We start from the raw sequence: 72,089 nt of genomic DNA, 5'->3' as shown, positions 1-72,089 counted from the left end.
ATTGAAGTTGAGTCTTCATGATGCTGGAGATCACTTTGATGTCACACTCTATCAGACAGCTGTTGGTTGCCTCATTTATGTATGCATTACGAGGCCGGACATTCAGTTTGCACTCTCATAGGTGAGCAGGTTTATGCATAGCCCAGGGTCTCAGCATTGGAAGGCAGTTAAACGCATCTTTCGCTACTTGAGTGGCACCATACATCTTGGGTTGTTTTATCCCAAGGGGGGATCGTTGCCGCCAGATTTACATGCTTTTTCGGACTCAGATTGGGCTGGTTGCTATGACACAAGAGTGTCCACATGTGGTTTTTGTTTCATGCTCGGTAGCTCATGCATATCTTGGTTGAGCAAGAAGCAATCTACTGTGGCCACTTCTAGTTGTGAAGCTGAGTACAGGGCAGCTTTCACAGCTACGGTTGAGTGTGTGTGGCTCAGACGGCTTATGGCTGACTTGGGTGTAGGAGTCTGCCACCTCTATCTTCACTGACAGTCAGAGTGCATTGGCAAATGCGAAAAACCCAGTTTTTCATGCTCGCACAAAGCACATTGAGGTGCATTATCACTATGTCAGGGAGAGACTCTCAGCAGGAGAGATCAGCTTGGCCTATGTGCCAACACAGGACAACCTCGTCGATCTTTTCACAAAGGCGCTTCCTCGTGAGAAGTTCGAAGCTTTTCGCAAAGCTTTGGGCTTGCTCCCCTTTGTGGATTGATCTACTTCGGGCATGGCACTCCCTTATACATGAGTGCCAGCTCTCGTTCACACCATCACTCCCAGGGGGGATTTGTTGCCATATATATATAAGCAGTGATGTGTGTGAACACACTTAGGACCGTCGGGGTACTTTTTCCCTCTTTAGGAGGTTTTTTCCCCCGGCTTGTCTATACGCCCATCCTTCTAGGGCTAACTTATCTTTTGTACATTGACACAATCTAATACACTTTGTGTTGTGTGCATTCTTGCTTCTTCTTCTCCAAGCTTTGTGTGCTTTCCTGCAACCCTAATTCCAACAATTCCATGATGAAAACTAGGAAGTAAACTATGATTTGCTAAGTAAACTATGCCCACTTAGTAAACTAGAAAGTAAAGTAGGAAGTAAACTATGATCGCTTAGTAAACTAGGAAGTAAACTATGCCCATTTAGTAAACTAAGAAGTAAACTATGATCACTTAGTAACCTAGTCTAATGGGCCTAGTTTACTTTATCCGATAGCCCAAAAAAAGGCGTTGCGATTTTTGATCAATGCCATCCACTTGACAAGGGTCTTTAAGACCTTGTGGCACTTAGTCCTAAGACTACATGAAGCCTCTACTGGCAATATCTTCACCACCAATAGACGCTACATGTAGCCTCTATACTGGCACTATCTTCTCTGCTAGTTGCATGCCTCAGTTCGTCTCTATTGAAATATGCAAGTGAATGGGTGTGTGCAGGAACAAGCCCTTAGCTACATGTAGCCTCTACTGGCACTATCTTCTCTGCTAGTTGCATGCCTCAGTTCGTCTCTATAGAAATATGCAAGTGAATGGGTATGTGCAGGAACAAGCCCTTAGCTAGAGATTGTAAAAGGGAGTCTGTAATTGAGTGGGTAGCAGTGAAAAGGTGAGAAGAATCTACTGAATGAGAGAATCAAGGGTAGTATGAGTGAATATAGGGGTGTGGAAAGATTCTAGGAAAAGGTGAGAAGAATCTACTGAATGAGAGAATCAAGGGTAGTATGAGTGAATATAGGGGTGTGGAAAGATTCTAGGAAAAGGTGTCCCCAGATATAGGAGAGGTGGCACAAATCAAGGAGAAATCAGTGGAGTGGGTGCTTGGAACCTTGTGAATGTAAAAGCTATAAATTGAGGCATTGGCCTAATGAGAATTTGCTGGTTTTTGAGTATCCATGCCTACATTATACTATTAGATTAATTGTGCACTAATCTTATCTTAATCACTCTTTAATTGCTCTTCTTGCATTTGATCCACCATAGCCCTTCACATTGCTGCAAATTCAACTTGGTATCAGAGCCTAGCTTAGCATTCAACTACTGTTTTAAGCCTAATCACCTTCTTAATTCCTAATTAGGTGCTAATAGCCTTATAAGCAGTTTTTTCACTTTTTAGAGTACCTACACTCAATGGAGCTTAGATCTCTCCCTCCACATAGCTCCATTGCCTACAAAACTCACACATTATCTTGCCAACACCCTAGCACCTAGGTGTGGCACTTCAGAACCTCAAACCGCCGAGGAACGGATGTAGCCGGGAAGTGACAATTTGCTGGCGTCTTTTTTTGTGAGAAAATTTATAAAATCATCATCATGCCTTGGAATTGGAACCGTTGGAGCTATCTCAAGGGGTTTTTGGGTGTGCTGAACATGTTGGTGGCCTTAGAATCTGGATCAAGAGGTAAGACCCCTTCACATCATCATGAGCATTGCACAAGAAGTAGCTAAATTCAACGGGGAGCAATTCTATAGAAGGCAAACAAAAACCATGTATTTGCTCATGAGGAAGAATCTATTGAAATTTGAGCATAATGATGAGCTATGGTGGATCATACACTAGAATCAACATCATTAACAAAGTGATTAGCAAATGATTAAGACGTAATTAGTGAATAATTAGCAAATAGATTAATGTAGGCATGGATACTCAAAAACCAGCAAATTCTCATTAGGGCTATGCCTCAATTTATAGAGTTTACATCAAGCATCAAATCCCATTGATTTCTCCATGATTCACTCCCAGAATATCTCCACCTCTTGCCTGATTCTCTCCACCTCTTCTCTTTTCCCTGAATATCTCCCAGAATATCTCCACACTCCTAAATTCCCTCATGCTACCCATTATTCTCTCCCAGTAGATTCTTCTCACCTTTTCACAGGTTCTTTCACAGTTACATCTCCTCTTTTACAGTCTCTAACCAAGAGCTTGTTCCCACACACATCCTATTCACTTGTATATTTCACTTGTTCCCACACACATCCTATTCACTTGTATATTTCAACACCTCCCCTCAAGTGAATAATCCTAGTACACCTAGACCCTATACCAAGTTTGCCTCCCCTTACTTGATAGTCCGCGGACCAGTGTCTAGTCCTCCCCTCAAGTTATCTCAACACACCTGGACCCTGTATCAAGTTTCTTTCTTACTTGACAGTCCGCGACCAGTGCCTCAAGTCCCTAAACTCCATAGTCCTTGACATTCTCTCTCTCTATGTGTCCAAGGCTACTATAAGTGCCCGTGACCTTGACTAAAGTGCTCACACATACATCTACCACGTGGCCTACATCATCGGTGGCTCAGAGGTGGTTTTACTTTATTGGGGCAGGTTACATTGGGTTGTAGGGTCTCTCTCTCTCTCTCTCTCTCTCTCTCTCTCTCTCTCTCTCTCTCTCTCTCTCTCTCTCTCAGAGATTTTCACATGGCTCCTCACTCTTTGGAGCCTCACATCTTCTCTTCTCTTCAGTCTTCTTGTCGTGGCAGCTTCTCTCCACGCGTCCGTCTCTTCTTTCAGTCTTCTCGGGGCAGCTTCTCTTCTTGTGGCAGCTTCTCTTCTCGTGTCCATGTCTTCCTTCAGATCTTCTTGGTGTGGATCCTCTTCTTGGGAAGAGATATTCTTCTTCTTTCATGGCTGGGGCCATGAGCTTGTCCGTCAGGTCATTTTGCTCCATGTGAGCAACATGTTTCAATGTTTTGCTGACAGTTCCTTTGGGCTTTTTATGTTTATTTTGTATCATTATGCAATGCAAACCCAAATTTATGCGGGAGGTCTTACCTCTTGCCTTATTCTGGACAAGGGCAGTGTCTGTTCCCATTTTTACACTGATGTAATGTGCCCAATACATAATGCGTATAGCATTCATTCTCATGCACATTCCAAATGCAACTCTGGCTGTGAATAATCTTGAATTTGAGTGAGATTTACAGGCATTAACCAAGGGTTAAATACAAAATGATGATTTTCACAAATTTATCAGCACAATTTTACGAGAAATTACATTAAATCAAGGGTAACCAATTTGTACGGGATGGTTGGAGTATCAAACCAACTCCGATTTGAAATCTGAAGTTATAGGGATCTATATCAGATACCTAATGGTTAATTTGAACCCTCAATTGCACCAAAATATAGTGATTAGCACTGATTAATCACTGATTAGCAAATTAATGCTCTATTTTGTGTGCAAAAAATAGAGTATGCGGGGAGTCCAGATCTGGTGCCTTCCACTTCAAATGAGCTCAAATGCTTTCAAAGTCATTAATAGCAATGAGTCTAGTAGAGGATTAAGCCAACAAACACAAGATTTGACCAAATAATGAAAGCTTAATCTCTGTTTTACCAAAGTCACGTGCAGATTTGATGAAGAGCTTTGATCTCAATGTAGACTTGATGAAATTGAATTCTGTCTTCACCAGCTTGTAGAGCATGCTTGATTACCCCTTGGGCTAGGAGGAATTGAAGCAATTTGACTTGATGAAGTAGCAATGGCAAAAGTTCCTCAGAAAAACGGTGCCCTTCATTCTGCAAAAATCTGCAGTTCTGCGCTGAATTGGCCCACAAGAATTGAGTTGAGTGTAGCCCTATGAGTCTACTATAAGTACCTAAAAGGGCTTAGCCTAATGTTATGTGTGCAAGGAGAATGGAGTCCTCCACTGGCTGGGGGTGAAGGGGAGAAGTGAAAACTTACTAAAAAATTGATTTTTTTGCTAATTATCTATTAATCCTCATTAATTAACTAATGGGCTCATAAACCTAATTGATTCTAGGCATGGCTCTGATACCATGTTGAAATTTGAGCATAATGATGAGCTATGGTGGATCATACACTAGAATCAACATCATTAACAAAGTGATTAGTAAATGATTAAGACGTAATTAGTGAATAATTAGCAAATAGATTAATGTAGGCATGGATACTCAAAAACCAGCAAATTCTCATTAGGGCTATGCCTCAATTTATAGAGTTTACATCAAGCATCAAATCCCATTGATTTCTCCATGATTCACTCCCAGAATATCTCCACCTCTTGCCTGATTCTCTCCACCTCTTCTCTTTTCCCTGAATATCTCCCAGAATATCTCCACACTCCTAAATTCCCTCATGCTACCCATTATTCTCTCCCAGTAGATTCTTCTCACCTTTTCACAGGTTCTTTCACAATTACATCTCCTCTTTTACAGCCTCTAACCAAGAGCTTGTTCCCACACACATCCTATTCACTTGTATATTTCAACAGAATCTATGGGGACTAGTTGAGGGAAGAGATGAATGTCTAGAGGAGAATGGGGAGAATGAGTGGAAGAGCATAAATGAGAAAGCATTAGGACTCATTGCACCTAGCTTAAATGATGAAACCATTCACCACATTGCAGGGATACAAAAAGCTAAAGATGCATGGGATGAACTTAACAAATTATTTGGCACTCAAGCAAAGAATTCAAAGATAAATCTGCTAATGCAATTCTACAAACTTGACATGAAGGAAAGTGAACCTCTAACCACACACTTGAACAAATACAAAAGCATCAAACAACAACTTGCAGCCATTGGGAAGAAAGTAGAAGATGATGAGGCACTAGTAGTGCTTCTAAAGATTGTGGACAAGGGAGAGTATAAGAACATTGTGGCAACCTTAAAGAATGTACTAAAATTTAGTTGCATGAGATAGAAGGAGCTCTACTAGAGCAAGAGAACAAGGTCAAAGAGAAGAAAGGATTGGACTCAACAACTGGAGAGAAGAAAGCACTCTACACCCGAGGAGGCCTCACACGAGGACGAGGACGAGGAAGAGGCAAGGGAGGAGGAAGGACCTTCACTTGCCACAACTGTTGGAAGCCAGGACACATGGCTAGAGACTGCTACAACAAACCAAATGAAGAAGGATTGGAATTGGTAAACTTCATGGAGACTCCTAAGGTAGAGGAGTCAGAATATCTTCTCTGAGAGAGAAAGAGAGAAACCCCACAACCTAATGTAACCTACCCCAATAGAGTAAAACCACCTTTGAGCCACCGATGATGTAGGCCATGTGGTAGATGTATGTGTGAGCACTTTAGTCAAAGTTATGGGCACTTGTAGTAGCCTTGGACAAATAGAGAGAGAAGAGTGTCAAGGACTATGAGTTAGGGACTTGAGGCACTAGTTGTGGGCTACCAAGTAAAAGGAAAACTTAGTATAGGGTCCAGGTGTGCTAAGATTATTCACTTGAGGGGAGGTGTTGAAATACGCAAGTGAATGGGTGTGTGCGGAAACAAGCCCTTAGGTAGAGATTGTAAAAGGGAGTCTGTAATTGAGTGGGTAGTAGTGAAAAGGTGAGAAGAATCTACTGAATGAGAGAATCAAGGGTAGCATGAGTGAATATAGGGGTGTGGAAATATTCTAGGAAAAGGTGTCCCTAGATGTAGGGGAGGTGGCACAAATCAAGGAGAAATCAATGGAGTGGGTGCTTGGCACCTTGTGAATGTAAAAGCTATAAATTGAGGCATTGGCCTAATGAGAATTTGCTGGTTTTTGAGTATCCATGCCTACATTATACTATTCGATTAATTATGCACTAATCTTATCTTAATCGCTCTCTAATTGCTTGTTGATAATCATGTTGATTCTTGCATTTGATCCACCATAGCCCTTCACATTGCTGCAAATTCAACTGTCTCTTCATGAGAAGTGCCTTCTTCTATCTCCACACTACGCTTACTGCATTTGTCTTGTTGCTTTTGCTCAAGGCCCCTTGCTCCCACTACTGTGGTATGAGCTTTTTACAATCTCTTTTGGTTTTCTTTGGCTATTAGGATTATAATGTTCCCTTTCTTTATCTCGATGATGACAAGGCTGCTAGGAGTGTACTACTCCCTTCTTCTCTCTGCACTGGAATGTTCGATGGTTACACACAGAAATGCCTTGTGCTTGGCAATCTACTACTGTGCATCATGGGTTTCCTCCTATGTTCTTCTTACTCTCTCTTCAAATTAAGAAATGCTCATCTTTGGCGATAACTAAGTATCACTTTCCACCTCTCTTTGGTGGTCGCTGGGGATTATCATAACTAGCAGTCACACCCATACTATTGTTTTTCTAAAGATTTTGTGTGTGATATTACCAGAATAGGCTGAGCTCCTTCTCTTGCACCTTCCAATGCTAAGTTGCCACATCTAGCAACTCTATGCATCTTCTATTAAGTTCTTTGCAACTCCATTTGTTGCAACTTCTCTATCTTGATAAACCTTCCCCATTAGGTTCTTGTAGCCACCACTTTGGCTACCATGAGCTCCATAATAAGCTTTAAACATGCAAGCTCCATCTTTGCATGCATCGCCAAGGGTACTTCTCTACAAGGTTTCTCGCAACAAGAAGAGTGCAAAACCAATGTGAAAGTTGCCAATGGATTTCACTCCAAAATTGCCCACTTCTTGAGCAAAACGTGCAAGCACATACTCTTCTTGATGCACAAACATATGGACTCTGATTTGAGTCCTCGACTCTTGCAAGTGCCCCACAATAAGCATGCACCTCCACATTCTTTGCTCAAATGCAAAGAACCATGGAATTTATGCATCCTAATGCAGTAACCCTTTCCATATGAGTGCTCAACCAACAAATGAGACAAAACCACATATTACCGTCTTTGGTAATGTTTCTTGTTTATATTGCACCATTGGCATCCTCCTTGATACAAAACTCCACCCAAGACTTCAATTGGCAACTTCTTGATTATGCAATCTCCAAACTTCAAGCTCGCTGAAAATTGAAGCTTCATACACCATGGTAGCTTCATAATCTCTCAAATCTCTCACCTTATGCAACCTAATGATGAGAGTGTGCATAAATATTTCTTAGTAAAAAAGCTAAATCAACAATATGCTTAATTAAATGAACACATATAATAATATACATAGATTAAACCTTGATCAAGAGCCCACCTTAGCTCTAATACCATGTTAGCAATCCTCATATGGGATTGATCATGGTGGTACACAAAAGATTATCTTAAGCGAAGGGTGATATCTTGACCATTCTCACTCGCCCACAAAAATTTGGCTTAATCTATTTTCCAACAGACTTTCTTAGGAAGCCTCAAAACCTTTGAACCTTTTGTGCACTTTATTTGTTGATGTATGATTATTTTCTTACTTCTAACAAAACCATGCATCTTCAAGTAAAACTGGTTGAAGTTAGGAGTGACTAACTATTTATGATGTAACGTATGCTTAGCTCCACGACTGTAGATGCATCATCAAATTTAGGTAATGTATGGTATTTTGATTCTCGTGTATCTAACCGCATGATAACCATAACATCATTTAGAGAATGAAGGGATTTGAAAAAACTAGATTAGGTAGAAACAAGTGATGATAAAGTAAACGCTATCACAGATGTTGGTAGAAAAGTCCCTTTGTTTATGCAAATAAAAATTAAGGTATCTCTCTGATGTGCTTCATGTGTCAAACATAGCAAAGAACATGGTTTCTATATTGAGCAAATGATTGAGCAATGCGTCTACATAAGTGAGGTTTAATCCTCATGGATGTTATGTGGAAGATTTAAATAACCAGTGTCGCTTTCTTGCAAAGGGAAATAAGGTTGGTAGAATGTTTATATTAGATGTAAGCATGCCTGAAGTAGTAAAGGTTCTAATGTTTACACATGTTACAAATGTGATTGCACATTGATATTTGGTATAAACGCATCAAACATGTCATATATTTAGTGGACTGAAGAATATGCAAACCACATTATTATTATAGGTTTGCCAAAGCTCAAAGTGGATGGAATACACAAAGTATGTCAAGCATTCCAATTGGGTAGGCAGGCTAAGTATGTATTTTCGCATGATAAGCATGTAAGACAAAGACCTTTAGATGTGCGTTTTGATGTTTTACACCAACAAAGACATCTATCAAGGGAGGATGCCATTTTTATATATCTTTCACTGATAACCACATTAAGAAAGTGTGGGTGTATTTTATGAAAGAGAAAAGTGAAGTGTTTAGCCACTCTCAAAGAGAAAGTGTGGATGTATTTTATATATCTTTCACTGATGACCACATTAAGAAAGTGTGGGTGTATTTTATGAAAGAGAAAAGTGAAGTGTTTAGCCATTTTTATATATCTTTCACTGATGACCACATTAAGAAAGTGTGGGTGTATTTTATGAAAGAGAAAAGTGAAGTGTTTAGCCACTCTCAAAGCTTCAAAGCTATGGCAAAGAAAGGTAAATGCATGCATATTAATTGACTATGGTTAGATGGTGGGAGAGATTATTTTTTCCAATTAATTCAATGACTATGGTGGAGGAGAATATTCAATGAATTCAATGATTATTTGGAGAGCGTAAAATAAAGAGACACTTTAGAAAAACATGCATATTGTAGAAGTTACCAATGAATAAAAAAGTGATGCCTCATTATTTTTGGATTGAAGCAGTAGTAATTATAGCCTATATCATGAACATAATGCCCACAGTAGCGATTCATGGCATACTACCTGAACAAAAGTTTATTAGCAAAAAACTAGATTTAGTGCACTTGATAGTGTTTGGGTGCATTGCTTATATACATGTACCAAATGGGGTGAGAAGCAAGTTGAATCTCAAGAAAGTTATAGATGGTATAGTCTTGCTAGGCATGAGATGTGAGTGAGCAGGGATGTGTTTGATGAGATTAGTAGCTATAAAGGATGAAACAAAGAATTAGATGGGTGTCTTAAATGTTGACACACACACTTTTAGTGGACCAAGAGAGTCCTCTAGCAATGGTTCTATTATGAGACCTTGGTCAGGCAGATTGAGATAGAATGTATCATATGGTGGTACTACATGTATTAAATTTTGTAAGTTCATATGGTGGTACTACATGTATTAAATTCTGTAAGTTCACATGTATTACACCAAGGAAAGAAAAGGTGGATTAGCCTTTTATAATGTTTGATGTTTCAACAAGTCACTTCTTTGTTTTTTATGGAGATAGTGGCTCAAAATAAAGCCTTGATGAAAAGTTTGGGATCCATGCTATTATTTCACTTGGTATATAAAGAAGAGACCTTAGCGATTTTGAGACACCTGGAAATGATCCAAATGTACTCAGGTCTACTAGAGTCAAATATCTAGTGGTGGAAAGGTTGAGATATAATGGGTACGCAGCCTATCATTATGCATCAATGGTTAAAGGTATATAAGAGGTACAACTACATGTTTTGAGAAGAAACTTGAATATAACCATTAGGAAGATGCCATGGATGAAGAGATGGTTAGTGTGTGCTAGATAATTATGAGACATGGTATTTAGTGCCTTTGCCTAAGAAAAAGTAGATAATTAGTAGATAATAGTGAGATCTACAAAGTGAAGCATAATTTGGATGTTTTTGTTAGCTAGTACAAGACAAGATTGGTTGTGCCAATAAATATGCACAAATTTGGCATTGACTATGAGCAAAAATTCGGCTCAATTGCTAGGATAATAATAACCATGAGAACAATTATTACCATGGCAACTAACAACCACTACCATATGAGGATTATGGACACCTAGATTTTGTTTGTAGATTGTGTAAAGCATTTTATAGCTCACAGGAACCTACATCATGGTCAGCAAGATTGGGGAGTATCTTGCGACTATTGGATTTTAGATATCTAATGTTTATTTCTCACTTTATTACAGAAATACTGACAGAGGGATTGTGCTAGTGGTCATCTATGTTGACGACTTGATTATCACATGTGACAGGAATAATGACGTTAATGAGGTAAACATGCTTCTTAAAAAGAAGTTTGATTGTACAAGGTGCACTATTTGTTTCAATGCCCACCCTACTATGAGATCCGAGAGAGATTTCGTTCTCTTTTTCGAGACAGATCTGGTCTCCTCTTCACGGGTCATGCAACAAAAATGTTTATAAACATGTATTTACAAGAGCTTTGTTACTCCGTGGTCACTTACAACCCGTTCCTTTCATGAGACACAAGAGAGACACCAAGTGAGGACCTCGAGAAGACCCAATCTCAAAGGACTCTATAGACAGACGCAACAGCACGCACGCACACATAGTACGAAAGACATTGCATTCCCTAAGAATTACACTAGATAAAGCGTTCCGTTTGCAATGCACCAAACATCGGACCCCCGTTGGGCCCAGGTGGGCCCTCCACGAGACAACTCCTTATCTAAGAGATTCTCCGAGGACCGACGAAATTCCCTCCACATGCAATGGATATAGAGAACATGTATAAGATCATAGATGCAACCCAAACACTGACTCCCCCCATACCTTTATGGGCTTTTATAGGATGGATTATCAGCTCATATGTTGCAGTCACATGGCAAGCTTGTAAATCCGTCTTCACGTGATCCTTTACATAGGTAGCTAGTTTGTTTCTTTTTCCACGACCTTGTCACTTCATGGATTTTTTTCGTAACACTTTCTTGGTCTCATAGACCCTCTCTTCACGTGATCCTTTTACATAGGACCTAGTCACTTCATGGATTTTTTTTGTAACACTTTCTTGGTCTCATAGACCCTAAGTATTTCATAGACATCAAATTTCTTTCTTTCTCCTTTCATATTTCATGAGGCAATACCATATCAAAAAAAAAAAACTGAAGGCATGCCTATCGAGAACCCTTTTTAACTTGTTTGAAATTGGGTCCTAATATGTACCAGCAAACATTTTTGCCAAAGCATTGTGTCCATGTCTTGAATTCAACAAATGAAACCTTTTAAAAGAGGGCATCAGTAATAATATGTGCATGGAGGAACCTAGACCTCACCAAGAAAAACAAGGAACCTGAAACTTGGCAGCTTTTGCTTGGCTGCAAAATTGATCAAAACGCCTGAAGTAACATGCTATGGTGTTCAATGTAGTACAGTCATCAGTACAATTTCTGGTAGCGACCTTGTTGCTGTGACCAAACTATATTTCAAGATGTATTTAGAGAAGTTGGCAGCCGAGGCTGCTGGACTGCATCTCAAGATTACCGATTACCTATAGAAACAAACAATTTCCCACAATTAACCTGGAGGGTTTGTCCAGACATTCTAGCTAATCCTCTCAACAAATCATTTATACTTACCAAGCTAGAACAGTTTAACCGCTCCAATTCCCAAACTACCCTTGAGATAGATTCATCAGCTCTTTGATCCCCTCGCCGACCTGAGAAAACAGTACCAGATTGAGGACAAAGGTCTTAAAAGTCTCTGCACTCCCAACATGCATAAACTCAATAATGAAATTCCAAGAGCAGTTCCAACCAGCTTTATCTGGGCTTTAATATTGGCTATCTGGTGGGTGTGCTTCTCAACTTGTCTGAACAGCATAGCAAACAAATCAGTATGACATTAACAATTAATTGAAGTAGAAAACCAATCATCCCACAGGACAAAAATGCCATCCATACATACCTGGCTAACAATTCTTCTTTCACCGATATGAAATGCAAAGCCTCCGGCCATGTGAACTCCACATGGAATCCCAATCCTATGTTCACAAATATTCTGCTCGTATCAGGCCTGCAAAAAATGATGCATGCATTTCTTCAAAAAGAACAGTGCTTGATTTGCGATAATTGCAAAAGAATAGTGGGCCAAGTCCCTCATGGAATCGACAGTCCTCTGTCTCAATCTTTGCGTGGCATAATCGGCAGATCCTCTCCTCAAGGGTCTCCCTATGAGCTCCGCAAATCTGAAGACTCACTCAGCTCTCCCTTTCTCCAGTCTGAGGAGCGAGTGGGATTAAATCTGTATTTGGAAATTGCAATCCACATGGCATGGGACGTGTGAGCAGACCTAGATCTATCATCTCAAATGACGAATGTAATTTTGAATGCTGAAATACTGGCATCATTAGGTCTCATGAGTAGCATGACATCCACATAAAGGATGAGCAGAATCAAATCCTCTCCATCCTTCTGAACATAGAGGGTGTTCTCAGTTAGGATATTCTAGAAACCCTGACCAATCAAGTATGCATGGATTTTCTCATACCAAGCTCTAGGAGCTTGCTTAAGACCATATAATGCCTTCCCTAACCTGCATACTTTATGTTCCTGACCAAGTTGCACAAAACCAATGGGTTGTGAGACATACTTCTTCACGCAAATCACATTGCATTGCATTGACAACTTTGTCTTATCTCTTAAGCATCATTAAGTGAAGTTTTAGTTAGCCCAAAGTTGTCAATGCAATGCAATGCAGCTATATTATATGCAATGGTTACAAATGTGATCTATGAATAGATCTATGCTGAATATCCTTCTCAGAATGAGAGAGATATTGTGAATGCTGATGGAGAATGATTGTTCCTTGCTCCACTGTTGTGGACCCTTGGATGCTGGCTTCCCTCTATGTAGGAGGTAGGAAGATGAACTATATGCTGGATATGCTGACTATATTGCTGATCTACTGTCTCCCTTGCTCCCTGGATAGGAAACGCTGAAGAGAAGATGAGATATGATGCTGACTCTATGCTGAATTATATCCCCTTGTCTCCTAGGAAGGAAAACGCTGAGAAGATCCAGATGATATGAACTGAATTGATGCGATGCCTTTTATATGCTGATCTGATGCTGGTTGGGCAGATAGGCTGCTGTCGGCCAGATGTAAATGCTCACGACTGCCAGAAATGCTCTATTAAATGCTGTCGGCTGGTCACAACAGTCCACAAACTGATGTATTTAAATGCTCATGAAGACTTATGTGCTGACAATGGTGCTAACACAGCCCCATGCTTATGCTTTGATTAATGCCTGGATTATACTTGGATTAATGCTTAAATGTCCTGCTTAATGCTTATGGATGCTAAGATATGCAATGTCACGTGCACACCCATCCGTGTGCACGTGACATTCCCCTCTGCTAAACTGTTGTTGGGTGGTAGTAGGTACACCTGGCAACCTTTCGACTCCTTTGCTAATCCTCCTCTACTGAAACCACTACCCCACTTCTTCTTCTGTCGGGATTGAGGTCGAATAATGCAGGAGTTGAATCCTTTGAGCCAAAGACTTCTTCACTGCGGGAATTGAATGGCAAATGCTACGAAAACTGCTTGGAAATACCTAAGTCACCCCTGACCTGTCTATGGAATCCTTTCACACGCCATCTCCGTCGTTCGTGAACCTCTGAACCTCCTGAGGCGATGTTGGAGGAAACTTCCATCTTCTTATGTGGAAGAGAACTCCCTGTTGTTGCCAGTTGAAGCCCAAAACTCCATTTACTCCTTTGATGATGGATGTCATTCTTCCCCAGAGAACTCATGGGCAAAACCTGTATGCCTTGCAGATGCAAGATGCGAAACTGACTGCTAGGATGACTACTATGCTGATGCAAGCCTTGTGCAACCCTATATGATGTGCAAGAATGCAGATGGATGGGTTACTGATGCATGCCTAAGGGGAAAACCCTAAGACCCTAAGGGTGGTTACCAATAAGACATGTGAGGGATTGATCGTAGTAATCACAACCTTAGGCTAACTAAAACTTCACTTAATGATGCTTAAGAGATAAGACAAAGTTGTCAATGCAATGCAATGTAGCTATATTATATGCAATGGTTACAAATGTGATCTATGAATAGATCTATGCTGAATATCCTTCTCAGAATGAGAGAGATATGCTGAACGCTGATGGAGAATGATTGTTCCTTGCTCCACTGCTAAGGTCCACCCTTGGATGCTGGCTTCCCCCAATGTAGGAGGTAGGAAGATGAACTATATGTTGGATATGCTCACTATACTGCTGATCTACTGTCACCCTTTCTCCCTCGATAGGAAACGCTGAAGAGAAGATGAGATATGATGCTGACTCTATGCTGAACTGTATCCCCTTGTCTCCTAGGAAGGAAAACGCTGAGAAGATCCAGATGATATGAACTGAATTGATGCAATGCCTTTTATATGCTGATCTGATGCTGGTCGGGCAGATAGACTGCTGTCGGCCAGATGTAAATGCTCACGACTGCCAGAAATGCTCTATTAAATGCTGTCGGCTGCTGCTACAGCCATCGGCTGGTCACAACAGTCCACAAACTGATGTATTTAAATGCCCTAAATGCTCATGAAGACTTGTGCTGATGATGGTGCTGACACAGCCCCATGCTTACGCTGTGATTAATGTCTGGATTATACTTGGATTAATGCTTAAATGTCCTACTTAATGCTTATGGATGCTAAGAAATGCCATGTCACTGGTACACGTGATGGCTGTGCACGTGACAAAACACCCTCATATGATCAGCTTTGGGCTTCCTTTCAAACCAAGCTTCATAAGGCGTGATTGTCTTCAATGCCTTGGTTGGACATTTGTTAAGCACATATGTAGACCAAGCAATAGCTTCCATCCAGAACCTAGCCTGTGTGGCCATTTTTGTGCCTTAACCATGCATTGTGCCATCTCCATAAGAGACTTGTCCTTCCTCTCAGCCACACCATTTTGTTGAGGTGTGTATGGCACGTGCGTTGATGCTTTATGCCTCTTTCCAACAAATAAGCATTGAAAGAATGTGACTTGTATTCACACTCTGTATGTAGGGTTTGAATATTCAGATTTGTCCCATTCTCAACCATAGACAGAAAGTGTTGAAAGCATATGAACACATCTAACTTTGCCTTTTGCCTTTAGCGGATAAACCCAAGCACATCTAGAAAAGTCATCAATGAATGTGCCAAAGTAATTCTCTTCTCCCAAAGATGGTGTCCTCATGGGACCACAAACACCAGAATGTATGAGTTGTAATCCCCGGACAACCCTAACTGAACCATCCTTTGGGAATGGTTTCCGATGCATTTTACCCAATATACACCCACCCTCACAAAAATGTTTGACAGGTGTCTCTAAATGTGGCATGTCTGAAACCATCTGATGCCTCTACGAAAAACATTAAATTGCCAAAATTGACATGCCCAAAACGTGCGTGCCAAACCTCTGCATCAACCATTGTGGTCTCTACAGGAAAGAATTACGGATCAATAACTTCCATTCAAGCTATTTACCAATCATTTGCGTACTTAAACGCAGACTCAGTAATAGTAATTCATGCTATTCCTTGGACTCACTGCATATGCATCATGAACGACTTTGTCGTACTTATCCAATCTATACAACCCATGGCATAGTGTACCCGAAGCCACAATGATATCACCATCATTACAATCATGCTATGCACTTACCATCAATGAACTCTACCACTAGACCAGCTCTAGCAATGGGGCAGACACGAAGGAAATTTTTCTAATGCCAGGTACATATAAAACATCTCACAAAGTGATAGTCCCACCATTTGCAGCAATGAGCACTATCTTTCCAACACCCTTCACAAGGTACAAAGAGCTGTTGGCATATGAAACACTTCAACCTTCGGGTGCAGGTCTGTAAAACAAGTGTCCTCTTTGGAAGAATCATAACTGCATGTGATCAAACAAGCTCAATCATCCTGCACAAAGGTTGAAGATAGGTCTTCATTCTTGGCGTTTGGAGCTTAAGCGTCAGCTATTGACATGCCAGAATCTTTCTTCTTCCATTTGCAAGCCTTTTCTTGCACTCCAAATGTAATGGCTAGGTTTGACGGTTTCCTACAGTAATGACATTTTCCCTTTTTCTTGGCTTTCCCAACATCATGCTTATCCGCATTTGACTTCCTAGATGATTGGATGGCCTATCCAGAATCAGCTTTTGGCTAATAACCATCCTGTGAAGATGCCTTACCCTTGCCCTTGCCAAATGCCTGATCACCACCACACATACCTCACATGCTTATCCTAGTTTTTTCTTCCTGCAATAGCAGACCCACCAACTTCTCAAATGTGAGATAGATTAAGGGAGGTGTGGAAACCAAGATAAGATGGAGGCAATGAATTCAAAGTTGTAGTGATCAGCTGGTTGTCCGGGGTCACCCCATCAATGTTGATGAATGATTATCCCCGTTCATGAGACTATACCAAAATAGACGTGCTCCAGGCAAGTACATGAGGTACCAAACCCAATGGAACACCAATCCACCAAGCATTTCTGGGCATATACACGGAGGCACAAGTCCCAACGGAAACCCAAGTCTACAGTATCACATGAGTGGCATCAATTCCCGTCATAAACAACTGCCCAATCCAATGTACATACATGATAAGAAAGCATGGGTGGCCAAATGGTGATAGGGCCTCTGTTGTGGGTGTGCCCACGCGTGTAGGTATTTCTCCATTTTTCCTCATGTTCCATATTTTTCCAAGTTTTGTTGGTCGTGGGGGGTCAATCTTCTGTTGGCCAACTGGAGTATTTGTTGGCCGACTTGATCATGGTCTAGTCGATTGGACATATTCCAGTCGTGGGCCCTAGTGGGGACTGTTGACCCAGTTTCTATTGGCCGACTGGCTTCCCCAGGTAGTATTTATACCATGCCTTGCCCCCCACACTTCATTGTATCATTCTGTACCGGATTGAATAGGAGAATTAGGGTTAGAGTTTCATGTGGGAGACATACACAGAGAGAAGAAGAAGGGAGAGAGAGAGAGTTGTGGGGATAAGTCAACTCACCAAGTGTGAGTGTGTGACTCCCCTATCACACATGTGTGACTCCCCTATCACACATGTATATTGCACTAGTACACATAGTGCACTTAGTACATTAAAAGTACTAAGTGTACTATGTACTATAACTTATGGGCTTGTACACACTATAAGGGTGGGCATAATGCCTTTACCCCAACAACCTCCCACTTAGAGGCAAAGTGCCCTTAAATGAAGGAAAAGAAAAATCAGCATGTACATGATAATATACAAGGCCATATCAAGGCTGAAACTGGCCTCATCCAATGCCCATCAAGTGTGTGCAATGAGCAAACCGCTCTGGAGGCAAACTCTTTGTCAACAGATCAGCCGGGTTGTCATCCGTATGAATCTTAACAAGCTGAATTTGCTTGTTCTCTATCACGTCTCTGATGAAGTGATACTTCACATCCACATGCTTCGTCTTTGCATGAAAGACAGGGTTCTTTGCAAACTGGATGGAACTCTGACTGTCACAATGCAACAATGGAATATCCCCTGTATAACCCAAATCAACCACTAACCGAGATAGCCATAATGCCTCCTTGCAAGCCTCTGTGGCTGCAATATACTCGGCCTCTGTAGTAGATAAGGCTGTGCACTTCTGCATCCTGGATATCCATGACACAGCACCTCCTGTGAATGTAAACACATAACCGGTAGTAGACTTCCGGTTATCTGGATGACTGGCATAATCCGAATCCGTGTAACCATGCACTAATGCATCCTGTTTGCCAAAGCATATGCACATATCCTGTGTGCCCTTCAGGTATCTCATGACACCTTTCACTGCTTCCCAATGCTTCTTGCCAGGGTTGGCCATGTATCTAGAAACCACTCCCACTGCAAATGCAATGTCCGGCCTAGTAGCAACCATGGCATACATGAGACTACCACAAGCTGAAGCATACGGAATCTTGGCCATATCAGCCCTGCCACTATCTGACTGTGGGCTATCCATAGCACGCAGTTTCATATATGGAGGCAAAGGAGTACTAGTCTTCTTCCCTCCGTCCATATTGAGCCTCTGCAAAACTTTGCCAATGTATTCCTTCTGAGACAAATACAACACATGCTGATTTCTGTCCCGAAGTATCCGCATACCCAAGATGTGATTTGCATCACCCAAATCCTTCATATCAAAGGTTTGATGCAGCCTCTTCTTCAAGGCATCCATCTCTTTACGAGATTTTCCGGCAATCAACATATCATCAACATACAAGATGAGGATCAATAGACTGCCATCCAAAGCTTTCTTGGTGTATAAGCAGTGATCTATGTTACTTCTCCTGAAATTCTGGGATTTCATGAATGTATCAAATTTATGATACCATTCCCTTGGTGCTTGTTTGAGCCCATAAAGACTCTTTTTCAGCTTGCATACAAGCTTCTCCTTTCCACTCACTGCATAACCCTCTGGCTGTTGCATATATATCTCCTCATGGAGATCACCGTGAAGAAAAGCAGTCTTCACATCCATCTGAATCAAGTCCAGATCATCATGTGCAACCAAAGCTAACACAGCTCTAAGTGTGGTCATTTTGACCACTGGAGAGAAGACCTCATTAAAGTCCACACCATATTCCTGCTTGAAGCCCTTAGCCACTAACCTGGCTTTGTATCTTGGCTTTGCATCAGGTGCAACTTTGAGCCTGTAAACCCACTTGCATGGCAAAACCTTCTTGCCTGCAGGCAAATGCACCAACTTCCATGTTCCATTTTTGTGCAGAGAATCCATCTCTGACTTCATAGCACGCTCCCAAAGAGCCTTGTCTGCCCTCTGTAAAGCCTCCTTGTAACATGAGGGCTCCCCACAGTCAGTGAGCATCAAGTAGTCAACCCCTGGAACAAACCTGTCAGGGGCTCTGGAGGGTTTTGTGGACCTCCGTACCCAATGACCATCATTTGCAGGTTGCTGTCCAGCCTGCATATCACCTATTGGTGGCTCCTGTTCCATGCCATAAGGCTGAAAAATCATGCCCGGTATCTCCTCTAACTGTGGCATATCCATAGGGATATCTTCTGCCATCTCTGGCTGTCCATTTGGACCATTTTCAGCACCATTTAAGGGCTTGTTTTGCTGCTGTAATGGCTGATTTACAGCCCTTGGTTGTTGTCCATGATGTCCATCATCATCAAAGATGACTCTGCCAGGCTCCTGTTGCCTTGCAGGCTCCTTATACATGCATGTTTCATAAAAAATGACATCATTGTTGCGTATAATCTTTCTATTCACGGGATCCCAAAGTCTATACCCCATTTCACCTCTGTCACCATATCCTAGGAATATGCATTTGTGAGACTTAGGATCAAGTTTGGTGCGCATTTCCCTGCGTATGTGCACGTACGCAACGCAACCAAACACTCTCAAGTGCTTGTAGGACGGAGGCTTCCCTGTCCATACTTCCTCTGGCACTTTCCCACCAAGCCTCGTGTTAGGTGACCTGTTTATAAGATGAACGGCTGTCATAACAGCTTCAGCCCAAAAACCATGAGGTAACGCAACATGTGACAACATAGAACGGACCTTCTCCTGAATGGTCCTGTTCATCCTCTCTGCTGTCCCGTTTTGTGGAGGATCATAACGAGTAGAGAGCTCTCTCTTGATGCCTTTAGCATCACAAAAGTCCTGAAACTCTTTGGACATATACTCTCCACCATTGTCGGAACGCAAAGCCTTCAGTGTTTTACCAGTTTGATTCTCAACATGAGCAACAAACTTCTCAAACACTGAGAATGTATCACTCTTCAAACGAAGAGGATAAACCCACACCTTGCGTGTGGCATCGTCAATAAAAGACACAAAATATTTTGCCCCTCCCAAAGAAAGCTGAGGCATCTCACATACATCTGTATGCACAAGCTCTAACTGAGCATCTTTCTGTCCAAGAGCTTTCTTGTGGGGGCACTGGAGTTGCCTGCCATATATACAATGCTCACAAAACTGAAAACTTGAAAACTTTAGAGAAGGCAAGTAATCCAAACGAGACAATTGCTCCATTCCTTTGACACTCATGTGTCCTAACGGGCTATGCCACATAGAGAAATCCGGCAGCTCGGTTGCATTTACATTCGCATGGTGACAAACACCTGCATGCATGAAGTAAAGAGTGTCCACCTTAGAGCCTCTGGCAACAACCAGTGAGCCCTTACTAATCTTCCACTTTCCACGACCAAATGTGGTAACATAATCAGCATCATCAAGCTGTCCAGTAGAAAGTAGGTTCTTCTTGATCTCAGGCACATGCCTGACATCATGGAGCATAAGCTGTGAGCGATCTGAAAACACAAGCCTCACATCACCTCTGCCAAGAATCTTGCATGCATGGTTGTCACCCAAATAAACTACTCCTTCATTGCCAGCAGTATACCTGACAAACAAGTCTCTGCAACCTGTGACATGAAAGGAGGCACCTGAATCAATGATCCATGAGTGCATACCATTACCATCTCCTGTAAGAAGTGAATGGGCATCGAGTGAAGACGTGAATAGGACCTCATCCTCACTGTCACCTGCATGTGACACATTGATTTCTTCAATCTTGACTCCACTTTTGCCCTTTGGCTTTACATCTTTGGCTTCATCTTTGTCTTTGTCTTTGCCTTTTCCCTTTTCCTTTTGATCATTCTTCCATTTGTAGCATTGCTTTTTGATATGTCCCTTCTTGCCACAATAATGGCATTCCAAGTTCTTTTTGGAGCGGGACTTGTTCCTTCCCCGTTCTTGGCTTTTACCCCTTTGCTGGGATCTCCCACGTGCATTCATTGCATTGGACTTTCCAACAGAGTTGTTCTTCCTGTTCATCTCCTCTTGAAGAAGAGCACCCTCCACATCTGCATATGACAGCATAGCATTCGAATTGCTAGTGGCTGTCCTAAATGTGTCCCAACTCTCTGGCAAAGTGCATAAGAGAAAGGTGGCTTTGAACTCATAGTCCATTGCCAACTTTTGATTAATGACCTGGCTGACAACACCATTAAACTCATTTAGATGGGCTGTCATAGACGCCCCTTCCTTCATTTGAAGACCTATGAGTTTCTTCAACCAATATACTTTGCTTGAGGCACTTTGCTGGGCATACAAGTCCTGCAATCTCTGCCACATTCCCCAAGCTGTCTTCTCTTTACGAATGCTGAAAAGTAAAGAGTCTGACACAGACAACATGATAGTAGATCTTGCCAGCTCATCCATATCTTCCCACTCTTCAGTAGTAAGAGAAGCGGGCATTACAGGTACGGATGGCTGGGCAGCCCTCTGCGCTGCCTGGTTGGGCAGCGTGGGCAGCAGCTGGGCAGCCCACGCTGCTGGCTGGGTAGCCCACGTCTGCTGGCTGCCTACGCCCAGCTGCTGGGCAGCAAAGTACAGTGCGACGGGCTCCACCTCGCCTACTCACGCGGACCACCACCACGCCTTCGACCGGCCCATAACCAGCAGGTCGACTAGGTGTTGACGGACAGCCTCCTTCGCTCGCACCGCTTGTCGCCTACGTGCGAAGAGAAAAAACGAACACACAGTGCCGACTCAATGTTGCCGCCACCTTCTCTTTCTGCCCACCTGCCTGCGAGACTGCTGCGATGCTGTAGATGGTTCGATACCTGCTGTGCGCTGGCTCAATGTTTGCTATGCAGCGCTTTGCAGCACCTGTGCCTTGCTCACGCTGGCCAAATTCCAGCGCTGTTTCCAAATGCTCACTCGCACAGGAAACTTGCAGCGCACGTGCTCCTCGCTGAGCACCAGAAAGTTCCTCTGCTCGTGCCAAGCTCAAGGCTCCATAGCCGAGCTTCTTCTTCGCCGATGAAGATGACTCCGCACACCCGCACACACACGGACACAACCGTGGCTCTGATACCAGTTGAATGGGAGAATTAGGGTTAGAGTTTCATGTGGGAGACGTACACAGAGAGAAGAAGAAGGGAAAGAGAGAGAGTTGTGGGGATAAGTCAACTCACCAAGTGTGAGTGTGTGACTCCCCTATCACACATGTATATTGCACTAGTACACATAGTGCACTTAGTACATTAAAAGTACTAAGTGTACTATGTACTATAACACATGGGCTTGTACACACTATAAGGGTGGGCATAATGCCTTTACCCCAACACGGATCTAGTGTATAAAGTAGAGTTTATAGAGCTTCTCTCTCTCTCTACACGTCTGTGTTTTCTCTCTCACAACAGTTGTCTCATTTCCGCTGTGCATTCTGACATGGTATCAGAGCCCCAGGTGGCTTGAAGCTTGGAGACAGTGAGAGTTCTTTATGTCCCATCCCTTGGTTTTCATCTTTTTTCATCTCATATCCGACAGCGGAAATGAGACAACTTCTATGAGATAGAAAATGCAGAAGTGTAGAGAGAGAGAAGCTATATAAACAGAATGATACAATGAAGTGTCGGGGGCAAGGCATGCTATAAATAATACCTAGGGAAGTCAGTTGGCCAGTAGCAACTGGGCCGACAGCCCCAAGCAAGGCCCATGACTAGAATATGTCTAGTCAGCCAACAAAATAGCAGTCAGCAAGACCATGATCAAGTTTGCCAACAAATACTCCAAACGGCCAGCAACAGATCCATGTCAGCCACAGCAGATAGTGAGGAGACGCCTGGCACCCTCTTTTTTGCATACACTACGCGGCTAGGACGTAGAATTCAGATGCCAACGGTTGAGGGCACTCCAATAGCAAGACCACGGCCTCTCGTTGCATTTTCTCTCAGATTTCTGGAAGAGGCCATGGGATAGTTTTCGGCCACAGAAGATCACTCTCTTCATGTAGTAGCTGGCACATAGGAGCTTGGCAATTGGTTGGCCATTGGGAGTGGGCCAGCATTATGTATGAGATGTGGCCATTCCCAAGAGTCCCAAGATTGCCCTAAGGCTCAGCACGTTTGGCAGCGGATCTCACACATTTTCACATGAATTGAGCAACTCCCGCATTTTTCCGTGGGGCACAGTTGCTTGGGCCAGTGAGGCCGTAGTCGTCATTTCATACGAGGAGGAGGGTGAGGGACTAGCACTTCGGGTCTCTCACCTTCGTATTTTCAATGCCACTTCCAACTCCACTACAGGTCATTGGACTTCAGGTTCTAGCCAAAGATGGAGATTTGCAGTAGTATTGTTGCGCGACACATCTAGGGAGCTCGATGCAACGAAGCCATCGAAGGCACCCTCAACCTGCTAGCACAGTCCATCCGGAGCATCTAAAATATCATTCATACCCTCCATGGTCAATGGGGGGAGCTGTCACAAACCCCTATATTCTAGGGACACGCGGATGCGTGTCAGGCCTAGAAACATGCGGATGCATGTATGTATTATACCTGGGCATGTGTATGGATCATATGAGTGGATGCATATGAGTCCAAGGACATGGCAGGACATTTGTGGACTTTCGGGCGGTGCCCGTGTGGATTCCGGCCATGCACACATGGTGTGTTATGATGGCAGGCGGAATATTTTCAAGTACAAGAATGATGATAGGTGGTTCTCCAAGTTTACATGTGCACAATGCATAAATGATGCATGCCATAACTTTATTTTACTTTGCGTGACATTGTCTTGCTGCCTGGACAATGCTTGTTATTTTGGCTTGTGAAGTCCAAGGGACCGGGGACGCCCGGGCACCTTGTGGACACGTGTGTGCACTCCTGTTTGGGCCTAAAACTGTGGGCTTATGGGGCTGGTTGCTTGCTTCCCGGACTCACACAAGCTTGGACAACGATCCCCACACTCTTCTAAAGGGCTGGTTGGTAAATTTTAGACTTGCAATTTCTGGTTATTGCGAGTTTTGGGCTGGTTACAGGTGTCCAAAGTCAACTTGGACAGTACAGGACAGCTCTAGGGACCTCCACAGGGCTGTAGGACCCTTTACAGGTGGATTTCTCGCGACAGAAAGTTACTGTTTTGGACTGGTTATTGCACAAAACAGGCCGGACAGCAATGGAATATGTGAGCATGGATGTGTCTCAAGGATTCCTGGTATAGCAGGTGCTTAGGGCAAGCATTGGGGACACTTGCTCGCGGAGAACACAGGTTTCTGGATCAGTTTCTCGCGTGGAAACAGGGCCTAAAGATCCATTTACATCTTGTGCAGGGCGGAGTACCTGTGAGGATTATGATACTCTTGTGCAGGGCGGATGTACCTGTGAAGAGGCTTGTGCAGGGTGAATGGGAGAGAGAAATAGGTTTAGAGTTCATGTGGGAGACATACACAGAGAAACAAGGGAGAGAGAGAGAGAGAGTGTAACGCGCGGAAGCTCTGGGTAGTCTTCTTTCAGCCCTAAACACTCTTGAAGACCTCCTGATGCAAAAACGCACCTTGATGCAAAAACGCAGGTAGAGAGAGAGTAGAGAGAGAGAGTGAGAAGTGCTGGAATTTCAGTATATACTATGTACAAAAAAGGTACAAATCTGTACAGCACTTGGCTGCCCTCTTGAAAAGGTGATAAACCCTAATTCTGGCCCCCTAGGGACCCTCCTACTGACTCACACCCCTAGTGGGTGGAATACCAAGACATTGAGCAAAGGGGCTATTTATAGCCCCTTGGATTAAATGATGAACTGGCCGACTGCTGGTCGGCCAGTTACAGATTCATTAAATGCCCTTAAATGCAGCCGACTGGATGATCTTGTCCTTGACTTCATGCGCCTGCTGCTGCCACGTCAGCCGACCTGTTTTCTGGTACAGCCGACTGTACCCTGGTTCTTCTCCACATCCAAACTGGCCACATGCTCCATAGTCTGACTCTATCTGGTTCCTAGTCTTTATCTGCTTGCCTCTTCTGGATCTAGCCCTAGAAATGTCCATGGCATCTGTGATGCACATGACATCCCCCTCTGCTAAACTTGATGACGGGAATCCAACCTGCTCTTGGATGACTGTCATCATCCCAATCCTGTTCCGAAGTCCCTCTGTCATCATCCATCCCTGGCAAACCTTTTTCTCTGAAACTCCGTTCTGTTCTCCAAACCACTCTGTCTCTGATGAAGATCTATGCATCTGGTCTTCCTCTAGTCCACAATCCATTCCTGCCCTGGCTCCGAACACCGTCTTGGTCTTCGTTCCTGGAACTGAGTCTGGCACTCTCACATCACCCTTGGAGGATCAACCTCCCTTGGGACCGTTCCCTTAGAACCTATCTGGCTCACGGAACTGCCATCCCTATCTGGCACTGTGGAACACCACCAACACACCTCCTGGGAGTTCTTCCCGATCTGTGTTCCCGTGTACTTTCCTGTACCTTGGACCTGTACACCATCATCTGGGCTTTGAATCCGTGTACTTTCCTGTGCCTTGGACCTGTACACCATCATATGGGACTGAATCAGTGTTTAGCTTTGCTGAGCCTGATGCTCTGATACCAATGTAACGCGCGGAAGCTCTGGGTAGTCTTCTTTCAGCCCTAAACACTCTTGAAGACCTCCTGATGCAAAAACGCACCTTGATGCAAAAACGCAGGTAGAGAGAGAGTAGAGAGAGAGAGTGAGAAGTGCTGGAATTTCAGTATATACTATGTACAAAAAAGGTACAAATCTGTACAGCACTTGGCTGCCCTCTTGAAAAGGTGATAAACCCTAATTCTGGCCCCCTAGGGACCCTCCTACTGACTCACACCCCTAGTGGGTGGAATACCAAGACATTGAGCAAAGGGGCTATTTATAGCCCCTTGGATTAAATGATGAACTGGCCGACTGCTGGTCGGCCAGTTACAGATTCATTAAATGCCCTTAAATGCAGCCGACTGGATGATCTTGTCCTTGACTTCATGCGCCTGCTGCTGCCACGTCAGCCGACCTGTTTTCTGGTACAGCCGACTGTACCCTGGTTCTTCTCCACATCCAAACTGGCCACATGCTCCATAGTCTGACTCTATCTGGTTCCTAGTCTTTATCTGCTTGCCTCTTCTGGATCTAGCCCTAGAAATGTCCATGGCATCTGTGATGCACATGACAGAGAGAGAGTTGTGGGGATAAGTCAACTCATCAAGATGTGTGTGTGACTCCCCTATCACACATGTATATTGCACTAGTACACATAGTGCACTTAGTACATTAAAAGTACTAAGTGTACTATGTACTATAACTTATGGGCTTGTACACACTATAAGGGTGGGCATACCCCAACAACCTCCCACTTAGAGGCAAAGTGCCCTTAAATGAAGGAAAAGAAAAAAATCAGCATGTACATGATAATATACAAGGCCATATCAAGGCTGAAACTGGCCTCATCCAATGCCCATCAAGTGTCTGCAATGAGCAAACCGCTCTGGAGGCAAACTCTTTGTCAACAGATCAGCCGGGTTGTCATCCGTATGAATCTTAACAAGCTGAATTTGCTTGTTCTCTATCACCTCTCTCATGAAGTGATACTTTACATCCACATGCTTCGTCTTTGCATGAAAGACAGGGTTCTTTGCCAACTGGATGGCACTCTGACTGTCACAATGCAACAATGGAATATCCCCTGTATAACCCAAATCAACCACTAACCGAGATAGCCATAATGCCTCCTTGCAAGCCTCTGTGGCTGCAATATACTCGGCCTCTGTAGTAGATAAGGCTGTGCACTTCTGCATTCTGGATATCCATGACACAGCACCTCCTGTGAATGTAAATACATAACCGGTAGTAGACTTCCGGTTATCTGGATAACCGGCATAATCCGAATCCGTGTAACCATGCACTAATGCATCCTGTTTGCCAAAGCAAATGCACATATCCTGTGTGCCCTTCAGGTATCTCATGACACCTTTCACTGCTTCCCAATGCTTCTTGCCAGGGTTGGCCATGTATCTAGAAACCACTCCCACTGCAAATGCAATGTCCGGCCTAGTAGCAACCATGGCATACATGAGACTGCCACAAGCTGAAGCATACGGAATCTTGGCCATATCAGCCCTGCCACTATCTGACTGTGGGCTGTCCATAGCACTGAGTTTCACATATGGAGGCAAAGGAGTACTAGTCTTCTTCCCCCCGTCCATATTGAACCTCTGCAAAACTTTGCCAATGTATTCCTTCTGAGACAAATACAACACATGCTGATTTCTGTCCCGAAGTATCCGCATACCCAAGATGTGATTTGCATCACCCAAATCCTTCATATCAAAGGATTGATGCAACCTCTTCTTCAAGGCATCCATCTCTTTACGAGATTTTCCGGCAATCAACATATCATCAACATACAAGATGAGGATCAATAGACTGCCATCCAAAGCTTTCTTGGTGTATAAGCAGTGATCTATGTCACTTCTCCTGAATTTCTGGGATTTCATGAATGTATCAAATTTATGATACCATTCCCTTGGTGCCTGTTTGAGCCCATAGACTCTTTTTCAGCTTGCATACAAGCTTCTCCTTTCCACTCACTGCATAACCCTCTGGCTCCTGCATATATATCTCCTCATGGAGATCACCGTGAAGAAAAGCAGTCTTCACATCCATCTGAATCAAGTCCAGATCATCATGTGCAACCAAAGCTAACACAGTGTGGTCATTTTGACCACTGGAGAGAAGATCTCATCAAAGTCCACACCATATTCCTGCTTGAAGCCCTTAGCCACTAACCTAGCTTTGTATCTTGGCTTTGCATCAGGTGCAACTTTGAGCCTGTAAACCCACTTGCATGGCAAAACCTTCTTGCCTGCAGGCAAATGCACCAACTTTCATGTTCCATTTTTGTGCAGAGAATCCATCTCTGACTTCATGGCACGCTCCCAAAGAGCCTTGTCTGCCGTCTGTAAAGCCTCCTTATAACATGAGGGCTCCCCACAGTCAGTAAGCATCAAGTAGTCAACCCCTGGAACAAACCTGTCAGGGGCTCTGGAGGGTCTTGTGGACCTCCGTACCCAATGACCATCATTTGCAGGTTGCTGTCCAGCCTGCATATCACCTATTGGTGGCTCCTGTTCCATGCCATAAGGCTGAAAAATCATGCCCGGTATCTCCTCTAACTGTGGTATATCCATAGGGATATCTTCTGCCATCTCTGGCTGTCCATTTGGACCATTTTCAGCACCATTTAAGGGCTTGTTTTGCTGCTGTAATGGCTGATTTACAGCCCTTGGTTGTTGTCCATGATGTCCATCATCATCAAAGATGACTCTGCCAGGCTCCTGTTGCCTTGCAGGCTCCTTATACATGCATGTTTCATAAAAAATGACATCATTGTTGCGTATAATCTTTCTATTCACGGGATCCCAAAGTCTATACCCCATTTCACCTCTGTCACCATATCCTAGGAATATGCATTTGTGAGACTTAGGATCAAGTTTGGTGCGCATTTCCCTGCGTATGTGCACGTACGCAACGCAACCAAACACTCTCAAGTGCTTGTAGGACGGAGGCTTCCCTGTCCATACTTCCTCTGGCACTTTCCCACCAAGCCTCGTGTTAGGTGACCTGTTATAAGGTGAACGGCTGTCATAACAGCTTCAGCCCAAAAACCATGAGGTAACGCAGCATGTGACAACATAGAACGGACCTTCTCCTGAATAGTCCTGTTCATCCTCTCTGTTGTCCCGTTTTGTGGAGGATCATAAGGAGTAGAGAGCTCCCTCTTGATGCCTTTAGCATCACAAAAGTCATGAAACTGTTTGGACATATACTCTCCACCATTGTCGGAACGCAAAGCCTTCACTGTCCTGCCAGTTTGATTCTCAACAAGAGCAACAAACTTCTCAAACACTGAGAATGTATCACTCTTCAAACGAAGAGGATAGACCCACACCTTGCGTGTGGCATCATCAATAAAAGACACAAAGTATTTTGCCCCTCCCAAAGAAAGCTGAGGCATCTCACATACATCTGTATGCACAAGCTCTAACTGAGCATCTTGCTGTCCAAGAGCTTTCTTGTGAGGGCACTGTAGTTGCCTACCATATATACAATGCTTACAAAACTGAAAACTTGAAAACTTTAGAGAAGGCAAGTAATCCAAACGAGACAATTTCTCCCCTTTGACACTCATGTGTCCCAACCGGCTATGCCACATATAGATTTCCGACAGCTCGGTTGCATTTACATTAGCATGGTGACAAACACCTCCATGCATGAAGTAAAGAGTGTCCACCTGAGAGCCTCTGGCAACAACCAGTGAGCCCTTACTAATTTTCCACTTTCCACGACCAAATGTGGTAACATAATCAGCATCATCAAGCTGTCCAGTAGAAAGCAGGTTCTTCTTGATCTCAGGCACATGCCTGACATCATGGAGCATAAGCTGTGAGCCATCTGAAAACACAAGCCTCACATCACCTCTGCCAAGAATCTTGCATGCCTGGTTATCACCCAAATAAACCACTCCTTCATTGCCAGCAGTATACCTGACAAACAAGTCTCTGCAACCTGTGACATGAAAGGAGGCACCTGAATCAATGATCCATGAGTGCATACCATGACCACCTGTAAGAAGTGAATGGGCATCAAGTGAAGACGTAAATAGGACCTCATCCTCACTGTCACCTGCATGTGACACATTGATTTCTTCAATCTTGACTCCACTTTTGCCCTTTGGCTTTACATCTTTGGCTTCATCTTTGTCTTTGTCTTTGCCTTTTCCCTTTTCCTTTTGATCATTTTTCCATTTGTAGCATTGCTTTTTAATGTGTCCCTTCTTGCCACAATAATGGCATTCAAAGTCCTTTTTGGAGCGAGACTTGCTCCTTCCCCGTTCTTGGCTTTTACCCCTTTGCTGGGATCTCCCACGTGCATTCATTGCATTGGACTTTCCAAGAGAGTTGTTTTTCCTGTTCATCTCCTCTTGAAGAAGAGCATCCTCAACATCTGCATATGACAGCATAGCATTCGAATTGCTAGTGGCTGTCCTGAATGTGTCCCAACTCTCTGGCAAAGTGCATAAGAGAAAAGTGGCTTTGAACTCATCGTCCATTGCCAACTTTTGATTAATGACTTGGCTGACAATACCATTAAACTCATTTAGATGGGCTGCCATAGACGCCCCTTCCTTCATCTGAAGACCTATGAGTTTCTTCAACCAATACACTTCGCTTGAGGCACTTTGCTGGGCATACAAGTCCTGCAATCTCTGCCACATTCCCCAAGCTGTCTTCTCTTCACGAATGCTGAAAAGTAAAGAGTCTGTGACACAGACAACATGATAGTAGATCTTGCCAGCTCATCCATATCTTCCCACTCTTCAGCAGTAAGAGAAGCGGGCATTACACCCCTTTCTTTGATAGACTTGTGCTGCTTTTTCTGGAGCAACACATTATAGCACTGGGTTTGCCAAATATCATAGTTATGTGAGCCTTCAAGCTTCTTGATGTGAAGCAATGAAGAGCACTCACCTGTGGTTGCCATAGCAATATGCAACCTGTCAATGCCTGACTCCCTGCAAGTGTGCAAACACTGCACCAAAAGCACACAAAGTGCTCACAGTTGTTCTCCCAAGCTTTATCTCCCACTGTGGAAGCACGAATGCAACTTTTCTCCCACTTTATGTGATGAAATCACCAAAATCTGGTTGCTGCAGATTTAGGACAGCACCTTAAATGTGCTCTGTTGCCCTTCCAAAGTACTGTACAACAGTACCAAGTGCTCACCAATGATGTACCAAACCTGTACCGGCAAGTACAGCAGCTGAAATTGAACCTTTTCCTCACTCAAATCAATGTACAGCCATGCCAAAACTTGTACAAAGCTGTACCAAATCTGTACCAACAAGTACAATAGCAATAAATGCTCTCCTGGCTGTCCAAATGAGTGAAAATCAGACTTTTACAGTCCCGAACACTGCATACAACAGTTCCGAACAGAAATTGGGCAAAAGCCCCTTGACTGCAAGCTGATTTCTGAGGATTCAAGGCATAAAAGTCTTGCCTGCTGCTTTGCCGAGCTCAACAAGCATACGATCTTGAAAAGCCCCTTGATTTAAAGATCAATTTCTGATCATACATGGTACATTGACGCACATGAAGGCATCCAGAGTCTTTGCGATGCTTCCCCCTGGCCACATATACATCCAATACATGAAAGAACTTGATTTACAAGCACATTGAGTGCTTGTAAGGCATCAACACATTATCCACAGCATCAAATGCGGTTGCCTGCATGCAAATCAATCCAATCGGCACAAAAGCCCCTTGATTTGCACTGCAATTTGCTGCAATTTTGCCCGAATGTGCGATTTCTCACACCATACAGCATGTATGAATGCTTAATTGCACAATTACATCAAAAGCCCCAAATTTCGACATCCAATTTCCTGCAAATTGATCCTGATTGTGACCAATGTCACCCAATTTTGCCAATTTTGCTCAGAAATTGAGCAATTCGGCACCTGTACCTGCTCAATTGATGATTGTACCTGCTCAATTGCAAGTCCCAAAAAAAATTGAAGCAAAATACCTTGTAATTTCTGATTTTTTGCTGCAGGAAAAAGGGGGGGTGATGCTGATGCTGATGCTGTTGTACGATGCTGCTGCTGCTTTTGTAGTCGGGCTTGGGCTGGTCACAGACGTGGCCCTGTTTTGGGCAGGCGAAGGACCAGACGGCACTAATAAAAACCAACGCTTGGCTATTGGCTACCTGCGCTGCAGCGTGGGCTTCGCTGGTACACGCACGTTTCTGCTACTCCTCACTCGCCTGTCTCGCATGAGCTTATCCGCCAACTCAAAGTTGCCTACGTCCAGCGATAGCGGCCAGCGCTTCTACACGCTTTCTGGTGTGCCACCCAGTCGAATAGTTGAATGGCGCTGCTTTTACGTGTCCGCCTGCTGTGCGCTGACTCATAGACGGTTTTACGCCTTTTGACTAACGCTCGCCAGCCTGCACCTAATGGTTCGCTACGATGCGCTCGCTCACGCCCAGTTGCCGCCGCCTTCGCCTGTGTGTCTCTACGCCGTAACGCCCAGCGCTGACACGTGGCTGTGAAGAGTGCGTAAAGGCGTTGAATGCGCTGGCCTCCTCGCTCGACGCCTGGCTGTTGTAGGCGCCTGGCTGCGCCTGAATGGGATGTACATAGGGATGCACATAGAAGGAAGAAGCCTTGAGAGTTCAAGTCCGGTGACAAGGATGTAAAGTTTGAAAACTTTCAGGGACGGATGGACTCTACCAAAGCACTTGCTTTCATTAGACAGTTTGAGATAGCTTTTTGCAATGAAGACTTTTTGGAAAAGTCTATGCTCAGGCATGTGGGAATGCATCTCAAGGATACGGCAAGTGATTGGTGGCTTGCAAAAATACTTCATGGAAGTGCTGCCCCAACTTGGTCTTCTTTCAAAATTCAGTTTTATGATCAATTCTTACCACCAAACTTTGCAAAGGATGTACGCAAGGAGTGGGATTGGCTGTCCCAAGATGAGGGAGAGTCCGTTGCTTCATACATAGCAAAGTTTTGGAAAGTCCTTCTCAAGGTTACTCCCTTCATGAAGATTGGAGAGGACGAGAAGAAGAGAAAGTTTGAATCGGGGCTCCATCACATCATCCAACAAAGCTTGGGAGTGTACCCAAATAAGACCATACAAGAGCTTATACACTCAGCCATGATTGCGGAGAACTTGCACATGAAAGCACCCACAAATAAGCCATTTGCAGGTCAAAACAAGAGCAAATTCAGGGCTGGTTATGACCAGAAAAAGGGTGGACAGCCACCTAAGAATGCTCCCAAAGATGGCCGAGATGCAAAGGATGACTCCGAAAAGAAGCCGGGGGGTAAACGCCACAATTTTGGGCTCTCAAACAGCAATTGGAAGAGTATAGGAAGGCTGGAAAATGCTTTAAGTGTGGCAGTAAAGATCATATATATCCTAAATGCCCACAGAATCCTAAGAATGCTGAGCCTAATGTGGAAAAGCCTCTTGTGAATGTTGTACCCGATGTGCAGGGTAATACAGGGTATGAGCCCAAGAGTAGAGTCATATGCACGGCTTGGGGCAAATTAAAGGATCAGCCCGCTTTGTTTCTTTTTGATGATGCTTCCACAGATAACTTTATATCCGTACAAATGGCTGCCGCCATAGGTCTCAATGTGGAAGACATGGGAATGCAAATGAATGCAGATGCTGCCTTTGAGGGCAAACCGGTTGATGTAACTCCGGTCATTGGTAAGCTCCGTGTACATATACAGGACTACCTTGACCATGAGAGCTTTTTAGTGGCTCCTCTTACAGGTTGTGATGTTTTGTTGGGGATGCCCTGGCATCACCGTTTAGAGCCTATTAAGGCTTACAAAGAGAAGAAAACCAGCTTTGTACATAGAGGTCGTGAGCACTCTATAGATGCTGGTACTACTGGAAGTACCATACCTCTTGTAAGCCATGTACAAATTAATAAGGCAATAAAGAAATCAGCTTGTTCTTACTTGGTTTTTGTACGTGATACCATTGAATATTCTAGTGTTGATGTTAGTACATTAGATCAAGACAAGCTTAACTTTTTGAATGAGTTCAAAGATTGTTTTGCGAATGCTTTGCCAGCAAGGTTGCCACCCGAGAGGCCGGAAGATCATTGCATAGATCTAATTCCCGGTAGCTCTCCACCTAATAGGCCACCATACAGGGTGAGTGCTAGTCAACAAGAAGAGATTATGGCACAGGTGAATGAACTTTTGGAAAAGGGTTTGATTCGGCCTAGTTCCTCGCCATATTGCTCGCCGGTACTTCTTGTTCAAAAGAAGGATGGTACTTACAGGATGTGTGTTGATTACCGTGTCCTCGATAAGATAACCATCAAGAATCGGTTTCCGATTCCGCGCATTGATGACATCTTGGACAAGCTTGAAGGTTCAGCATGTTTCAGCCGAATAGACCTCAAGAGTGGGTATCATCAAGTGAGAGTGGCACCTCAAGATGTACACAAGACTGCATTTAGAACAGCCTTTGGTCTTTATGAGTTTTTGGTGGTGCCTTTTGGCCTTACAAATGCACCCGCTACCTTCAACAGGATGATGGACAGGGTGTTCAGAAAGCATAGAAAGTTCACGGGTATATTCTTTGATGACATTATTGTATTCTCAAAGAATGAAGCCCAACATCGTGAGCACCTGGCTATTGTGTTTAAAGAGCTTAAGGAAAATCAGCGCTACATAAATGCAAAAAAGAGTGAATTCTTCCTCCTAGAGATTCACTATCTTGGTCACATTGTATCAAAGGATGGTGTGCGCATGGATCCCGCAAAGATACAAGCCATGCAAGAATGGCCAGAGCTGAAATCAGTCCATGAAGTGAGGAGCTTCCTTGGTTTATGTGCTTACTACAGGAGGTTCGTCAAGCATTTTGATTTCATTGCCGCTCCGTTACATGAGTTAACGAAGAAGAAAGCAATCTTTAAATGGACACAAGAAGAGAGAGATGCCTTTCAAAAGTTGAAGAGTGCAATCATCTCGGGACTGGTACTCATTATTCTGGATTTGCACAAACCTTTTGTGGTGGAATGTGATGCATGTGGGGACTGCATAGGGGCTGTTTTGAACCAAGAAGGACATGCCATTGCCTATGAGAGCAGACGCTTGCAACATGCAGAGCTTCACTTACAGGTTTATGAGAAGGAGTTGTTGGCTGTAATTCATGCCCTTCCTATTTGGAAACACTATCTTTTAGGGGCTGATTTTATGGTCAAAACTGATTATCAAAGTTTGAGATACTTTTTGACTCAAAGTAAGCTCTCAGAGAAGCATATGAGATGGGCAAATTTCCTCTCAATGTTTCATTTTCAGATTTTACACAGTCCAGGGAAAAAGAATGTGGTGGCAAATGCCTTATCTAGACGACCACAGGTTCATGCTATTACAGTTGCATACCATGAGGACTTATCGGATATGCGTAATACTTATCATCTGGGTGAGGATTTTGCACATGTATGGGCTGATTTGCAAGAGGGTATTGCTGTCCCATCTTATGTCATAAGAGATGGATATCTCATGATGCAAAATCGTATGTGTGTGGTAAAGAACCTTCGCCATAAGGTTATGGATGAGTGCCATGCTCCTCCATATGCAGGTCATAGAGGCATTTTGGCCACAGCACAAGCTTTGGAGAGGTATTTCTTTTGGCCAGATATTCGCAAGGATATTGAAGCATATGTACGTGAATGTATGGTATGTCAAAAGGTCAAGTTTGACCGACATAAAGCACCTGGATTGCTTCAGCCTTTGCCTATACCAAATGAACCATGGGAAAGCATTGCTATGGATTTCATTATGGATTTGCCAAGGACGCCACAGGTAAATGATGCTATTTGGAGCATCATTGACAGGTTCAACAAGCAGGCACATTTCATTCCCGTGCGCAAGACAATAAAGCCAGATCATATGGCTAGGCTGTTTTTGGCACAGATATTCAAACACCATGGCATGCCTAAATCTATTGTGGGAGATAAGAGATCCTAGAACCACAAGCTTATTTTGGTGCGCATTGTTTGACAATATGGGTACAAAGCTGAACTTCTCATCAGCTTACCATCCACAGACAGATGGGCAAAGTGAAATAGCAAATTCAGCCGTCCTCGACTTGCTGAAATCTTATGTATCCGACCGCAAATCGGATTGGGAGAAGTATTTACCACTTGTGGAGTTTGCCTACAACAATACGGTACATACTTCTACGGGCAAGGCACCCTTTGAGATTATCTATGGCAAGGTGGTACTACCACCCATCCTTCGTACAAAGGATGAGATTTTTGCAGCAGATGAGTATGTCAGAGACTTGGATACTGCATTTGCACAAGTACGGACAGCCATAGAGAGGTCTCAAACCAAGAATAAAAAGGCAGTTGATAAGCATAGAAGGGATGTACAATTCAAACAAGGTGATTGGGTCTTGCTGAAATTTGAAAAGGCACGCCTTCGGAAGAGGCCAGGGAAAGAGGGAAAGTACCCTAAGCTTTCCAACAGGTACTATGGAACTTTTCAGATCTTGGAGAAGATCAATGATGTTGCATTTCGGCTTGTACTCCCAGATCATTGGAACATGCATAATGCTTTTCATGTGAGCCTATTGAGGCCTTATGTGGGACCGACACCGTTTGACCGGTTTTGGAAGACCCACCCGAGGTGGATGAGCTGGAAGAGATTCTTCAACTTGAACAGATTGTTTTTCACAAGGAACGAAAGCTTGCGGAAGGCAAACTTGTTCGTAGGTACCTTGTGAAGTTCAAGAATTATTCAGCTTTGGATGCGAAATGGATGGATGAGGCCTACTTCGAGGATTACCCAGATCTTTTGAAGGCCTATCTGGAGGCTTTTCAGTTGCGGTCAACTGATTAGAAGCCGGGGGAAATGTCACAAACCCCTATATTCTAGGGACATGCGGATGCGTGTCAGGCCTAGAAACATGCGGATGCATGTATGTATTATACCTGGGCATGTGTATGGATCATATGAGTGGATGCATATGAGTCCAAGGACATGGCTGGACATTTGTGGACTTTCGGGCGGTGCCCGTGTGGATTCCGGCCATACACACATGGTGTGTTATGATGGCAGGCGGAATATTTTCAAGTACAAGAATGATGATAGGTGGTTCTCCAAGTTTACATGTGCACAATGCATAAATGATGCATGCCATAACTTTATTTTACTTTGTGTGACATTGTCTTGCTGCCTGGACAATGCTTGTTATTTTGGCTTGTGAAGTCCAAGGGACCGGGGACGCCCGGGCACCTTGTGGACACGTGTGTGCACTCCTGTTTAGGCCTAAAACTGTGGGCTTATGGGTTTTGCAGGTGGTAAGTGCGTCCACACTCAATTTACAGCTTACTTCATTTACTACTAAGGTTTATTGGTTTGCAGGTCCACACTCATTAATAAGTGGCCGGACAACTTATAATGGGTTGGACCAAAATTAATGAAGTCCGGACAGCTTATGGCCATTTTCCATTTGGTTGGACCTAAACTTATAGAAACAGGACAAATGGAGCACTATGGGCTGGACACCTACCTGGACACCTTATGGGGACACATGTCAGCCAGCATGTGTACCCACTAGGCCCCTGAGGTGGCACCTGAAAAAGGCGCCTCCCTCAAGAGGCCCTTTTGGGCTGTTTTACTCATTATTCAACATATTGGAGAGCTAGTTGGAGCTTTGGGAGTTGCTACAGGGCTGGTTGCTTGCTTCCCGGACTCACACAAGCTTGGACAACGATCCCCACACTCTTCTAAAGGGCTGGTTGGTAAATTTCAGACTTGCAATTTCTGGTTATTGCGAGTTTTGGGCTGGTTACAGGTGTCCAAAGTCAACTTGGACAGTACAGGACAGCTCTAGGGACCTCCACAGGGCTGGTTACAGATGTCCAAAGTCAACTTGGACAGTACATGACAGCTCTAGGGACCTCCACAGGGCTGTAGGACCGTTTACAGGTGGATTTCTCGCGACAGAAAGTTGCTGTTTTGGACTGGTTATTGCACAAAACAGGCCGGACAGCAATGGAATATGTGAGCATGGATGTGTCTCAAGGATTCCTGGTATAGCAGGTGCTTAGGGCAAGCATTGGGGACACTTGCTCGCGGAGAACACAGGTTTCTGGATCAGTTTCTCGCGTGGAAACGGGGGCCAGGGCCTAAAGATCCATTTACATCTTGTGCAGGGCGGAGTACCTGTGAGGATTATGATACTCTTGTGCAGGGCGGATGTACCTGTGTGTAGGGCGGATGTACCTATAGATTCTCTTGTTTGAAATGTATTCATTCATAATGTATTTGGAAGAATCAGGTGCAGGCTGGTGGTGAATCCCCAGGCACCCGTAATCTTGTACTTTGCAAACTCTTTTGGTAATATAACCTAAAGGGGGGGGGGGGTCAGCCTATCATCGGCCCCTTTATGTGGTGTACTGTCATTTTCAGCTTTGTGGTTGTAATGCTCAAGTGTTAAGTGCTCAGAATCTTGTTCACATTTATACGATTCCAATACACGCGTCCGCCTCCCGTTACAGAAGCTTCAAGGTGGCTCAGACCATATGCGGAAGCACTAGGAGGCCTTCCTGAGAATGCGTCACAGGCCCTTTTACGGACAGTGGTGGCGAGCCCACTTGGCACTATAGACCACCTCTGTGGTTGTTTCCCCCTCCCTCACTATATGAGATAGCCTTCTCCTCCTGGAGCGGCCAGCCGGAAGAGGAGGACATCCTCTCCTTTTATGCTTTTGGACTCTCGCTAAGTGCATATTTGTGGGTTATAGCAATGGCAGTAAAGGCAACCGTCTCTTTAATCCTTCCACACAAAGGATTTTGGACAATAGAGATGTTGTATTTGCTTAAAATTCAAACCAGCCATTGGCTGAATTTTTTGGACAGCCACCTTCGGGCCCACATAACATGTTTGAAGGACTTCTCCCGTTGGGAATTGATGGCTCAACAGATCAGCCATCAACTTTGCCCAATGGACAGCATTTGGGTGCTCAAAATCAGCCCATGAATGAGCTCATTACACCTCAAAATGTGGAGGAAGCAGTGGAGCAAGAGCGGACAGCAACGGAGGAGGCTAGAGTTGTGCCTCGTTGCCAGTTGGCTGCTCCATACTTTACAGGAGAGCAAACTTTCAGCTCCACTTAGTAGCAGAACACGAGCTGGTTCACATAATAATGCAAGAGAACACGCACATGTTGCTTACATGAGTACACTTCGTGATGCAAATGAGCATTTGGGGATGAGTTTGTACTTAGCCATTATAATTGTTTTTCTTGGTAACTAATAGAAGGATCTTTTTGCCCAAAAAAAACAGGACCTCCAAGTGCAAATCAGCACTGAACAAGTGTCCATGCTCATCCAAAATGCGATGTTTGTCTACCGCCGAATCCTCAAAGTCATCTAGCTGAATAGCCCAAACATATACCATACGGGTATGACCACCCTTGTCTACCACCCGTTTCATTTGAGAAAAAGAAAGAAAGAAAGAATAGATATATTAACGTCTACGAAAGGCCAGATTGGCCTATGAGACAAATTTGTATACAAGTCGTCCATGTCCTGAGTATCATGGAAAGAAAAACTGAAATGAAAAGCTAATCCTAGTGATATGCAGCTCACTATGCAGTCACTGTCGAGCATGCTATAGATGTATAATCATGATAGGTGGTATACTACTAATTCCACCCAATGGAGATGGTGGGGTGTAGTACATCATACATGGGGCATGGGGTGAGGAGGACTCACATTTGTTGTGCCCTAGTGTAGCCTTTGGACTCTCTCCTCCATAGATGTACCGTATCGTGCGGGGATCTAGGCAAACCGGTCATGATGGAGTAGTGGTGGTCTGCGTCCGAGTAGTCGCGGTCTCCTGGTAGCTCTGATCTCCGAGGCTCTCTGTATTGTGAGCCCTTGTCGGGAAGTAGATGATACAGGGGGAGGGGGATGTGGCTCGCTGATAGGCCTCAAGAAGCTAGTGATCTGTGGCTGGAATCTCTGGCTCTACACCTCTAGAAGCCTCTCTCTATGTCGGTGTAGCTCAAGGAGGAAAAGGCCTAGCTTCTAAGCATTTCGAGAGAGGAGCCCACTCGTGACTCAGAGCTGTCAAGCACGCACACTGCATGGGCCTAGGAAGTATGTGGGTAGATGACAATAGGGTACGTGTTTCAAGGATATCCGCAAGCGGCTCGCGACAGCAGGTACACTTTCTCTCTATTTTTTGGCCAAACATAAAAAACGTTCCCCAAAGGGGGAACGGCAGCCAAGCGTTCCATGGAACCGTTCCCCTAGCTGTTCCCACGCCAAATCGTTCCCCCATGCACGTTCCACCCAGTTTAAGCATCTCAGCCTTGGGGGAACGTGTTCCACCGTTCCCAAGGGGTGGAAACAATGTTCCCCTGCTACTATCTCTCCATGCCTCAATCTCCAAAGTGTGAGAGGAAACTCTGATCTGACCAATAGTCACCCTCATAGTGTGAGACATGTGTACATCCATATAGCTTGGGTGTCTAACAAATCCATCCTTTGTGAATCTAACGAAATGATCTCTGTAGTATTACATCTTGGTGGGAAGGGGACCCAACCAAGTCTCCTTGGTGTGCATTTGGATCAAATCCTATCTCAAAACTCTATTCCTCTCCTCTTGAGAGAGTGTAAAGTATGGGGAGTCATCATCATACTGGAAGGACGGTAATCTATCCATGTCGTGCCCATGTGTTGAGAACCACTCATCTACTGCAACATACCATGATGGGTGATGGTCCTCTGTGGCAATACTCTGTGAGGACTCCATGGCCAAGCGGGTAGTCTCTTTGGACCCATGCCTCTGATGCGTCTGATGTAGGCTATGGTCTAAAATAGAGCCTCTACCATCATGGGGGGCACTGCAAGCTCTACTTTGACGATCTCATGTGGTATTGATGGTTTGCTGCGAATCATCCTAGAGATCATGAGGATCTGCGGTCTCTCCATCCGACGCCAATCATATGTGGAGAGGTTAGGGGCCCATACCGGTGCTGCATACATCATAGCTAGGGTGACCAAGGTGTCAAATAGCGCTCCTGAAAGTGAGCGTGATGACAGTGTCACTCCATCAATGCAAGGGCAGCATAAACTCGGGTGAGCCTATCCTGTGATGCCTGTCTCACGGAGAAACGGCTCCCATTACTAGTGAAGGTAATACCCAAATATACATATGATTTTGTCACCTCCACCTGGCTGCCTCTATATGTGATCATTGTATCTTCCATAACCCGTCTGGAAGTGTGAAAGATCATAACCTTGGTTTCCCAAGGTTCACTGAAAGGCCTCTCTATGTACAAAAATCATCTAAGGCGTCCATGTGGCGCTGCAGTCCCTCCTGCGAGTCAGATATCAGAATGATGTCATCCGCATAGAGTAATAAAGTGACCAAAACCCCTAAGAGTGATGCACCACTCCCTCCTCTGTCTATGAAGTCCATGACCTCATCTATGTACAGTCCAAAGAGTGTCGAGGAGAGTGGGTAGCCCTGCTTCACCCCCATAGTGCTATGTATCTCCTCTGACAGACCACCTGGGCATCTGGCTCGTCCCATCACCCTCTCATATAAAGCATTGATCCCCCAGATCATATCTGAAGGCACCCCAAGAGTCTGCAATCTCTATAGGAGCCGATCCCGTGGCACAATGTCGAATGCTTTGCGGAAATCCACAAAGCAACAATATAGTCTTTGCTCTCGTGACTTGGCCTGCTCAATCAGGCTCCTCAAGGTGAAGATATAGTACTGATCCATATATCTTGGCCATAATATGGCCAACCATGAGAGTCCTGTAGTGCCCGGGGTCCATCGGGTCACCTGATTTGTGAATGGGGGTAATGATATTCATGCTCCATGTGTGTGGGAAGCCCTCTACAAGTGCCCTGTTGAAGAGATGTGCAAGGAAAGGAGCTATGGTGGTAGAGGTGTAAGAGAAGTGCTCACCTCATATCCCTGTATGATCTGCAGATCTCCCTTGATGTAGCCTCTTAAGAGCTTTCTCCACCATACTCAAAGTGAAAAAAGTAGAGGTGGTGGGTCGAGGATCGGGTGCAGAGGGCAACAGGGGCCGATCTGGTACATGGTAGAGGGACTTTGTATAATCATGCCAGGTGGTCAAATCAGTGATGGGTGTGGGTGGTCTTGGCACACGAAACCGCCTCCAAGCCTCTTTCAAGTTAATGCTCAAGAATAGTTGGTACAACTCCCAGTATTGTTTGATTTCGTGTTTCCTCCTCTTCCTTCGAGTTAGAGCTCGGTTTAATCTTCGAGCTTCAAAGTTCACGCTCAGAGATCTCCCCTAGTTCTTTCTGTCGTTTCAGGCGAGCACAAGTCTCACGACACTCGTCGTCATACCAACCATTATGGGGCATCATCACTACTTTAGCTTTAGAGGGGGTATGGGTGGTATGAGGGAAACTAGCAATGGCAAAGGAGTGGAGTAGATCAGTCAACTGTGATGTATCTCCAGAGGTGCCGCAGGATCCATGTCAAGTAGACCATGGTAAAGGGTATCCCGATATGTGTGATTACAGTCATGAGTGATGTGGACAGTGGTGTGATGGGTGGAGGTGGGTGCTGAGGCGGGGGGAGGGGGGGTGGTGTCGGAATGCACAGCGGAAATATGAGACAATTACTGTAGAGAACAAAATGTAGAAGAGAGAGAGAGAGAGAGAGAGAAGTTGTATAAAGTCTGCTCTATACACGAGATCCAGTACAATACAAGAGGGGGGGACCAAGGGCGGTACCCTCCTATGCTGGTCGGCCAGGCAAAAAACAGCTGACAGCCAACAAATCATGTCCACGACTGGAGAAACCCAGTCGGCCAGCTCATAAACAGTCGGCCAGCAAAAAGACATGGAGTAGGTCAGATCAGAGGGAGTCGGCCACCACAGGACTGCCCCACGACCAGAGAAAAATAGGAAAAATATGAAAAAATGGAGAAAAAGGCTCTGGGCGGCGGGCACACCACAACAATGGCCCTAATTGTACAGACAGGAGATGACTCCTAACACCCCCTCTCAGCTCCTGGATGTGGAACCAACCCCAGTGAGTTGGAGTGCTGCCGGAGCATAGCCTGAGGTAGAGACTTCGTGAAGAGGTCCGTCACATTGTCCTCCGTCGAACAAAACTCTAGCAAGATGTCATCAGCAAAAAACTTCTCACGAACAAAGTGACTCTAGATGACTGTGGGTTCCGCCAGTGGAAACCCAATCTTGCCAAGTAACCTCTCCAACCTCATCACCTCGCAAGCAACACCACAAGCAGCCCGGTACTCTGCCTCTATAGACGACAAGTCAATAGTTGGCTGCCACTTGTTGCTCCATGAAATAGCTCTTGAGCCCAAGGGTAAAACCATAGCCTGATGTAGATCTCCTCGTGTCTGGATCTCCTCCCCAATCTAAGTCACTCCAACCTTGGAGTCTGACTCCATCCGTCGTTCCCCCTCTAGTGTCATAGAAGAGTCCAAGATCCTTCGTACCCTGCAGATACCGCAAGATCCGCAATCCTGCGTCCCAATGAGTCTTCAAAGGCATCTGTATGAATGAGCTCAACAACCCCACCGGGAAGCTCAAGTCCAATCTGGTGTTCAACAACCAAATCAATGAACCAAACCGCTTCCGATACAAGAAGGCATCAACCTGCTCACAAGGATCAACAATTGTAACTTTGGTATGCCAAGTCCTGGAACCTGCTAAAGACCATACAAGGCCTTCCAAAACCTATAAACCACCCCCTCTGAACCCGGAACCTCAAAGCCTAGAGGCTGCTCAACAGACACCTCCTCCAGCAAGTCACCATCTGCGACTTGCATGGCTGTCCTACAAGTCCCCTGGGAAAGAGCTTCCTCAACTGCAGGAGGCACTTTGTCTCGAATGATACGAGACATCAAAGCATAGTTCACCTGTAAAGGTTCCTGACTGACGAACGCAAGAACTGGAATGTCCCTGCCTATTGCTGCCAACATCTGGCAAGCCATCCACCTTCAGGTCTCGAAAAGCCTGCCGCAGCGTATCCACTTTCAAGTGGTCATAACGAAACTGCCACAAATCACCTAACTGAGAACTTGTAAGAGAGAGTGCTGAGAGTTTGTAGATCCCATTCTCCACTCCCCCTTCCCATACAATCTGGCCTGTTACTTTGTCCCGTAGAGCAACAAAATGCTCATCAAACTCCACCTGTACGCCAATCTTGCAAACCTCATGCACTGACAACAGATGAAAACCAAGGGATGGGACAAAAGAACCTGGGAGAAATGCTTCACCCCCTCTGCCATCGGGAACGATCTCTAGCATGCCCTCACTGTGAATAGGGATAGTGGACTTGTCACCAATCAGGATGTGACCTGTGTGCCTTCTAAGATCTTGTAATAACTCGTGAGAAGGAGTCATGTGCCTGGAAGCTCCACTATCTAGAATCCAGTCCCAAGTGTCCCTAGCGGTGAGTCCAACCGCCTCCCTACTCGAAGAAGATGACGCATCTGTGTCCATAATCTCCAAGTGCACAAAGGCTGGAGTCTTCATGGTTACTGCTGAGGAATCTGCACCCTTCTTTCTCGGTACTCCACTTAGGACATTTCCTCCAATAGTGACCTTTCTCGCCACAATTGTTACAGGTCCTCTCTGCCTTCAAGGCGTCACGATCCAAGTCGGGCTCCTGCTCAAAAGACTTCTCTTGTGAAGCCTTCCCTTTGTCCTAACTACGGCCTTTCAACCGATGGCCAGTCAAGGCCTCAAAACCTCCACCCTGTGGAGGGTTCGTAAAACGCTCTTCCTGGTCCAAGACCATATGCACAAGCTCCTCCCATGTGATGGTGCTGAGCCTGCCACTAGTGATCAAAGAGGAGTAGAAAGCCGAGTACTGAGAGGCCAGATGAGACAGCAAAGTGATGACCATGTCCTCTGAAGATATCTCCTTCCCATCCTGAAGAACCTCCTGTTGAAGAGCCTACAACTTGTTGATGTGCTCCCGCATCGTCGAAGACTTTGCAACATTCATCATCCGCATCTACACTTCCAAGGAGATCGGCTTCATGGGTGATACCCTGTTATACAGAGAAGCCAAATGCTGCCAAATCCCTTTGGCCAGCGTCATATGTTTGATATAACTGTGCCTGAGCCTCCCATTCTTTTCGAGTAGAGGGTAAAAGCTCCCCGTCCTTCGACTCCGGCCGTGGAACACCAACCACAATGAAATCAGCCAAGTCATAAGACTCCAAGACAGACTCCATCATTACCTACCATATGCCGTAGTTGGTCCCGTCCAACTGTCAATCCATCGAGAATGTGGGGAGAGTAGGGATCTTCACGTGCTTCTCAGCCATCTCAAGCAAGTCTGCCGTTCACAAGGTCTTGTGAAGGGAGGGTGGGTGGGGAAAAAAATGAAGACGACGCTGCAAATAATATGCAAGGTGGCTGTCCAACGGTGATGGCCACCTTCTACCCGATCTCCAAGTCCCGAACAGCCCAAGCAATCTCCAATAAGCACCACAAATCAGCAAACCCTCAAGCTCCTTGTCTCCAAGCTTCAAGCCACCTGGGGCTCTGATACCATGTCGGAATGCACAATGGAAATATGAGACAGCTGCTGTAGAGAACAAAACACAAAAGAGAGAGAGAGAGAGAGAAGCTGTATATACTCTGCTCTATACACAAGATCCGGTACAATCCAGGAGTGAGGGACCAAGGGTGGTATTTATATCACCCTCCTATGCTAGTCGGCCAGGCAAAAAACAGCCGACAGCCAACAAATCATGTCCACGACTGGAGAAACCCAATCGGCCAGCAAAAAGACATGGAATCGGCCAGATCAGAGGGAGTCGGCCAGCACAGGACTGCCCCACAACCAGAGAAAAATAGGGAAAATATGGAAAAATGAGAAAAGGCTCTGGGCGGGCAGACCCACAACAATGGCCCTAACTGTACAGACAAGAGATGATTGCTAACAGGTGGCTATCATGGTGAAAGATATGTGTGATCAGCTCCAATGGGTATGGGGGGGTACTGAGAAATCATGTAAGAGCTGAGCTGTCTCATGGGAGCCTAGGATGTAATCCACTGTGCTACTTCCACCTCCATGTGGAAAGCATGTAAGTCGTCCTGAGTGTGGCCATCTCTCCATCCTGTTATAGATGAGGAGACGGTGGCGTGATCCTAGCTCCAGAAGCTCTCATCCATAGTATTTGATTGGCTTAGTATCTGCAGACACCCTCCGTGATCCAGAGTCCTCGTCCTCTAGAGTAGGTAGCTATATGGGATCTCCCTCGAAATCATATGTAGTGCACTGTGGCATTGAAATCTCCCACTAGTAAGACCTCACCCAGTCTGAGGTACTACGTAATCTCATCTAAGAGCGCACTGTATGGTGATGTAGCTCCTCCGGTCTCCTCCCTCTCCTCCACCACCTCTATCTCCTCTCCATCCTATCTCCTTTGTATTCGTGGCATAATGTGAGGTGTCTAGTGGAAAGTAACACACTGCAATGTACGTAGTCCTGGCCTCTGTCAGCAGAAATCTCACCCAAATAAAACTCTGTTGATAATGTTGATCCTCGACTAAAGCTCTGTTCTGAATAGTATGGCCACTCCTCCCAATCCTCTAGCTCTACCTGCACTCCGTGTGCTCCCTCTGAAAGCTGATTCCCACTGGAATCGTGTTACATGTGGCAGACCTCTCTGAGGGCTCTGGTGTGTCTCTGTAAAGAAAATCATGTCCCTATTCCTGATCACATCATCCATCCGGCCTGGGTCCGACCATAGTGCTCCATTGCAATTTCAGTCTGCAAGCTGTATCCGCATCTCATAGGCTATGAGATCACCTTGCCATCAATGATGACATGGCCATCTCTGTAAACTGCTTTCTTCCCTTCCGCTCGGGCTGCCCGTACCCTTGGCATGAGCTGTTTCCAATGTTCCACCTAGGCTTGTGTGAGGTCCTCATCTAAATAGATGGGGCTGCCCTCCAAACCTCGAAGATATGACAGCAACAAGGCTTGTGTGAGACGGTAAGGACTCCCAGATCACCTCTAAGGAGCGGCCTGAAGTATCCTGGAAAGTCAACCTCCTTGTGGTAGACCATGGATCATATAACCATAGATGGCCTAGAATAATATCCACCTGATCCAAAGGTGCCACCTTGACATCTGGCATCCACAAAACTTCCCAAAAGCCAATAGAGCATCATCCAAGATCTCCGCACCTTGAAACTGGTTTGATTTCTTCCGCTTGCCCCTCATGGCGTTGGCTAGGACTATGCCACTAGTGTCCACCGTTGTGAGGCAGCTTCAACCGCCCAACCACATGGTCTACATCAACGTATCATGTCGGCCGAGGATCACTAAGATCCTCCTAGACTAGGTCAAGTGAAGAGCAACGGTGGTACTGTGACACAAAGTTGGGGTTTTGATTTCGGTCACTTCTTAGAATCAAAACACACTTGTATGAAACCTCACAGCCTCCTCACCTCCCTTTCTCTCCCTAGGTTAAGATAAAGATATACACATCAAAGGTAAGATCATAATTCATGGAAAAAAAGATGAAAGGCTCCGGAGAAGCAAGAATTTCTGCCGGTCTTGCAGCTCCAAACAAGAGAGCAATTCTTTGTTGGAAGAAAATCTTCCGACTCAGAATTATGTGAACGGAAACATACGGGAAATGTTGGTAAGGTTCATCCATTCAAATTGGGCGATTTGGACGGAACATATTAAAGTAAAAGAATATAGCAATCACTTACAAGAGGATAAGACACATGGGATTTGCCTTTTGATAAGAGATTAGGAGAAATTAATCATTATTAAGAAGAAATAATGGCCAAAAGTCTATAAAAACAGAGATACATAGAGAATTGCAGTTTTAAATCCATATAGACTGTGCAAAAGAGGATTACATAGGTGCGTAGAGCTTGAAGAGAGCTTCGCGCCTATATAAAAACTTTCAAAAACGGGCAACCGAGCGAAAAGTTATGAACATTTTACTACAAGACTATAAAACTGTCAAAATTCGCCTAAAAGTTAACAACTTTGGGAGAAATTTTGATCATCAATGAAGTAAAGGATTAAGAAATTAGTTATATAAGTGGAAAGAGAATATAAAGAGCTTCCTAGCCATATGATCAATTTTAGAAACCAATACCCGAGTGATGAGTAATTACCGGTTGAAATTTGGGTATTGGACCACAAAAACTGCACTTCCCTCTCTTTACATGAAACCTCAATTTTCACATAGCCTCTTGCCTCTCATCTCCTTCATGATTCAAGCTAGAGGGTAAGGGTTAACATTGCTCAGCGGACAATCGTAAAGATTTACCTATGGTCCCCAAAGTCTTTCCACATGCTCATTACTGCTAAAACCATTGGTACCTCCAAAGGAGGGCGGCAATAAGGCAAGGGCTACCTTGAGAAGTCACAGGCCCACCAAGATAATAACTCTCATCAAAGAGGTCCAAAATTGGACTGAGCATGAGGAGCTAATGCTAAATGAGACATTCACATGTAAAGAGAGTGTTTGAATAAGGGTTTGATGATAACAGAATGGCAATGACACAAAATGCTCAATTGAGGAGGCTCATTCCTTGATTTGAAAGGAGGAGGAGGGCTCCTTTTATAGGTGGAGAATCACCCTCTCTTCTATTGTTACAAATTACAACATAAAAATCTTCAACCCTTCAGTGACATAAGGATAGATGTCACCATCAATTGTCCTCTTAGGCTAAGTCTTCTATTGATTATTAAATTGAAGACTTTTTGACTTTGAAAGTGTGATGAGATAATAGCCAAGTCTAAGTGGCATGTAGGTGGAGATCCCACTTACACATGGCGGAATTCTCCTCTTCCATGTAGGCATTCTAGAAGAATCTTTCCCAATTATGCACCTACACACACTCCTCCACATGCCTTCCACACTCCCCAACTTGTAGCCTTATCGTGAATACTATATTAATAATACAATTAAAATCCATGTGAGCATGAAGGCCCACTTTTATTTTCCACATCACTAGCCTATCTACCATACCAAAGTATTTATCAAGCATACTTGTGGCATTTACAATGTGTGCACCCTAAATCAAGTAAAACCATTATATTTGAAGATAGAATCCTGTTATCAGGGTAGCCGCCAAGCCGCCGTATCACCACGCCGTTATTCCATTGGGAGCGCCGCAATCTTCTAGGATAAGCTTCCACCTTATTACCATTGAGAAACCATCAAAATATGCACAAAATTGAAAATGAAAGATATCAATTTTTCATGTCACAGTACTAGTGGGAACGAGAGGGGAGATAGATAATTCCGGTGTTGTAGATACTGTTGGCGGCCTTCTCCTTGTACTTCTCCTTGCCCTTACCATTCAACTTCTTCGTGTTCTTTGGACAGTCTCTTGCTCGATAACCGACTATCTCGCTCGTTTCTTGAAGGTTTTGTTCATGCTCCCAAGGACCGTCTAGCAATCGGAGCATGTTGAGCGATTTGTGGATGGTTTGAAACCGTCTTTGAACGGAGACATTCGTGCACATCAGCCCTGTGATCTTTGAGATGTGATTCGTCTTGCTATACAAGTTATAACCCTCGAGACGCGGAAGAGTTTCAAGTCTGGGACTCAACAACAAGGGCAACAAAAAGGTAAAGACAAGGGTAGCCAATCCAAGCCCAAGGATGGCAAGGACAACCCTGAAGAGCATCGCACCAAGATGGCTGCTAGACAATGCTTTTATTGTGACTCCACCGCGCACAACATGAAGCATTGTCCAATGATTTTGGAGAAGCAATCGAAAGAGGAGGCTTCTTCAGAACTAGTCCAAGGAGAAGGCTTCTTCAAAACTGGAGGATGAGGAGATGCATGTGTGCGTGTCTCAGCTTTTTTCATTTCTCAGGTTGAGCACACACCCAACGTGCTTCATTGCATCAGACCACAGGTACGAACACAGGAAGTTTTCAGCCAAGTCTTTGAGGTAGAGTCTACACAGTTTCCGTTTGCTCAATGGAGATTCTTTGGCTTTAGTTGGTGGTTGCTTCAGTTTCTGGGGTCATTCCATGAGGACTCTTCTCACCTACCGTTTGCATTGCGTGGAGTATCTTCAGTGTCTGATGTTGTCCACGCACCACAAGAGGACATGTCATCGGATTCGTCTTCGACCTCGGAGGATAGGCCAATTGGTTTATCTTCACAGTACACAAGTTTCTTGGAGACTATACCGACAACAACTAGGGTTTTGACTTCACTGTATTAACAACAGATGTATTACTTGGAGTATGTTCCATAGGACATGGGTAGTTTAGACATATAGGTGCCGAGCAGTACCAATGGATACAGATTAAGTGCAGCGTTTCTGAGGAGTATTGTTCTTAATTCTGCTTTCTTCCTTTACGGTGCATTGGAGCTGGTGTAAGCAGTTCTTGTGCTCCATCTAAGCTGATGCATTGGTGGCTAGAGTTTGGATAGCGGAGTTTTGTTCGACCATTCTCTAAAGTGTTCTTCTCGTGGGCTACCCAAGGATACTCAAAGGTTTGCAGTGTTTTCATGGACGGTTGGACAAACCGAGAGTGCTCCATCAGGTGGAAGTTGGTCATCTGTAGGTTTCTCTAAAGGTCTTTGTCCTGACGTAGCGAGGACAGCATGTGTTTGAGGAATCAACATCTTCACCTTTACTCTTTTCACATAACTATCTAGAGTGTTACACAGAATTGTTCATATTGTCATGATCCCGGGCTAATTGAAAGGCGAACATGGGAAAGCTCTTGCTAGACAACCATATACTCGCATATCAATAGTACTAAAAGCAAACCTCGTGTAGAACTAGACATGCCAATATTAGGCTCACATATCAACAGGACCAAGGCTAATAGCCTCATAAAGTATACTTGATTAAACCTGGATCTGAATATATAGGTTACCAAGCACATGAATAAGCCAAGGCTGCATACTGGCTTACGCCAAACATATAGACATCACCATATTATAAGCACCCAAAACGATTAGCTCAAGTAAAACTACTTAACTCGGTTCAACAAGCAAACTAATTGAAAAAATCCAAGACATAGTGAGGCAACCTAAACTCCTGCACTTGAGTACTATTAACATGAACTCACACTTCAGCTTGTGCATACACTTCTGAGCCCATATTTACCAATGTTCTCAGCTTCTTAAGCCTTTTCTGCTCCAAAAGTTTGATGTTTTTTGATAAATCTGAGCTGAGGATAAAATGTCAAGGAAAGAGGTGTTGATGATATGTTAACACATATCATTGCTATCCCCTGCAAAACTGATCTCAAGTGGGCATCAAATCATAGTTCAGAGAAACACCGCATTGTTAGGCCCAAAATCAATTCTAAGGGTCAGAGGGCCCCAAACACATTTCAGCAGTTTCAGCCGTTTTCCATTTCCAAAATGGCACGTTTAGAGCATTCCTGCTCTGCCATTTCCCCAGTAACAGCTAGTGTTTCCCCTCTGCAACCTCCATTTCAAGTCATGTTTATGTCAAGACTTAATTTTTTCTCTCTTCTCACCCACCTTTCTTTTGCACTCCCTTCCTTCCCTCTTTCAAATCCCTTCTTTTCCCCTCTCTATCTTCTTCTCTTGTTGATGTAGCATTTCCCCATTCTACCCCAATCAGAATGTCATTTCTGCTCTCATTTCTGTTTCAGACATCCGTTTCCCCATATCCATAACTATGCATCATATAAGCATTCAAGCAGCAAAAACACGTTGGCCTGCCAACAAAATGACAACGGAAAAGGATACAATAGTTTTTGTTCCTCCATAACTTTATCCCTGCACACGTACAGCACATTAACTTAATGCATTGGCTGTGGGGAACAAAATGAGAATAATAATTTCAAAAGGCCAATCCTACCTTTGAGATAGCACATGAAGAAGGTCAGGCTTGAGATTTTCTTCAAGAAAAGCCTCAAACTTCTGGATTTTAGCGTCCTTTTCTGCCAGTGTTCTGCTTGTTGCTGCCATCCTCTATTGGCAAACGTAAGAATCCAGGGTTGAGCCTGCTATGTTTCATTTAGATGCAGAGATAACTGCACGTTAAAAACTTTAAATAGTACCCTGATATCCAAATAAAGAAAACAATACCGACTTCCCTACCCCTTCCAAAATCTCCTTATATGGAATTGGGACTGGTGCACAAGAAAGTCGTGAATAAAACGTGTCACTGACCCACAAATTGTTCACATGTTAGTGTTATGAGATTTTGCATGCAAAGGTAAAATTCATTGAAAACTAAGGTTGATTTTCAGTGCTTTCTAGCCTTTTATTTGGCATGTTGTTACATAAAGAGGGAAAAAATTAGAAAAAAAATCCATGATACATGAGTGTGAGACAGGAGAGGAAGAGCTGAACAGAAAGTGCAAAAAAAGCTCTACAATTGTGCAAGGTAATGGTGCAAGCACGACTGGATGGTGCAGTGTGCAGGACCACCAAAAACATAGCAGATATCTCTATTGTGGACAAAGGGCATATGTGCTCAAGGGCAGCCAGGGATGGGGCTGCTCTTATAGCACCTAGCTACTACAATACCTGCAGTAGGCTACCGGAACAGTTAACATCTGCCACAAAGCTCCAAAAATTGTGCAGTCTTGCACATGTCCGTGCATGCTCTGAAGCTTGGGAATTTTCTAAAACCTCTAGCTGGTACTTTTGCATGATCATCTGTGGCTTCTGAGTTGCAAGACAAATGTCTTGCGACTCCTCCATCTCTTGCCTCTATGGCTATGGCCAATCCAAGCATTATATCCCAGTCCTATTCCCAATTGTGCTTTCCTAGGAGCTCATAATTCACTTGGTGGCCATCTTTGATCCCTTCGCAGGCCTCACAGAGAGCCTTTTAATCTCCAAGGTTCTTCCTTGTGTCCCCTATAGATGGTTCAATAAAATGCATTGCAAGCTCACTATGTCCAAGCTCTTGTATGTATCTTGCTCCTACTTCTGATGTGTCATGTGCATGTCCATTCAAGGATGCCCATGGACATGTTCTACGAGTGCAGCCGCCTTCTAGGCAGAATCAGAGGCCATGTTTGGGCTGATGGACTGTAATTTTGGACAACCGGTTACTGGACAGCAGGGCGCCCAAGGACCAGTCAGAGTGGAGAGCTTTTACTTACATTGTATCTAGTCATGCACGGCTGGCACAATTGGCCCATTTGCCCAACCAGCGAACCCTAGGACATCATTTAGAGCTGCAGACATAAGCCATTTAAATTATCAAGTTTGTATTCTTCATATGAGCACCTCTCAGCCAAAGAACAGAACAACTTGCATTGCATGGTAGATATGCACAGTTATGCACGATAGAACTTAAGTGTGGATATGGATATATATACCTAGATGAATCTGGGAACATGCCCAAATTCACCTTATGAGAAAGTGCAATTTATAAACTCATGGTAGTCATCCACAAGACAATAAACCATCAAGTCCATCATGCATAGTATGGACTAGATACTATGACATCCCCACTAACGTCGTCAGTGCCCAATAGTGGGTGTAGAATTTGGTATCAATATATGTTCCCACACACACCCCCCATGCACCCACACACACATAAGAGCATACATTCATACAAAGGTCTGTGTACTGAGTTTCTACCAGAGCAAACTCAGCCATAACGAAGCCTAGCACTAAGGATCATAATAAATAGACAAAATTATTACAACAAAAAGGTAGTTGATAGAGCATATGCACCACTAAAGATAGAAACACAATATCAACTGGTTGCAACTTGGATAAAAACTTCACAATGTGAAATTTGCATGTCCGCTAATACAACATAAAGATATACCTAGATCAATCCAAGAACATGCCCAAATTCACCTTATAAGAAAGTGCAATTTATAACCTCATGGTAGTCATCCACAAGACAATAAACCATCAACTCCATCATACATAGTATGGACTAGATACTACGACATCCCCCTTTTTTTTTTTCTTTTTTTTTTTTCCGGGAAAAAGATCCTTCTATTAGTTAATGAGAAAACGCCATAAGGCTACAAAGCTCACCTCGCAAGGAGGGATAAAACACAGTGAACTCCTGAGCTCCACCCCCGTGGCTGGCCGCTCTCTGGGGGGGGCTACCTAGTAGTACATGTGGGAGGTGAGAAAAGCCAGACTGGAGGCCTGTAGTGCCAAGTGACATCCTCGCCCCTCGCGGTGAGGAAAGGGCCAGGGTGCCAAGTGCGGAGGAAAGCCTTGCGGCGCCCTCTCATGCGATCCGAGTCGCCCTGGAGTTTCCCCCAGTGTCCTCTCAATGTGTGAATGATGTCCACCCAGAGGGCCTGTATGACCTCCGCCGGTGGAGTCGCCTGGCGGTCAATGGCCTCCCTGCATCGGGCTCTCCATATGTGCCAAGCCGTCATGCTGCTGATCATCTCCCATCTGTGCCCGACCCCCTCCTGAGGGGCTGCCGATGAGAAGTCTGGCGTCGGAACCACCGCCATCGCCCTGTCAGAGACCTGGATGGTCGCGCTGCCAGGGACGTCCTCATATCCAAGGGCCGGGCCGCTGTCCGTGGCCCAAGCCACCGCACCCCACGTCACCAGCATCTCACCTGGTGAGCCTGCAAAAACCATCCTGAGAGCGCGCTGCCAGACCTGCTGAGCATGTGGGCAATCCCATAAGCAGTGCCGCTGCGACTCCTGTGCATGGCCGCACCGAGGGCAGGACGCTGGGTGTCTGCCAAAAGCTAGCCATGCCCCCACAGCCAGTCCTCTATGCGCTGTGAGCCAGAGAAAAAGCGTCACCTTCCGGGGCCGGAAGCTGGCCCAAAGGCGCTGCCAGAAGTCCCTAAGAAAGGCAGGGGAGAGCCCCTGTCGCCGCCAATGCTCGGCCGCCGCCGGGGTGCTCGCTATCCTGTGCCTCTGAATCCGCCGCCCCAGCCTCGCTGTGTACTGAAAAAAGGGGATGCCTGGGCTGGTAGGGGCCAAGTAGGGATCTCGCCAAAACCACTCACCTGGATCCCACTGAAGGCGAATAAGAGGCCTGCTGTCCCAAGCCCATAATCTCCAAGAACAGTCCTCTCCTATCGAGGCCGGTGAGGGGTCTACATGCCACTGTCTCTGATGAAAGCCGACCACCCGCACCCTCTGAAGAATACAACCCTGGAGCCCATCCAAATCTAGTCGTGTCCTCTGAAGCTGGCCACCCTCTCCCACCTCGAAAGTGAGTGGGGCGACTCTCTCCGCTGTGCCGCAGACCGCTAGAAGGATCTCATGCCGAGTAAAGACACCCATCCACTGTGGAGGTGGAGGGTCCTGTACTGGGGTCCGCCACTCCCGGGGGATGGCCGCCTCAATGTCCTGTCTCATCAACTCTCTGCCCCTCATCCCACTGAGTCTCCTCTCCTGGGCCTCTAGAGGCAGCTGCTGAAAACATATCCAGTCGTCCAGGGACTGGGCTGGGCCGGAGCTCAAAGGGCCCCACGACACGTGAGACCGCGATCCAACCATATGGCCACTGGGAAGTCGAATCAAGGGGTTCCAGATCAATGGCTGCCTCAGGCGCTCCTCATCGGTGCCCGGAGGAGTCTGGAAGAGTGACGGCCTCAGATGCGACCAGGCCCTCAGAAGGCTAGCTGCAAAACGCTCCTCGAAGCCAAGGCCCACTCCTCTGGATCGCTGCTCTGTAAAGATCCACCTAATGCTGGGGGTCCAGGGGCCGCTAAGAGAGGGGGTGCGGCTGAGCATCCTGGAAACAAGAAACTCCTTCCACGGCTCAGCGCCTGGCAGGAGGCCACGAACTACCAACTTGCCAAGCAATGCTCGGCTTTGGCAAATAGGATCAACAATGCCCAGGCCGCCTCTCTCCCTCGGCTGAGTGATCACCGCCCATGCCACCTTGGCCCTGGCGGGCCGCCCGTCGCCACCGGACCAAAGAAAGTTCCTGATGAGCCGCTGCACCTGGCCAATGCATGCCCGAGAGAAGGCCCAGCAGGAAGTGATGTACCACATAGTAGCAAGCAGAACCTGGTTGGCCACAACTACTCGGCCAGCCAGAGATAAACGAGCGGTACTCCAATACAGAAGCTTCTTCCGAATGCTCAGAAGAAGGGGGGCTATCTGCTGCTCCGGAGATATGTCAATGCCCACATAACATCCCAAATAACGCACTGTAGTGCCAGGGGGCAGCCACTGAAAACCGTCAACTGGCCTCCAAGTCGGGGGGGGGCATAGAGCTGACCCACAGCCCACACGACTTGTGCCAGTTGATCAAAGCGCCCGAAGCTCTGCAAAACCTGTCCATGGCTAAGGCGAAGCGGCGGAGGTTCTCCTCACCTCCCTGAAGATAGACAGCAGTGTCATCCGCAAACTCCGAGTCTAGGAGCTCCTCCGAGGTACGGATGGGAAGCTGGAGGCCCCGCAAACCTGTATCCTGTGCCGTCAAAAAAGTGCTCATGGCCTCCGCCACAAAAAGAAAAAGAAAGGGCGCTAAGGGGCACCCCTGCCGCACCGAGCGCGAGAGCTGGAACCTCTCTCCGCGCACGCCCTGTATCAGCACCTGGCTATGAGCCGATGAGTAGAGTGCAGAGACCCCACGGATCCACTGAGGGGGGAAGCCCATCCTCTCCATAGTGCCTTCCAAGAAGGCCCAGTCCACCCGATCATATGCCTTCTCGAAGTCGAGAAGGAGCACTGCCAGATCCTCCTGTCGAAATCTAGCCAGAGCCGTAGCCTCCCAGAAGGAGAAAATGTTATCCAGAATGCTCCTATCCTGGATGAAGCCAGTCTGCGTGGAGTGGATGATGTCCGGAAGGTGAGGCTGAAGCCGCCTGCTGATCGCCTTAGCTAGGACCTTGTAGGCCGTGCCTAGCAAGGTGATCGGTCTCCACTGTCTAATCTCCAGTCTGTCTCCTCCCTCTTTGGGGATCAAGTGGATCAAACCCTCAGCCATGCTGTCCGGCATGACTCCAGACTCCATAATCTCCTGGAATGCCAATCTGAAGCCCCTGTGTAAGAGGCCCCAGTACCTCTGGAAGAAAGCCACCGAAAGACCGTCCTCTCCTGGGCATTTGCCCCGAGGTAATGCCTGAAGAGCCTCCTCCAGTTCCGTATCCGAGAAGGGGGAGAGAAGGGAGTGCTGTAAATGGGCCGGCACAACCGGTCTCGTGAAGCTCCAGACTGCCTCCCGAGCCTCTCTCACCCTGTCATCTGCTGGCTCAGCAGAGAGAAGGTCCCTGTAAAAATCTGTGGCTATAGCCCGAACCCTGGGGGGATCCACCACAACCTGGCCATCAGCCTGCCGGAGACGCCTGAGACCCTCTCGTCTGAAGCGAGGCCCTGTCGCCTCAAAGAAGTCTCGAGTCACTCTGTCCCCAGCCTGTGTCCAAAAGGAAGCCCGAGCATGGAATCGGAACTCCACCCTCCTCTCCTCGATGGATCTGATCTCCGTGCGAGCTGACTCCATCTGCTCTGAGATCCAAGGGCTCGTAGGATCCCTCTCCTGGAGTCTCTGGAGGGACGCTAGACTCCTCCGTAGGCTCCTCTCCTGCTCTCTGAAAGCCTCCAGCCGGTCCAAGGCAGCCTGTCTGAGCATCTGGCTAATCTCCTGCAAGCCACTGGCAAGATCGCTGGCTGCCGATCCTCTCCTGAACTGCAGCTCCTGCCAGACCTGCTCAACTCCGATCGCAATCTCGGGCTCCTCTATGAGACAATCTGGAATCCGGACGCTCTGGCTCTGCTCTCCTCTCGTGGGGTCCTCAATCTGGAGAAGCACTGGATAGTGATCTGAAAACGAGGAGCCTGCAAGTATGCCCACTGTGCCACCTCTATCACAGGCCCACTCATCAATGTAAAACCTGTCGATGCGGGATAGGTTAACCCCTGTGGCCCGTCTATCCGAGCGCGAGAAAGATAGGCTCCCCTGCAACCTGCCAAACTCCGGGAGAGTCCACGGATCCTGGCCTCTCACCTGAAGCACTAGTTCCTCCCAGGCAGCTAGCTCCGGCCCATGAATGGTCTCCTGGCTGCCCCCCATCCTGTCCTCTGCATCCTCCAGCATGTTGCAATCCCCTCCGAGGCACCAGTGGTCTGCCAAGGGGAGGGACTGCCTAATGGTGCTCCAGAACTCGGCTCTCCCGGTCGCCCCATTGGGGGCGTAGACCCAACCCGAAGGATGATCCACTGCGCACGACCCTGGACCAGAATGCCAGAGTCCACAACTTCAGATAGAAGCTGCTCGCTGACTGAGATGCATACTCCACCCTGGTTCCCCTGGGAGCCATATGCCGGTGACCAAAAAGTGTGACTCCTGCCTGGCAAGATCTTCCCGCAGGTGCGGGTACGCCCCGCAGAAAGGTGGTGCTCCTGGATGAAAAGGATATCGATGGGTCCTCCAACGAGAGCCCTCTGGATCTCCTGGCGAAGTCTGCCCCGGCCAATGTAGCAGCGATGTCCACCGAGACCCTGGATGTTCCATGAGAGGATCCTCATGGATGAGCTATGGCAAGTGAAGCAGCCTCCACTGGCTCACCCCTCTCAGCCGGCCCGGATGATCTGCCCTCCACTCTGTGAGTCTTGGGCGCCGGCTTGGAGGGAGAATAATCACTGTCTGTCCGGGTGCGGAGTCTCTCCAAAAAGAGGGTGACCTGTCTCTGTGTCCAGCCCCACTCCGCCTTCGCCCTGTCCAGGGCATAGGCGTGCGACCAATCCTCTGCATATATGTATCTAAAGGTAGGCTGCACCCTCGGGGCGGCATGGAGGAGAATCAGAAGCACCGCCTCAACTGAGGTGTGGACCGGATCCGCCCGCCAGTCTCCTATACCAAACAGGCTCATGCGGGCTGAGTGTAATCGGGTCTGCAATAGGTCCGTGAGCCCCAAGTCACTGAAGTGATGAGAAAACTCCAGTATCTGATCACGCAAAACTTCCTCTACAGAGTTGCAATCCCATGCTGTGTCTGGGGCAACACTGAGAGGAAAGGAGAAAGCCACCATGCTGCTCACCACAGAGGGAGAACGAGAGGGATGGCACACCACGCAAACTCGCAAGGGCGCGACCAGTGTCTCGAACGGGCCAGCATCCAGCTGGAGGCACCTGAAAAAACCGTAATCCACTGGTAGCCCCATCACTCGCGGGGGCCCCCCAGGGGAGGCTGGAGAGAACTCTGTGGCGGGCGAGGCGAGGATCGCCATCTCCACCGGCCCGGAGTGGCGGTGGAACAGCCGCTGGACTGTGCTCTGGCCTACCCAGCTGCGCTGCCCCGGGGCAGTGGGTGGTCTGGCGAAGTATCCTGGAGAGGCCGAGGGAGGGATGGGGGCTCGTGGCGAGGAGGGGGGAGAGCGGGGAGAGGATGGAGAGGCATCTGCCAGAGGATAGGTGTCAGGGGGGGCCGCCGGGGGAGGCGGGAGAGGGGGGGCTAGGGGGGGAGAAGGAAGGGTGGAAGGAGTGCTCTCCGGGTGAGGGGAAGGGGAGCCGGGGGTCGAAGAGTGCGGCCCAGGATCCTCAGGAATCTGCTCCAAGGAGGGTGGGGGGGCCCCCGCGGGGGGAGGTGGGAGCGGGGTCTCCACGTGGGAGGCTCCACCAGCGGCCTCAACGGGCACTGAGTCTGAATCCTCGTCCATCGGGGTGGGACCTGCTGGCCGCCTATCCCTGACAGGAGCATAAGTGCGGATAGGTGCCTGTACGCCAGCCGGAGTCGCCTGTCCGCCAGCCTGTGCTGCCTGCTGGCGTCTGCGACGACGGTCCCTGCGGGCCGGGCGTTTCCGCCGGCGAACCTCCTGCCATCCGCCAGCCTCCTGGGACTGCGCGGCATCCTCCGCCGGGGCCTGCTCGTCAGATGATGGCGCCTGCTGTGACGAGCCAGGGATGTCCGGTCTCTGAAGTGGATGGCCACCCCTCGGGTCTCCTGCAGGGGGTCCGGAGGCGGCATAACGTGAAGGATGAGCCCCCTTGCGGGGACAGGCGCGTGCGAGATGGCCCATCTCCCGACATATGTAACACTGGCCGGGGAGGCCCGAATACTCCACGCGCTGTATCATATGTCCTCCAGAAAGACAAGGGAGAAGGATCGTCTTCGGGAGGGACTCCGGTGACGGAACCACAACCCGAATGGCCGGGAGTCCTGCTGCCCGAGCAATCACTGAAGCCGCTGTCTGAGGCGTCTCCACCACCTGCCCGAACGCCTTGCCAATGGATGACAAGAGGGGCAAGTACTCCCTACGGAGTCCAGGAAAACAGATAGTGACGGGGAAACCTGTCGCGCCTGCTAGCGGGTCAGAAGCGGGGTCGAAACCATGAGTCCATCGCGCCAGGAACGCCCGGGAAGAGGGGAGGGCAATGGGGCTCCGAGCCAGCACCATCTGAGCTGCCTGTGGGGACTCGAAATCCACCTGATAGTAGCCACGTCCCAAAAAATCCACGCTGACGATCTTGGCGGGCACGCCAACAAGGCTGCCTTGCAGAAGGTCGCGAAGCTCTCTCCGCATCGGACGGCTACCCACTATCTTGCAGACCAAGGAGGAGGCCTCAAGAGCGGAAACTGTGGAAACGAACAACTGAAGATCTTCAGCTGTGAACTCCAGACGGAGACCGGAATCGGCAGGGTTAGTCGGAGCGGCTTCCATGGAGTCCTCCAAAGGGAAAAAGCCAGAAACCGGGGTCACCAACGGGAGGGACACAGCCCTGCGAGGAAAAAAGGGAGAAGCGGCGGGTTACAGGATAGCGGGGGCGGGGCGCGGGGGGGGGGAGCTGAGGCGGGGAGGAGTTAACGGTGGGCGGAGGGGCGGGACGGAAGGGAGGAGAAAGAGGGCGGAGGGGGGAGAGGTGGCGAGGGAGAGAAGAGAGGGGGAGGCGAAGGATGATAGAGGCGGAGGAAGAAGGAAAGGGGAAGGAAGTAAACGGCGGGGGGAGAGGCGGGGAATGCAGCGAGGAGGGAGGCGAAGGAAGAGAAGGCGGGGGGGGAAGAAAGCGAAGAAGAGGAGGGAGGCGGGGGAGTGGAGGCGGGGGGGTGAAGGCGGGGGAGAAACGCGCAGAAGGCGGTGGGGAGGCGGCGCAGAGGGGTGCGATGAGGAAGGCGAGGGAGAGGGCGGAGGAGACCGCGGAGGGCTGGCGGGGGGGGGGAAGGTGAAGCGCGATGGCGAGAAGCAGCGGGGGGGGGGGAGAGCGGAGCTCGCAGGCGAAGCGGGACAGTTCGTGTCACTACGACATCCCCCTAACGACATCAGTGTCCAATAGTGGGTGTAGAACTTGGTATCAATATATGCTCCCACGCGCACACCCCCCATGCACCCACACACACACACACACACACATAAGAGCATACATCCATACAAAGGGAATGGATTATGGGAGAGGCCAGCCCACCTATTTATATGTAAAGAGCTGGCCCACTGGACATTAGCACCTGACCTGGGAAAAATGTCACGAAAAAGGGGAAAAATAAGGATAGCTAGCCACAACCAAGGGCCATAAAAGGGAACAAATATGGGTAAAATATGGGCAGCATATGGGGAGGAAATTCTAACACCCACTCTCAGCATCGGATGCTAAACAAATTCCAAGAAGCCAAAGATGAGGAGCCAAGGAAGTGTCACGTGCATCCCGCACTTGGATGCCACGTAGACATATCTGTACGAAGCATTGGGATTTGAAGAACTAGGGGCAGCCACTGGGGTCTGTGTGGGAGCAGCACCAATCCTGTTTGTCAAGAAGAAAGCCAAAGGTCTTGAGCAATTCATTGCGCTCATACTCTTGGTCATGGGAGCCCTTCTGCTTATCTTCGAGCTCCCGGCTAATGATTGCTCCAACTAAAGCATTGGGATTTGAAGAACTAGGGACAGCCATTGGGGTCTGTGTGGGAGCAGCACCGATCCTGTTTGTCAAGAAGAAAGATGGGTCTTCTCGTTTGTGTGTCGATTATCGTGCACTCAATAAGCTGACTATCAAGTGTAGATTCCCGATGCCTCGAATAGATTATATTCTCGAGAGGCTGAACGGGGCTTAGGTGTTCTCGAAACTCGATTTAAAGAGTGGGTACCACTAGGTGCGGATTGTGGAGGGGGACATCCCCGAGATGGCCTTTCGTATGAAACGGGCCCACTATGAATTTGTGGTCATGCCTTTTGGATTGACGAACGCCCCAGCTACATTCAACCGCATGATGATGCGTGTTTTCCGAGAATTATATGAAAAAGTGTGTTCATATTTCTACCCTTGGATATATAATTAGTGCAGAAGGCATTTGACTTGATCCGGCTAAGGTGGCCGAGAATTCACTTGGGAAGTACCTCAGACAGCTTATGACATCAAATCCTTTGTGGGTATATGCCAGGCATACTCCACCCACATAGACAAGTTTTCTGACCTCTCGGCGGATCTCACCAATCTGCTAAAGGGTGTGAAGACAAGAAGGCAACCGATTCGAATGACTCCCCGAGCGTTGGAGGCACTCAAGAACCTCAAGGAGGCTTTATCATCAGAAGCGCCTTGTTTAGCACTTGCCTCGTGGGACGAGCCATTTCAGGTGATCACCGATGCGAGTAACATCGCAATTGGCGGTGTATTACAACAAAATGGTCATCCAGCAGCTTACATGTCTCGTAAGTTACTGCTCACAGAGAAGAATTACTCAATCTACGATCGTAAACTCCTTGCAGTTATACAGGTCTTGAAACATTGGAAACATTTTCTTTATGGCCGTGACTTTGAGGCTCGCATTGACCATCACGCATTACGCTGGATTCAGACAATGCCAAGTGCACAGTGAAGTGACCGACAACACCGCTGGAGCCAGATATTCCAACAATTTGGTGGTATGATTGAGGACCTTCCAGGAAAGGCCAATCCAGTGGTGGCTGATGCTTTGAGCAGGAAGGTACAAGTGACTTCGATTCAGACCACTAGACTCGACCTTGTTGGTACGGGACTAGACGACGTGAAGCACACATACACGGATTCCGAAGAATTCGGTAAACAGTGGGAACAAGCATTGGATGCCACAGGACCATGCCACTTTTTGATACGCGGTAGTTGGCTTTTCTACAAAGGCCGACTATGTGTCATGAAGTCGTTCGGAACAGCTCTTCTCCATGACACCCATGACGCCGTTACTGGTGGTCATAGGGACATGAATTCGACTTTGGAGAAATTGGAACGGCAATATTATTGGCCAAAAATGAGGCGAGATGTGTTTTCATATGTACAACACTGTGATATTTGTCAAAAGGTGAAAGCTCCTCGTGGGAAGAAGATAGGGTTGTTACAGCCCTTGCCAATTCTTGAGGGACCTTTCCAAGATATTTCGATGGACCGAGTAGACGTAATACTCGGTGCTTAACTATAGTTGATAGATTTAGCAAATTTGTTATGCTTATTCCATGCAGGGCCAATGTGACCGCCAAGGATGTTGCCCAGTTGTTCATTCGGCATTGGTACCCGATTGGCGGGATTCCTAGGACCATAGTGTCAGAGCGAGATGCCAAGTTTACCAGTCATTTTTGGAGGACATTGTTTGATAACTTTGATACTAAATTGAATTTTTCCAGTGCATTTCACCCACAAACGGACGGCCAAACAAAGATTTACAACCAGTTGGCCTTTGATGTGCTGAAGTGTTATGTCCACGATCAGCAAGGTAAGTGAGAATCATCGGACCTTTTCCCATCCAGAGAAAGATTAATGAGGTTTCAATGAAGTTGAAGCTGAAAGAGTGCACAGAGCGGAAGCAGAGTGGCACTAGAATGTGCTGAACAGAGAGTGCAAGAGCGAGAGAGACACGGAGAGAACTATGCTGAATATACTGAAGCAAAACAATCCCAAGCAAGAGACACTACAAGTCTCATAAGTGGGAGCAAAATATGTACAAGACTGAATGAGAAATGAGAGGCCAACACCCACTATTTATAGTAGAGGGAAGCTCGCCGACTGGAACTACAAAACAAGCCGATTGGAGCTACTGGACAAGGCCGATTGGAAAATGCCAGAAAGGCTGGGAAAAATCCCAAAAAAATACTAGAAAAAGAGGTGGCCAGCCCACATCCAAGGGCCATGCAAAAGGGACCAAATGGGCACCATAAAAGAGCAGAATCTGGGGATGAATGTGCTAACACCCCCTCTCAGCACAAGATGCTGAACAAACTCCGAGAATCCGAAGATGAGGAGCCAAGGAAGCCTGAGAAACCGGCTTGGTGAACAAATCTGCAGCATTCTCCGCAGAAGGACAATAGTGACTGACCTGAATTATGGTTGTTCCCACAGAGAACTACCCAGCTTGACTCATTGGCTGCCTGGGACTAGACAACAGCCCCTTGCTGTAGGCGGCTTCTTGACTTGACGAAGACATGTTTCTATCACCTCACAGCAACACTGTTGGCTGAAAACGCACATGCACTTGCTTCAAGCACCTCTTCTTGGCTGTGAATAGGCTCCTCTGCTTGCCCCTATGACTGGAGGTTCACTGCATGAATGGCAGGATGATTGAATGAGAAGCAAGGCACCTTATGGGCCCTTATATAGCCATGAGGACGGCTGATCGGCAGTCCAACTTGCACAAAATGGTGATTATGGCTGTTTTCCCTCTTGCATGGGCACCTCTTAGTTGGCCAGCCTCATAGGCTCCATGATGAAAGTGAAGGAAGTGAGAGCATTCAGGGTGGCTGGAGAGGATCCATTGACATGCAACGAGAAGGGAAGCTCACAAAAGAAGTGAGAGCATTCAGGGTGGCTGGAGAGAGAGAAGCTCACAAAAGAGATAAGACTCGAGAGGACATGAGAGATTCACAAAGTGCTTTCATATTCACTTTAGCAAAATACAAGTCCTTTTATGGGCTCTGGAAGCTTCCCACCAATCACACATTCCTAGAATGCTAATGCCAATCACAGTTTTTTCCCACAACCATTTAAAATCTCCACCAACCTTTGAACTCTCATGGGGCACACACGTCTACAAACACTAGCTCTCTCTTGGAGCTTTACCTTCAACACCCTCCCTTGAAGCTACAAGAGGACTCTTACCTGGTTCCTCCCACAAGATTCACATGGTCTACCACATTATACATGCCTCTCATGGCCACTCCGTGCCTCATCCAGGGCACCACAAGATGAGCTCCACACGGCCCATTAAAACAAGGTTTCTGAATCTGCTTGAGGTTTTCTTTCCCATGTTGCTGTTGTTGCCTTCTCTTCAAACATGTTTTTACAGTGTGGCATGGTCTTCCGCAAGAGAAGCATTTCCCCAAGTCCTTTCTTGGTGAAATATGTTGCTTCTCCCATTGATCCTTCCTCCATCTTTGGTCCTTGTTCTGCAAGTTGTCCTTTTTCTTCTTCCATAAGAACCAAAAACTCTTTCATGTGTTCAGGTAGGAAAATAACTTAATGTGGCCCTCATACTGCCATACTTACAAGGCATACTTTTGAGGAGCATTGCAATGGCGGCGTCATCATCGGTATGTTGGAAAAGCATTTGCTCAATGCCCACCCTCGTGTTGTTCCTATGGATGACGGATGCGCTCTATTATGTAAGTCCCCCTTTATGAGGAGCCACCATTGTGGTGAGCACTTGGGCACCCCCCGACAGTTCCCAGTTTAACATTGGATGGTGGCCAAATATGGCTAGATGGTTAGGAGACGGCTTATATAGACTTGGCACTCTGCCAAGTAGGATGCATGTGTTAGCAGTCATCTCCTGTCTGTGTATTTACACTAGGGCCTCTGTTTTGTGGATGTGCTTGTTCCTGGCCGACTACTTCTTGTCCTTGGTGTCTTTTCTCCTAAGCTTCATCTTCAGCTTTTCCTCTTCACCTCATATAGGCAAAGACACATAGTCCTGCACTGCCTCCTGCACTTCCTTTTCACTTTCCACAGGTTGAAGCTTTTGATGTGACCCTCATGAGACAACCACGAGCTCGCCCCTTAGAAAAATTGATGATTTTCCTGACCAGAGTAACCACGGGCTCGCCTACTTGAGAAAGTCAACGATGTCCCGACAACGGAACCTTGTAAACCGGCCTCGGTCTTCAGACAAAACCAAAGGGCGGTGCAAAAACAAACATGCACACAATACACTTCAACACCTTTGAGGACCAAGAAAAGGAAAACAAACAAGGGGAGCTAGAGTGCTCCTGCAAACAGTACACAGACACCGATTGGCCCCAAAACGCAGTGGCGCCCCTTGCAATATTTCTTTAATTGATTATAAGAGAGCTTTGATTACAATAAGGCTGGAAACTCAGCCGTCACAGTAGAACCCCTGAAGCCTGCCAAGACCCTACGTCATGGCTTCTTGTCCACTCGGCATCCACATACAGTTCCAGTCCTTGTTCACATCAAAAGACTCTTTCACACGAGTCCTGCACACAGAAGCTTTCTCCCTCGGTCAAGGCTACCACAACCATCCATAGCCTCACCCTATGAATAACATCACACCCTGACACATCCAGTGCTTCTGCATCACAAAAAAGACTCCCAAACTGTTTCCCAAAAGAGAACTCTTATCACAGCACAGCATACCATACAGTACACACACCTGTACACTCCATCTCTCCCTTCCAAGGGTACTATCCATCTCAGTCATGGATTCCATGTTCCCTAACCAATCAGTAGCAAGGCTGTACCAAACATGTGTCCACTCTGTGACCACTCCCTGCATGTGACCTATCTCCTGGAGAAACCCAAAACACATGAAACAAAGACGTGTTTCAGCAAACATAGGGTGACCTGTTTTCCCATGAAACATCTGATCTGGCCCAACATGAAACCCATGTCCTGTTTCCACTTGAAAACATTCTCGGCACATACTCAAATGTAGTGCCAACACAACACACAAACAAAAGAGAGAGCTCTTACTAAATATGTCTGGCTGTATTTCTGCCCCACAAATATGTTACATAGGTATGCCCAAAACTGCAGGTCCCTCTGTTCCTTCCAAGCAGGAAGAAAGCAATCTGCTCTCATGGGTATGCACCCATGAGAGCTTGCATCGCTCCCATGCCAAGAAACATAACCAGGTGACCTTGTACTTGCAACCAATAACCCATGTACACAGTGTACTTGCAGCCAAGCAAAACAGCCCATAAGCAGTCTCAAAACAGTCCCGGCTATGCGCCTCCTTCAGCCTGCTCCTTCCCTTCCAAGAGAGAGAGAAAGACAGAGAGAGACCTGCTTAGCCATGCGCCTCTTGTCTTGCAGCCGAGAGAGAGAACACCTGTGGGTGAACCTGCTGTCCAACCCTGCACTCCCTCTTTCAGTCCACACTTCTATGTCCAGCACTGCCTGTATGAACAGCAGTGCAGCCCGACAGACAACCTCTTGCCAAAAGCCAAGGAGAGAGGGAAATTCAGTAGGCGCATGTATACACTGCAGCACAGAAACCAGCCAGACCTCCGAAAGCCAAAGGGAGAGAGAAAGGTTCAGCGCCTGTGTCTCTGTTCTGTAGTACAGCAGCCAACTAGCCTTTTTCCCCAAAAAGCAGGCGTAAGAAGATATTCAGCTGCGCCTGTATTCTCTGTAGCGCAGCCCGCCAGCAGTACCTTCCAAAAAGCATACAAGCGAGGCGCAGCCCGTCTACAGCTCCTTCCCAAAAAGCATGAGATAGCCAGAAGCGTAGCCCGCCAGCCACTTTTTTCCAAAAAAGCATGAGAGAAAGAAAGGCGTGCTAGCCCCCACTCTCCAAAAGTGGTGTAAGCCTCCAAAATTAGCCTATGGGGCCACCATCCTTTAAATTAAAGTTTTTAAACCTTTGCCCCCTCCAACCCTTTGTCCCCTTAGGTTATGTGAAGGGACTTTTATCACTTGGCCCCAAACTGGTGCCATTCACATTGTCCACCATGTCCCCGTGCACACCTGCATACTGTCCAGAGAAAAACACAGGGCCAAAAGAAATATCTGTCACATGCGGAAGCTCTGGGAGTCTTCTTTCAGCCCTAAACACCAACTTGGAACATGCTGATCCAAAACGCAAGCAGAAGATAGAGAAGAGAGAGAGAGAGAGATAGCTAAGTATTCAGTATATTATAATGTACAAAAAGGAAGTACAAGTCCTGCAGCCCTTGGCTGACTTGAAAAGGTAGAAAGTACCCCAAGGTGTTGTTCTAGTAGGTTGCATTTTTTGCTTCTAAGAGCATTTTCAGCAGCAGCAGCTGGTGGTGTGTGGGCTGTTTTTTGCAGCACGGACAACAGTGGAAGGTTTTTTGTTTACAAGTGGTGCTGCTTGACAAGCAGTTTTGGCGATGCTACCTCTTCCCCAACTACCCTTGTGACCTGTAGAGTGTTTTCCGATGCGTTCTCTGGATATATTTGCTGCTGTCCAGTCCCTTTTCTACCTCAGTTTTCTGAGGGGAGCTGAAAGGTTCTCATGGTTCGTGTTGTTGGAGAGTGTTGAAGATTGGTCCCGAAGTGCTGAGATTCAATGAGTTCAAAGGCTTGCTTGTGGAAGGTGGACTATTGTTGTGGATATGGGTCCCCCCTTACGAGCAAGGAGGACAGGCTGGACGGAACTACCTGTGCTCATTGGAAGCTGAATGTGCGGGTCTAGTTCATTCATAAGGATTAGTGGAATATTGTTCAGGGCACCGAGAAAAGCCTAAGCGTCTCCAAACCTCGAGACGTTGGACCAGGAGGTAGAGGATGAATTTCTTTTGGAACTTGAAGACTAGGAGGATCGTGATTCCAAGGCGCACTCGGTACGTGTGCCAACCATTACGTAGGAGGTCTCACCGGCCATGCAAACCCTAGGCAGTGCACATGAAGTTTGGTCCAAGTTGGCGGATCTCTATGCTCGGGATTCCTCGATGCGGGCAATTACTTTGCAAGGTCAGCTCTACAATCTAGTGTTTCCAATAGGCGGTTCTATGCAGTCATTTCTTATGAAGGCCAAGGTCATCCATGACTAGTTACTAGCAATTGGTACTGCCTTGTCCTCTACTCAGTTCGCTGCACTAATCCTCACGAAGCTTCCTCCAGAGTACGATGTGGTTTCTCAGGCTTTGCGGTGCCACATCATAGAAAGCAAGCTGGATTTTGATGACCTCAGCTCCCTTCTCTTGGAAGAAGAGTCCATCCTCGTTTCACAAGGCCCTTCTAGCAAAGGATTGTTAGTCTCAGAAGAAGGACAAAGCCAAGGTCAAGGACAAGTCTTCGTTAAAGAAGAAAGGCAAAAAGTGACTCCGATTCTTCTACTTCCAGTGCTCCCAAGGCCCTCCTGGCTCAGGACCTGGACAGTGTGCTTCTCTAGCCATAAGGACATGTTTCCCCCCACGTGCAGCCAACCAGAGGAGGCGTGTGGGCAAGAGAGGAAGCTGTTAACAATTCCAAATTTTGGTGCATGGGAACCGTAAGTCAGAATTCCAAGCATGATAAAAATAAAAATAAAAATAAATCTGGCAAGACAAGGTTAGCTTTGTAGCTATTATGGATTGAATGCGTTCAAATTCATTGCTTGGTGTGGCAGAGATTATGGACCGGATGTGTGCCAAGTTCATTGTTCGAGGTTTTGGGACATGATGTGTTCACAGTCCAATGTTGGGACATTATGAGCGTGGTATGCGTTCAAATTCATTGCTTGGTGTAGTAGAGATTATGGACCGGATGTGTGCCAAGTTCATTGTTCGAGGTTTTGGGACATGATGTGTTCACAGTCCAATGTTGGGACATTATGAGCATGGTATGTCCGTCACCTCATCATTCTATACTTGGAGTTCACTCCACATTGGTGTGGGAATTCCGAGCCAAGTAGATTTCGTTGCTATTCAAGGTGGCATTATTTTTTGAAAAGACATGTTGGCAAGTGCATCTTCCACGGTGTATCCAATATCTGCTACAGTACTCATGGTCGCGTCTTCATCAGCTTTTCTTCTTCGGACATTTGCTCACTATGACCTACAGAGGGGATGTTAAAATATGTGTATCTCATGTGTTATGCGGGAACAAGGTCTTACATAAGGGTTGGGCTTCCCTATATAAAGGCTCCTCTCCCCTCTTGTTATATCTATTCATTCTCAACGCATGATTGTCTCCACCCATCTATTGGCGAGTATAAGCCTCGTGTAAACCTCTTGCTATGATACAAGTTGATCGTCTAACATCTCTCTCTTTGCCATCTCTGCATCTCTACTCTGATTTGCTTCTGCATTGTGCAACTCTAAAATTCTCTTCCACAAGCTTCTTGACATTTGGATCGGCTTGAAAAGCCTTCGAGAGTTGATCTTTCTCATGAAGCTCTTTCTATAAAGCCTCCACATCAATTCCCGAATTCCCAAAGTCACTCGCTCGTACTGGTGGTGTTCCTGCCACATGTGAGTCTGAATGGCAGCGGGCTTGCCATATTGCTTAAATCCTAGCAAATAGTGAAGAAAAATTCCTTTGGGACCGTCTTCCAATCACAGATGTTAAGGAAGCAAGGCTCCGATACCAATGTAATCCCGGTGGGGATGATTCAGGAATTTATCTAGCTATTTACCAAAAGATTAAGACAACACCAGAATTTAAAGAACCATTCATTCATTCACATGACAACAAACATAGCATCAAAAATGAAACATAAGACACCACACTGAGCCGGAATGCCCCCTTCCTCTTTCCTAATATCTAGTACACAGGAGAGTACAGTACAAGCACTGGAGCATCCTAAGGGATGGCCGGATTTCCACATAAAGATGAAAAGTAGATATCAAACAGTGCTCCAGAAAGACTACACTTCCCCAATTACACTCCTTATCTCTTCATGGAGTAGATGATGCCATGCCCAGGTCCACTCCACCCTTGTGCCACATGATGCCCATAGTGGCCTTATCGGATCACGCACTTGCATTCGTACCAAGCAACGAGATTCATGGAACTATGTGATAAAACATACCTGAAACCAACGACCCAGGTCGGCTTCCAGGACTTCTAATTCTCCAAAGTTCCAACACTTTCCTCAGCAACCAAGGGACAGCCAGGTAATAAGGCTAAACCCTGAAGTCTTCACACGAACTAAAAACTCTCGGAAAAGTCTCTACACAGCTCTGTACGTGGGTGTACGACCTGGTTCAGCAGTAGAAGCAGAGGGGTACAGTCCGGCAGTACTTCGGAGCAGCAAAAGATGACACCAGCAGAGAGGAGCTATGATGACAAGGGTCGGGCGCTGTACGGCCTGCTGAAAGCTAAGCGCTCCCATCCAAATAGGCCACCCAAATATTTTTCTGCATTTTCATTCCATTAAATATAATCAAAATGCTTCGTTTGCAGTTTTCTCTAATGTTTTATTTTTTAAATCTATTTGGGCGGCCACCTTCTTTTAATAGAAGATGGGCACGTGCATGTCCGCCTTCGTTGGAGCATATAAGTTCTCTCTCTCTCTCTCTTCATAGTTTAAGAGCTCTATCTCGCTCTATGCTCATGGGCACAACATATTATCTCTCTCTCTCTCTCTCTCTCTCTCTCTCTCTCTCTTTGCTCGTTCTTTGCATGCGCAGCATATTATATCTTTGTCTCTCGTGGGGCGATGGAGAGAGACTAAACGGAGGGGGTGGAGAGGGTGGAGCAATAAAGAGGCACATGTGGGAGAGGATGGGGGTGGTTGAGACAAGAGAGAGAGAAAGGGGCGATGACGGGGGAGAGGGGGGCCCGAGGGTTGCTTTGGGGAGGGGGGATGCGCTGTAGAGAGGAAGGCGGTGGTAAGCTGGAGATAGGGCACATTAGTGGCATTTTATAAATTAATGCCCATGAGATAAAATGTCAATATATACATGAGATAAAATAGCACCCAAAAACTTTTTTTGTTGCTTTAGTTAATTAAATGCTTAAATTTTATTTTAACGTAACACTTTTATTAAGGCTCGTGTTTGTGTGGGAAACAGGACACGTTGGTTGCATACGGTCTTCCACGTATAAGGTTGTGTTGCGCATTGCATGTTGCTCCATCTGCAATTGCTATGGCGGAGCCTTGCTTTCTGATTCAATGATGCCACTTTCCACATCGAAGGCTTTCTCTTTCTGATTCAATGTGTCGCTTTCCACGTTGAAGGCTGCATTATGCATTGCATGTGCTCCTCTCCGATTGCTATGGCGAAGTCTCGCTCTACGATTCAATGATGGTGCTCTTCCATGTCGATGAACGTTGCCTACATGCGGTCTTTCACGGGCTATCCGATTGTCCACTAAGTACCTATGATCGCTGCTTTACATGTGGGATAGCATCAACATCATTACTTCTAATATCTACATCTTCAGTTTCCTTCACTGGTGCATACCAGCTACTCATCTAATCAAACATAACATTTCTGCTTACTTGCA

At 46.3% G+C, this 72,089-nt stretch overlaps 1 protein-coding gene across 5 annotated transcripts; it reads right to left on the bottom strand.

Moving 5' to 3' along the window:
• Positions 1–11,605: 11,605 nt before the first annotated feature.
• Positions 11,606–71,009, bottom strand: LOC147641240 (uncharacterized). Of its 5 annotated transcripts, none has more exons than XM_086819463.1 (9): positions 70,669–71,007; positions 51,979–52,045; positions 51,737–51,884; positions 51,625–51,654; positions 50,973–51,074; positions 12,393–12,500; positions 12,243–12,297; positions 12,065–12,144; positions 11,606–11,976 (listed from the first exon to the last, which is right to left on the bottom strand). In XM_086819463.1, exons 3-8 carry the CDS (start codon positions 51,844–51,846, stop codon positions 12,100–12,102), a joined length of 450 nt encoding a protein of 149 aa, XP_086675589.1. In that variant the 5' UTR covers positions 51,847–51,884; positions 51,979–52,045; positions 70,669–71,007; the 3' UTR covers positions 11,606–11,976; positions 12,065–12,099. The 5 variants fall into 5 exon arrangements, with proteins under 5 accessions (XP_086675589.1, XP_086675599.1, XP_086675607.1 ...); XM_086819473.1 differs by having other exon boundaries at positions 51,737–51,881; XM_086819481.1 differs by lacking the exon at positions 51,979–52,045 and having other exon boundaries at positions 12,104–12,144; positions 51,737–51,881; positions 70,669–71,009.
• Positions 71,010–72,089: the final 1,080 nt, after the last annotated feature.

This window comes from Cibotium barometz, chromosome 2, assembly GCF_041138505.1.
Source record: "Cibotium barometz isolate CiBa-2024 chromosome 2, ASM4113850v1, whole genome shotgun sequence".
In the NCBI taxonomy this organism is placed as follows: domain Eukaryota; kingdom Viridiplantae; phylum Streptophyta; class Polypodiopsida; order Cyatheales; family Cibotiaceae; genus Cibotium; species Cibotium barometz.
Note: the sequence above shows the minus strand (reverse complement) of the source record. Positions and strands in the feature narration are given on the sequence as shown.

What these genes read in the sequence shown, in the direction of transcription:
- LOC147641240 (XM_086819481.1), bottom strand. Translation starts at nt 51,846, where the DNA reads ATGGCAGCAACAAGCAGAACACTGGCAGAAAAGGACGCTAAAATCCAG. An exon ending in ATGGAGGAACAAAAACTATT is followed by an intron (nt 51,075 to 51,624) that starts GTATCCTTTTCC and finishes TTTTATCCTCAG; the next exon opens with CTCAGATTTATCAAAAAACA. An exon ending in GTGTATGCACAAGCTGAAGT is followed by an intron (nt 12,501 to 50,972) that starts GTGAGTTCATGT and finishes CATTTTTTGCAG; the next exon opens with GCCTGATACGAGCAGAATAT.